General features: G+C 40.7%; 2 protein-coding genes and 1 non-coding gene across 3 annotated transcripts; 2 read left to right on the top strand and 1 right to left on the bottom strand.

Moving 5' to 3' along the window:
- Positions 1-14,906: 14,906 nt before the first annotated feature.
- On the bottom strand, positions 14,907-66,312 carry LOC132186439 (Sec23/Sec24 protein transport family protein). Its single transcript, XM_059600415.2, has 12 exons — positions 65,456-66,312; positions 65,193-65,366; positions 63,398-63,559; positions 54,596-54,738; positions 51,775-51,850; positions 51,519-51,694; positions 51,342-51,423; positions 37,699-37,776; positions 23,234-23,395; positions 22,854-23,117; positions 15,955-16,059; positions 14,907-15,355 (listed from the first exon to the last, which is right to left on the bottom strand). The coding sequence occupies exons 1-12, from the start codon at positions 66,182-66,184 to the stop codon at positions 15,215-15,217; spliced, it is 2,292 nt and encodes a 763-aa protein (XP_059456398.1). The 5' UTR covers positions 66,185-66,312; the 3' UTR covers positions 14,907-15,214.
- LOC148584944 (uncharacterized) lies at positions 30,177-31,376 on the top strand. The gene is made up of 2 exons (XM_088517906.1): positions 30,177-31,054; positions 31,339-31,376. The coding sequence occupies exons 1-2, from the start codon at positions 30,283-30,285 to the stop codon at positions 31,374-31,376; spliced, it is 810 nt and encodes a 269-aa protein (XP_088374032.1). The 5' UTR covers positions 30,177-30,282.
- Positions 64,514-64,616, top strand: LOC132188899 (small nucleolar RNA snoR99). The gene has a single exon (XR_009440959.1). It is a non-coding gene; the product is annotated as a small nucleolar RNA snoR99 (small nucleolar RNA).
- Positions 66,313-69,313: the final 3,001 nt, after the last annotated feature.

Raw genomic sequence — 69,313 nt, 5'->3', positions numbered from 1 at the left:
TACATAGTGCAGTAACTGTGCTGCTCTCTAGATGTGTGATCGATTGCACTGTGAGGTGCGCTCGATCATACTGGTGCGCTCGATCGCCATGGTTGGGCGATCGATCGCACCTCCAGAGGTAGAACAGTCACTACAAGAAACAAAGAAAATAACTAAATTAAAATAACACAACTAAAGGAAAATAATTCTAAACAAAATTCGCCACAATCCCCGGCAACGACGCCAAAAACTTGTTGTTCACAATTACCTACATAAATTAATAGGAAAATAATTGAATGTTTTACCCGCAAGTGCATGAGGTCAACACAGTAGTATAGTGTGCAAATACCGGGTTCTTCCCACGAGGATTGCTGAATCTTGTCTAAAATCAATTCCCAAAGCAAAATAAAACAAGAGATTGGATTTAAGTTGATAATGATAAAAAGGTAGTGCTTTGATATCCATCACTAATTATATTTAGCTAATATATCAATATGCCAATGTTTTGATCATGCTATAAATATCTAATGTTTGTCAACCTAAGAGCATTGGTGTCTACTCCTTAAGTTATTGATTTCCCTAAGCAACGAATTAGGCATGGGCGTCTACTCTAATTGCTTTCTTTCTTAAAGGATTTAGCATGGGTGTCTACTAAGTTGTTCTTTAAGAAAGCATAAAACTGTGAAAATCGACAAACACATGAAGCCTAAGGCATGGGTGTCTACTCCCAGTTCCCCATGTTGATTAACCCAAGAACTCAGTGTGGATTTCTTTTGTTTCTTATGTTAAAACCAGGACTCGGTCATCCAAATTGATTTAACTAACTAGTCCATACCACATGCACACACATATGAGGAATTCATGAACTCAGAAATTAAACAATTTAGATATCACAACAACATCATCACAAGGGCGCCAATATTGAATATCAACTAAACATAACTAGGGCTTCAATCTAGCCCTACAATTAAATTAGTTACACATGAAGTTGATGTTAAAAATCTTCATAAAATAAAAGAAAAAAAAGGAAAAGAATAAACCTGAAAGTTGAACTTGAAGAGCTCCAATTCTTCTCCTTCCCAAGCCTCCTTATTCTTAAGGCTTAAGGATCTATTTATAGGCTTTAGAAGTCCTTGACAAACTAGTAAACCTAGGAATTTTCGTAGGGTTTTAAACCTATTACAATTGGGAGTTGGAAAACCCAAATATAGAAATACTAGCATTTTGGCCGCAGCTTTGATGTGTCTCCTACGCACAGGTGCGCTCGATCGCAACCGGTGTGCCCTCGATCGCAGGTCTGCGATCGATCCTCTGTGTGTGGCGTTCAATCGCAGATGGCCGCTTCATGCTTTGTCTTCTCTGGTACTGCGCGTGATCACAGGTTCCCTGCAATCGATCGCAGTGTCAGGGGCTCCAACTTTTCCCATTTTCTCTCTTTGTGCCCAAATCTTCCTATTTTACTTCATTTTCTTCCAAAATTTTACAAAAGTATGGAAAACATAAAAAGGAATTAAAATGGCCTAATTAACTAAAACCAAAGGATTAAAAAATGTAAGTTAAGGGATGAAAATATGAATATTTTAGCACTTAACAACAAGGATCACTTTAATAGGAAAAAATTACAAGAGAAGACATCAAGAACTGGCAACAACAAAACAAACAAAGAAAAACTGCAGCACACAAAACATGAGTTAGAACACAACATATTATAATAAGCAAGGAGAACTAGTGTTGCAACCCCATCCTATACTAGAAAGGACCCTAATTAGCTTCAAGTTTTTCCAACCTGGAGGTAATATCCTTCATAAGAGAAATGATTCAGTTAAGGGAATCATTGTGAGTTTCAATTTCAAAAACATTAGAACGCTTTCTAATTGGAGATTTCTGTGGAAGTTGAGTGCAGTAAGATTGAATATGACACTTTTTGCCACAAAAATGACAAGTGGGAATTTTCCTTTGAAAAGGAGTTCTCCTTACAGGAACATGAGAAATTTGTTCACTGGACCTTCCCATCCCTATAAAAGGAGGTTTAGCAGTCATTCTACCCTTACCCTTGTCATTTACATCAGACCTACTAGGTATGAAATGTGAAGCAGGGACAAAATTAATCAAATTTTTTGAAGCTACCACATTAGAAGTAGAGGCATTCTAATCATATCCAACTCCATGTTTGTCACCAAATGGCTTTTGCCTGCTCAGTATGGGATTCAACTTTGAAGAGGGGGATTCACTTTGAGATTCCTCTTTCTGGGCTTCTTCCGAACCTTTGAATCCATCTCTCTTGTTCATCGAAAGCTTATTTACATCTTGGAAACTTACATAAAATTTGTTAGTATCAAACAATTTGGTCATTAAATAATTATTTTCTACCTTCAGAGATTTTTCAGTCTTGTAGGCTGAGTCCAGTAGATTTTGAAGAGATCTATTTTCTTCTTCAGCTTCAGTTAGGTGCTTTAGGAGTTCTTTGTACTTTTTCCTCGTGTCTGTGCAATTCCTGACAAGAGAGTCATGAGACACAAAATGGCTACAGCTTTTGTTAAGTGCCAAATATTGCATACTTAGACCCCTTTATTTACATTAGTTAATCCTTTAGTTGTGTCATGATTTAATATTTTGTGTTAGTTTTGTATTTTTAATGTTTTGTAGGTCAATAAACAAAAACTACAGCTTTAAAGGGAAAAGTGAAAAGTTTGAAAGAAAGCAGACTTTGAGAAGACCTAGATGATGTGGTTAAGTCTAACCAAATCCAAAAAAAGGTTAAATTGGATTAAAGATCAGATTAGATTAAAGATTAGATTGGATAAAATTTCGGATTTGATTTAAATTCAGATTTTGCACACGTCTCAGTATTTCAATCATAACTTTCTGTTCAAATATCAGATTGAAGTTATTCAAATGGCATTGGAAAGCTAACTCAAAATACTAAAATTCGTTGTGAAATAGGATTTTCCCAATTTGGACAGTTACTATGCCAAAATCGCCCCGCAGTTAAAGGACACAAATCTGGACGAATCCTATTCGTATTTCAGACTTCTATTTTGACTGGGAGACAGACCTCCGAATTATCTAGGTTTAATAGGACTTCTAGGACTTTCCTAAGCCTATAAATAGACTTCTTTGCATTCAAAAAAATATAGATAATTCTAGAGAGCAAAATTCTACAGTTTTTCTCTTTTCAGTTTAGGTTTTCTTTAGATTTAGGTTTTATTTTTATGTAGAGCTAAATTCCCAACTAAGGTTGGAGATGAAGCCTCACCGATGAAGAACATCAATACTTTCATGTAAGTCCTTATTTATCTGATTTTAATGGGTTTAATATTTCAATTGTTTTACTTCTTTTTAATGTGTGGAGTGATTATTGGATATCATTTGCGATTCAAGGATACACTTGATGATTTAAGATAATTTCACATAATTGATTACTTGATTTTATTTGCCTAAATAATTGGATATCCCTTGTGATTTGTTCCACGGATGCATTTGGTGTTTCAATTAAGATTGGATATCTTTTGTGATTTACAGATACATCTGATGATTTAATTGATATCAGATTCTTTTTGTGATTTGTGCAATGAATAGATACATTGGATGGTTTTGATTAACTGTTGAAGCATAGTAAAACATATATAAGATTTTAATTGTGAGAACTTCAGATTAATATTGATAAACATGGAAGTATGTTGTTATAATTCGTTGAGTGTGAATTTCCAAACCTTAGTATTTTATCTCTTAGATTATTTTAATTAGTTTATGTTTGTCTTTTAATTTTTAAAACCAAAATCAAAACCCCTTTTGGAACTAGATTAGGATTTAATTAGTTTAGATATAAATTGCTCTTTCAAAAACACAATTCCCTGTGGGTTCGACCTCGCACTTGCAAAACATTATATTGCAAACGATTCGTGCACTTGCAAGTATATTAAAATTTGCACAACAGCTTTTCCCTGAACCTTCATTCGAACTCTCCACATAAGACTTGCCATCTAACTCAGCTAAAGCAGAATCACTAGAACGTTGAATAGTGGCCGGAAAAGCTATGCAGGCAACTTTCTTACTTTTTTGTCATTGGAGTCATTAGACGCTAATCCATCACTCAAGGATGCATTCATGGCATTTGCTCTAGCATTCTTCAAGTTCACACAGTCAGCCCTGATGTGATTGATGTGGTCTTTTGTATACCAAAATATATCAATAATAATAAACCACTCGCAATAATACAAATCTTTGTAGGATAAGGCTATGGAGAGGGTGTTGAACCTCAAGGACTGTAGGGGTGTTCTTATCAAGTTTATGAAGATTAAAAGTAGCTTAAGAAAAGATTTGTGATTTGTGTTTGTAACTAAAGTGCATGAAAATAAAAGAAAATTTAAATATAAGCGAGAGTGTAGGGTATTGACTTCACCTCTATCTGCACAACAATCATTAATCATATTTAATCACAGACATTCATTCTATGCATGTTATAAATAAACAAGAAAATACCTTATTAAATAATAAGTATAATCCATCTTCGGTTGGCACGGATCGTCCACCTAGCCACTAAGATGTGGTACGACCTGTCTTTCCTACGTATGGATTATCTAATTCTTTAATAGGATACATACAATCAAAAGAGTAAGTATCACCCATCTTTGGTAGGCACGGATTGTCCACCTAACCACTAAGATGTGGTACGACCTGGCTTCCCTAGGTATGGCCTATCTAACCCTTTTAATTATATGTCAGTTAAAACCGTTGTATAATCATCATCCCCATAATCACAAAAAATAACAATGATTTGAATTCAATAAAAGTAAAAGACTTTCTAAGACAAGATAAGGATTTCACAAATATTGATTTTAGAATTAAAGAACAATTGTATTTAAACATGAAGAACAATATTAAATTGTAGCAATACTCTAAATTATATAACCAGCATGCATAAACTAAAAATCTACAAATTAAGATACAATCAAACCATTGTGCTTGGATAGGGTTACATCAATACCCCACAAAGGGTTTTAGCCGCTCATAACCCTGCTAAGCTCCAATGATTATTTGCTAAATTTTTACTCTAGGTGGTAGTGGTGTGTTTCTACAATGTTTAAAGGCCTATTTATAGAGATTAGGAAAACCCTAAAAACCCTAGAAACCCTAAGAAAATCATAGGTTAGTCTCCCAGTCCAAGTGGGAGATTGAAAACCCAATCCAAGGTGGAAAATGATTGCTACTATGTGTTGTACGCCGGAGTGCGCTCGATCCCAAGGGATTGCGTTCGAGCACAAGTACGCTAGAGCTTAGGCCGTGATGCGCTCGAGCCTAGATGGGGGGGCCCTCAAGCGCAGGTGCGCTCGAGCCCTTGGCTGGTGTGCTTGATCCCAAATGTCCAGAATGCATTAAAATGGTCTTATAAAGCCCAATTTCCACTGAAACTCTTGCATCTATCACATAAAACATTGAAACACAAAAACAAAACAAAATCAAACAAATAACAATGCTAAGGAATTAAAATATGCAAGTTAAGGGGCTTGAATGTGCAACAATCAGCGCTTATCAGTGACCAAATCCTTGACACTCAAAACATTGAGGGAAGATAGCTTTCTTGTCACGGTAGGATATACTCCTTGTATCCTTTCGAGATTCTCCTTTTACAGGCCACTCTGTAAATTTTCTACCAGTCCATTTTGAATTCTTTAAATATTTCTGAAAGTCCCTAGTTAACATAACAATTGATTCAGAATCAGAGGACTCCTCTTCACTAGTTTCTTCACATAACACTTCTTTCTCCTTCTTAGTGGTTTTCAATGCTATGCTCTTTGCTTTGAGAGAGAATCTCCTGCTCTCATAAGTTATGAGAGATCCCACCAGTTCATCAACATCAAGCAGCTCTATATCCTTGCTTTCCTCAACAGCAATAATCTTGGGATCAAAACGAGGAGGGAGTGATCGAAGCATTTTTTCAACCACTCTTACTTCAGACACCTTTTCACCAAGCCCTCACATTGACTTCACAATCTCGCTCAATTTGGTGTAGAACTCACCAAAAGTTTCATCTTCCTTCATGTTCACAGTCTCAAAACGAGATGTCAACATTTGTAGTTTGGCCTTTCTCATGCCCTTTACGCCTTCATGGGTTTTCTCAAGAATATCTCGTGCTTCCTTTGAGGTCTCACAAAGAGTAATCCATCGAAACTCATCTGATGATACACAATTGAAGATGCAACTTAGCCCTTGGTTATTCCAGTGGCCATTCGTAGTATCTTCCTTGCTCCATTTGTCAAAATCACCATCAGGTTTTTCAAAACCCTTCTCAACAATAACCCATATGAGATCATTAAGCCCCTTTAAGTACGCTCTCATACAAACTTTCTAGTGGGCATAATCATTCCCTTTAAAAATGGGAGGAGCATTTGGAGATGAAGAGAAATGAGTATTTGGTTCCATATCTAAGAGATCAACAAACAATCTCATGACGTTAATCAAAATATGAGCGAACCCGCTCTAATACCAATTGAAAATTTATAAGGATCGTGTTCTACCTCTTACAACCAAAATATTTAACAATAACAACTAACCGATATGATCAAGCACAAAAGCATGCACTGCAGAACAATGAACAAACAAAACTACAACACAGATTTTGTTTACAAAGTGGAAAACCCTTGAGCACCTCAAGGTAAAAACCTCTCCGGGGCAGCCAAACCTAGGAAACCACTAAACGAAGATTCACAGTTACAGAATAGACAATACCCACACCCTTGAGTACCTCAAAACTTAGTAAGAACAACAAACCTCCCAGTTGGCCTCCATCGTGACCATTTTCAAGCAGCAACTTTCTTTACTGATCCTTCGGTAGACTTCTTCAACAAATGCCAACCAACGATTCGAGCTTTATCATCAAGAAAGCAAGGCAATACGCCAAAGGTTAAGATGCCAAACAAGAGAAAGGAGAGCTTCAAGCTATATCACGTCCCCTCTTGAAAATCAATACCACCAGGACCCAATGCTAGTGGAGAAAAAGATAGCCCACGAACCTACTGAGTACGATACCGACGATACTATGGACAAAAGGTAACATTCTACTCATTTTTTAAGTGTTGTTCTTTTGGTATTTTATCATGAAATTTTTATAAGGAGGAGAGAATGTAGTGACCCAAATAATTAACTAAGCTTAGGTAGCTTAGTTAGAGGGTTAAATTGGGTTTTGGGTCACTAGGTACAGTTGTAGTGGCATTTTAGGAATTTTAGACTTTCTGACCGGACATATGCATGGGGACCGCCATACGTACTCTGCAAATAGAACGCAGACATACACATGGGGACCACCATACATACTCTACAAATAGTATGAGGACGTACGCATGGGACCACCCAGATGTACGCTGACTTTTGGATAACCCTTAGTTAATGCCCAAACGTACGATGTAGCCTTTGATCTGCTCGGAAAATAGTACCATATGTATGCCCCTATAGTACCCTACATATGCTACTTTTCAGAATAGCCTGCAATGCTCTCAGCTTTTTCCCACCTATAAATTCCCTCTTTCCTCTCGCCCCTTATGCCCCATTTTCGCTCTCGTTCCCTTTGGAGACCCTGTGTGAGTGTTTTGTGGGTTTTGTGAGTTCTTGGAGGAGAAAAGGTGGTTTCTTGAAAGCCTTGCTTCTAGGAGGTAACATTATACGCTTAATTTTTCTCTATAGTCGTTATACTGCTTTTCTAGACTAGCTTAGTTGTTGGTTTGAGTTTCTAGCTAAGTTATGCCTTTAATCTTGATTTAAGTGGGGTTAGCGTTTCATCTTTGTTGAACGTGTTTTCTTGTGCATGGAGGCTTTATTTTGAGATAGGAAGTCTTAGAAATCCTTTTGGGTAGTTTTAGAACCCGTTTGGAAGGATAGGAGGACGTTTGGAACAAATGAGGTTCTACCTGAATCTTTTGGGTGGATGTACGGCCACAAGCCCGAAAGTACGGCCAGAGGCGTTCCAGTGAACTTCCTTTTGACCAGTCGTCCAATAGCCTTTATTTTCACGTTCTAGGTTCGTTTAGTTGGACTTAGGACTAATAGAAGGTTTTCCACAGATTTGGAGAACCCGGACCATTCGAAGGATTACTCGGAGAATCTATATGACCCAGGTGAGTTTTAACTCACATAATGCTCGCTATTTATTTTCCCACATTCCATGACTATTTTTGTTTACCAAAACATGCATATTTACAACTATCACGATATACACTTTGTTACACATGAACTCTAGCTCTTTGTGAAAATGTGCTACTTAACAAGATAATGACATTGAGACTTATAAAAGCATGCATGTAAACTACGAACAAGATTATTTGCATCGTATGACATGGTACACCAATATGTGCGGGACAACAGCCATGGGCTTACTATACATGTTATCTTTATGGTCAAATGTGTGTGTGATATATGGGACTTCGATCCAATGGTTGTTTTGTGACCGACACACCCTTAACAGGCGGTCACTACAAGACATGCATCATTAGTAGTGTGGGCCACCCAGGGTTGTACTCAGTCAGGCTGCTAGTGTTATGGACAGTAGCGTACAATGGTCGGGGCACTGGTATTGTATTACAGGTCCCTCGGGACAGTGCCAACCCTACTGAGAAGGGTTAATATCTCGGGTAGACCACACTGTTGAACTATCTCTATTACTCATGATTATAAGCATGTATATCTATATTGCATCCATGGATAACTATCATACCAAAAATGTTGCATCCTTTAGCAAATGGAGTTCATTACTAAAACGACATGGGTGTTATGTGCATTAACTCTCACTAAGTCCTTGGACTTGCCCCTTTTATTTTCTCCATCCATTATGTATAAATTGCATGGTTTAGATAGCATATAGGAGGATGCCTACACACCAAACTTAGGTGATTGCTCAGGATTTGATTAGAGTCATTTTTAAGGACATTGATCCGGTGTGGTTGAAGACTATGTGGGATGACAGAGGAACCACACTGGCCAATATGATTGAGATTCTTGTCTCCTTGGCATTACTTAAGATTAGGCGTTAATCTATTTTGTTGTTTTATTCCCAAACAATGATTATGGTATGTAACCCTTATCTGATGATGGTCTGTTGACCGATACATTTGGTGACTTTTTATATTATGAGGTATTATGACTACTCTGGTGTATGAATTTATGGTTGTTTTAGTTATAGCTTTCCTTTCCATAGAGTAACAAAGTCTTCTGCTGAATTCTCTCGTTTATGAGAGGTTAAGATCCCTGAGTCTTGCCCTGCGAGGGATAGGGTTGGGAGATTAACCATGGGGTCAATTACTAGTTAATTGATTTTCTATTAGGGTCATTACAATTACACCTAGTAAATCCCTCATAAATCAAATCATTATCATCATAAAACATTATGCCATGCACGCTCATGCCTCATCATATAGCCATTCTTCATCATTTCGTGCCATCTACTTCTACATTGGTACTATAATAGTTTCATTCTCCATCATTTCATTCATGTCATGTTCATGCTCATGCTTGTGATCATATCATCAAATCATAAAGCTCATGTACCAATCTCAAAGATATAAAACTCATAGAAATCAGTCATAAACTAAAATATTGCTAGGATCGTGTTCTACCTATAATCACCAAATAAACAAAAATATGAGACTAGGCCATACAACAAACATAAAGCATGCACAATGGAATTAAAGCATGAACACAAGCACAACACAAAGTTTGTTTACGAAGTGGAAAACCCTTTGAACACACCAAAGGTAAAATCCACTTCGGAGCAACCAAACCCGAGAAATCACTATATGAAGATTCAGAGTTATAGACTAGACGATACTCACAACCTTGACGACCTTTAAACTTAGTAAGAACAACAAGCTTCCTAGCTTGTCTCCATCCTGGCCATCTTCATAGAGTGTATCTCCTCAACCCTTCGGTAGACTTCCTCCTTCAAGTAACCAAACCCATAATCTTGTGTAGATGGACGAACAAGGCAACATGCCAAAATACAAACAACACTCACGAGTCACAGCGCTCGTAGAGAAAATATGGAGACTTCAGTGAACAGTGCACATAAAATATTTTCCAAAGTCCACAATGAAGAGTGACAAGAAAACCATTTATAGGAGAGACATTTCCTTCTTCATGTCCTAACGGGATAGCACACTCGTTATGACGGGACGACCAAATCCGTGGATCTGAGAAATCCACGTCCTAATGAGAAAGCAGTCTCGTTCTGATAGGAAGAACAATTGTCTCATCTTTCTCACATGTCCCTTCTTAACTCACCTTCTGACGAGAAAAAAAGTAGCTTCAACATTTGTCCCGTTACATGTCCCGTCCTCATGAGGTTCCTAACGAGAAAACAGGAGCTTCATCTTAGCTCCAGTTACATGTCCCGTCCTGACAAGGTTCCTAACGAGAAAACAGTAGCTTCAACTTTGCTCCTGCTACATGTCCCGTCCTGAGGCAACTCCTGACGAGAAAACAATAACTCCCCGTTACATGTCTCATTCTGACAAAACTCCTCACGGGAAAACAATAACTCCCTGTTACATGTCCCATTCGGACAGCACTTTTGACGGGAAAACAAAGAGCTTCTTCAAACAACCCCTGAAGACCTAAAAAGCTATTCCCTAAAGTTTTAAACAACTAAACAACAAGAAACAACATTGAATAAGGCCAAACTAAAACCTAACATAAACGCTCATCAAATTATCTCTTATAAAACATCATCAAATTATCAAAGTATCATAAATCAAGTTTTATATCAAGTAATGTTGGCTTGATGTTAAATAACTATATATTTCCTTAAATATATTTGAAAACATTAAAACACAGTATCTTTGCTCAGTAAGTAAAATTCTTACATTGATTCGCTTGATTAGACTTAGTCCATGACCCACTAGCAAGTATTTACATGGTAAATACATCATTAGACTCTATTCTAGGCTCAACAACTTAAGCTTTAGAAAGATACTTGAGCACTACAAGTATCCCCCTCCAAAGGTTAACCCTCAGCACTTTATCCCCCTCCAAAGGTTAACACTTAGCACTTTAGGGTTTCGTTTTGTCACAATTTTAGCTAATAACACTAACCCATAGAGAATCTCTAGTGTTAGACACTCCAAAATACCCAAATCAACACTTAGATAAAAACTTGGGTTTTCAGTCTTACCTTGATCTTCGGTGAAATTTGAAGTTTCAAGCCACGAAACTTCAACCTAATGTTCTAAGATGGCTTAGAAGTCTCCTAAACGCAAAAACCCCAAAGAATTTTGAAAGATTAAGCAAAACCACCAAAAATCTAACTCTAATTAAGAAAACTTAGGGTTCATGGATTTTCCTAAAATCAATCAGTGAAAACGTTGATCTAACCTCAAGAAACTCATTACCAGGGTCAGATTTGCCTTTGGAAACCTCAAATAATCACTACCTAAGGTTTGGGTACAAACCCTATAAGAGAGAAGAAAGAAAATCGGAAGAAGATTGGAGAAAAAGTGAGAAATGAGCTTTCTCACACATGCCAGGTTTTATTCCTGCGTCCGGACGAGATGACCTCAATTCGGACGGAAATAAGTGAATTCGTGTGCAACTCGTTCGGACAAGGTTGCAGACGAGGCATACTAAACAGTTTTCTGCAATGTCTTCTATTTGGCCATCGACCCACGTGTTTAACTTTTATACTTAAACTTGATTAACTTTTAATTAATTCTCTTGGGCCTTACAAAAACACTGAGAGGAAATATTTATTTTAACAAAAATCCTCTCAGGGTATAACTGCACCCGGGAAAGGTAAACGCGACACAATTATTTTGATTGTCGTTATGTCAACCACTTCCATTTTCTAACATCTAAGTTTTCTCTGGCAGGGATGATTTCGACCAGGGTGTGAGGATTAGGAGAGACTAAAGAGTGCCCAGGCAAGAGCGTGAAGACACAAAAGATGAATGTTACTCTCGAGGCCACTCAAGCTCGAACACACCAGCCTGTCGCCGCTCATCATATTGGTTTCTAAAGATGCTAAAATTGATGGCTTCTTCTCAAAATATGCTTCAAACTCGAGCACCCTTAGAAGGAATGAACATCCAACCGGAGTGCATTAGTTGAGTTTGGAGCCATGGCTTATCTATTATCGAGCTTGGTCTAGTGGCAGACGATAGACTCTCCCACCTGTGATAATAAATGAGGCCATGCACGAGCAACTTAAAAATACCTATAGCGAGCAACTTTTAGCCAACCTGAAGGAGCAGCGGAAGACAAGTCGTGTTTCTATTTCTTTCTTTCCAAGCTTTCAGACACTTTTACTACGTGGAATGGAATGCCTATTCCATTTAGAAAACAAATAGCTATTACGGGAATAGAAGAATGTGAAATAGCATAGTTATTCATATTCCTTAGTTTGGTGACACATGCTTTAACTACAATTGAACCAAAATTACTAAAATACACAATTATTCTTGTATTTGTGAAATCTCATTTCACTTTAACCAAAATGCCCTGACCAGGGACTAGTAATAATTATTCTTTTAAATCTATCTCAATTGAAATTTTCTTCTAGCCGTCTCTTTTCTCTCTAGTCGCCAGAGAGAAAAGCAAAACCCTTCAGCCACATAGGGGAGGAGGGTTGGCCGTTTTGGCCGCCGCCCTCCTCCCCTCGTCCTCCTCGCCCCAGTGCTAGTTATTTACCTGATGCCCTAGCCCCGGTGCCTCCTCTTTTCCCTTTCCTTGCCGCTCCTTTCCCTTCTGTTTTTCTCCGTTTTTGCCCCTTCCCAGCCGATTTTCTTCCTCCCGCCTTCATTTTCTGCAGCGGGCTCCTTGGCCGTGTTTTGGCTCTTTGTGGGTTCGGATTTTGTTTGTGGTCGCCGCCAACCTGTGTCGCCGCTTCTCTGTCCGCTATTAGGGTTTTCTTTCATGCGTCCCCACCGTGTTGAGCTCCCACGCCCCTTACGCTGTGGTTTTCGGCCTACACAGGTCCAGCTCCCTTCCGGCTACCGTCTTCCCACTTTGTGCTCATTTTGCTTGTTTTTTCCCTGTTTTGGTGGTTCTTTGTTGTTTTTTCCTTTATTTCTTGTTTGTGGTTGTTTTCAGGTCCTGCTTCGCCAGTCTTCTCTGCGCCTGTTCGCCGCCCACCGTCCACTGTTGGGCCTTTTGACGAGTCCCCGCCGCGATGAGCTTCCAACGCCCCTTCGGTTTTCGATTCTCGGCATGTGCGTGATCGGAGTGTGATGTTTATTTTCTTGTTTTATTTCCCTGTTATGTTGCTTCTTTAAGATGTATTTGTGTTTTAGCGTGTATTTTTCCCTGTATTGTTTAATTTCCCTGTATTCGGATTGTAATAAGGCTCTTTCCTCTCTCACTCGATCTATGTTGCCTTCGGGTTAATTAGTTTTGGTCCAAACCTTTGGGTTGTGGATGTGATCATTATCCTAGCCTTCGGGGTCGAGGAGGAAGAGTTTCGGCATGAGTCTTTCCGCTTTTAGGGTCGAGGAATAATTGTTATCCATGCATTTGGTTAAGTTTGTCTGTTACAGATCTAGTATTAAATCTGATTTTAGTCATGGGTTAGCGGATTGGTCTCAAATCTTGTATTAAACCTAGTAATCTTGTAGCTTTATGCTATGGTTGCTTCAGAGCTTTGTTCTATGATGTAAGAGCTTTATGGTCATGGTATTATTGAATGAAATGTTATGTTTTTCTCAAAAAAAATTGAAATTTTCTCATCCTTTAAAAAAAAAGGACTCAATGGTGTTCCCACATGTGATCACCCAATGCACAGAGAATTTTGACTGCAGTAAAGGTCTCACTCTTAAATATTTTAAAGTGATCATCTCCACTTTCCATCTAAGTTCACAATTCTCTCAAGATTTAGAGTTAATATCATAATAGGTATTTGAGTTACCTTTGAGAGTGTTATATAGGAATGAGAACTCCTATAGTACTTTTAGTGCATTGTATCTGCACTAACATATAAATTCGAAGTCATCACTTCACGTGATTAAAATAGATCATCATGATTAATGTGTTACAATCTTTGCATTTGAAATGCCCAATTCCATTATAGACTACGAACTTATCAAAGCAATCTCCATTGCCTTGGCTTGGGCAAGAAAATTCTTCTTCTTACATCCTCAAGACACAATTGATCTCAAGAATTATGACGCCTCTAGACCTTCTCACCAATTTCTAACAACAACTAAGAGAGTGTGGGCTTTTACTTGGCTTTTCAAAATTTTATACTTTTGTTCTCAAAAAGAATTTAGTTCTCAGAAAAATTCTAAAGAACTAATATGATGAGATTGATTGATTTAACAGCCTCAGGCTCTTCTCTATTTTTAGGCTTATATGCTAGGAGAGGTGGACGGCTAGGGTTGGAAAACCATAGTTGTTGGGGATTATGCCCTAAATCCAAGTAGATTTTATATCCATGTTTTGTCATTCAATGTTTGTTATGAATAAATTATGTTATTCACTAATTAAATTATTTGAGCTTATGGCATATAGCATCGTTATATGCTTATTATGGTTATATTTAGTATGCATGTAATAGGTCCTTAAATTACATTGAATACGTATTGTGGGCGTGAGTAACCAGGTTTTCACACAATCCTTCTAGTCTTGAACTTTGAGATAAGTTCGTAATCAGTAATGAAACTGGGCAGTCCATTTGTGAAAGACTGTTATGTATCGAACCTTAAGGATCTACCATGATCAAGTAAAGTTAGAGACTTCAGGTTAATGTGTAGGCTTCGGTAGAATTCCATTTGTCATTGTGGGTTGCAATGAGAAAAAATATTGAACTTGCTGGCTTTAGACAGTTTCTTATCCAACTACTTTTTTGGGCCTTTAGAAAAACACGACTGTCATGGCAGCAGAAGAGACCTATAGAAAGAAGAAAAATGAAGACATTCGATGTGGTTGTCATGGAGAGGCAGTGTACATTGAATCATTTATTTTGAACCAGGGGATCAACCATGAGTAACGTCACATATTGTGTATTGAAATAAATCCAAGGAACAATTGGAGGTGAACCGCTCCTTATTTTCTTAATTACCTGGCAAGAGTTGAGAACTAATCCAAACACTACCCATGTGAGATCCGAAAGTTAATTCATTTGGTTTTAATATTATGAATCCCAAACTAACAAAAATTAGCATAAGTCATGCATTACTGTACAAGAAATCAGAGAAGGACAAAAAGAAAATTTGAAAAGAAAAAAAAGAAAAAAAAAAAAGGCAGAGAGCCCTATTATGATTCATTGAACTGCTAATCTTTGGAGATGATCCAAGAAGACCTCAAAGCCAACATCGTCGGTGAATATAACATCACCTCCCGAAAGAGCAGCATCAGAGTTATATGTGGATGAAGGATTCAATTTTGCTAAAAGGAAACGAGCCTGCAAAAACACCTTATGTACATTAGTGCCCACTAGCTTCTTGGACATGCAAAGAAATTATTTGAAAATAAAGAATCAACCCTCACAGGGAAGCATCAGGTACCAAACTAAAAGACTAGTAGTGCATCTAGTGAAATACAAACTTTATAGTAGCAGGCTATGACACATGAAGAAGATACCACCTTGTTTCTAGAAATATATAGGCTCATCAGTAGTTTCCCTCCATTTTCCACATTATGATCTTCACTTACCAAATTACTAGGGAAAAAAAAGAGCAAAAACAGGAACTCGCTACATTTTTTTTTTTTTTCTGAGCAATATAAAGGAAAGGGAGGGGGGGAAGGGACTCGTTACATCTTAAAGATGAATGAGTAGGTTCTTCCCTCAGGGCTAAGGTGCAATCCTGAATTTTGTACAACTTTTTATGAGGGTCAATCTAGCAAGGAAGAACATCTACAATGGGGAGGAAGGAAACATATATATATATATATATATATATATATATATATATATATATATAAACCTGACTTTTCCCAAGAATTACAGTTTGAATCGTAGTTTAAGACCTTCAAGCAATCAAGCAATGGATGAAGAGTAACCTGAGAGCCATGCTGATCACAAATGACTAGGCGAGGTGCTGGAAACCTTTCTTTCATTATGGCATGCGCCTCATCATGAGGAGTTCGCAGCAATTGGGCAAATGCCTGCAAGCACAGGGTTTTGAGTCTATGATTTTATCAAATTGCAAAATATCCAAAAAGATAAATGTGATCTGCGATGAGCAATAACTTCAATAAAACATAATTCGGAAACTTGATGTAGAATGTCATAATAGGGATCTCATCAACATTTGACTGGGATGATAGCTATATTTCGTGACAATAATGTGGGTAAAGCCAACTCAAACTATAATTATCATTCACCATAAAGATCAACTTACGTAAGGGTGTTCATGCTGCTGACAAAATCAACCTCGGTCAATTTTCGACAATCGAACAACATGGATGGTTTCTGTTTTAGTGAAACTAATGTCATTGGCTTCGCCCTCAGTTTTAGAAGCTACTTTCCAACAATTACCGAGCCAACCAATGACCATTTAAATATATTTATATTTAATTTTACATAATTAGAGAAGAATGACCATGATCCCCAATTCCTTCCATTTTCTTAAGTCCTTGGTCCCTCTAAGTAGCAACATACACTATTTTCTCAATTGTGCTGTGAACCAGATTATTTATGGAACAAGATTTTTTAATTTCTTCAATACTTTTCGTGGAGGTTTGGAATGAAGAGGACTCTTAAGGCATTCAGACTATAGCCAACCTATGGAGCTGAAACTACTGGAGGGGTGATCTTAAGGTCACCTTATACGTCAACAACCCATTACATGAAAGAAATTTTAGCTTCAACAGAAAAGCAATCCTGAAGCTGAAAGCGAGAATGAATGATTGGAAATAGATCGATAATGGCCAGGTTGAAGGTTGAGTTTTGCAGGAGAGCAACAACTTGTTGACTTGCATTGCACAGACAGCAATGGGTTCAAGCAACTTGATAATGCAACATCATTTGACACAGATCAATGGACAATTTCCCAAAACAAACATCCTCAGTTTGAAAGCCACTACCACATGCATGTGGATAAGTACCTTACAAACAAGGCACAATTTCCAGTCATTTTTTATTCTCATTTTTTTTTTTTTTTTTTTCAGGACCTAGTGCAATGACCCAAGGAAAGCACTAGCGACATCTACGCTATTACTTCAAAATCACTTATAAAGCCCGATCTCACCTAGTAAGGAACTTAGCACTTATGAGAAACTTTATAATCTACCCATTCTATTTGAGCCATTTATCTTCGTGATGTGGAACTAGGGTTTACACCTAGTCACGGTGGGATGATTGGCAGTGGTAGCTTGAGGGATTGTTTGTACTACATGGTTTCTCAGCAGAAGACACAAGGTTGTCTCACACAAGCTTATTACTCTAGGAGCAAATCACTCTGCAACAAGAATTTGGCTTCAATGTCAGTGATTTGGGCACCCTTCTTTTGTGTTATTGCAATGCATGTTTCCTTCCCTTCTGCATAATAACGTTTCTCAGTTTCAGTATGAAACTTGTGAACTTGTTAAACACCAGCGTGCTTCTTGTTCTTCTAGCATCAATAAAAGTGTTCAGCCCTTTGTTCTTTTTCATACTAATGTTTGGGGACTTTCACGGGCGGTTTCTGTATCTAGTTATCGGAGGTTCATTTCTTTTGTTGATGATTTTTCTTAGTCCACCTAGGTATATTTGCTAAGAAATAAAAGTGATGTATTCTCTGCATTCCAGATGTTTCACAAATGATTAAACCCAGTTTAATACCTCTCTAAAAATTATTCGTTCTGACAATGGGGGTGAGTATATATTTGGTGATCTCGGTATGTATTTTGGTGAACATGGCATTACCCATTAAACCACTTTGAGTCGATACTTCTCAGCAGAACGAAGTTGTTGGGTGGAAAAATCAACATGATCTAGAATAAATGTTATTATCCCCCATCCATGAAAGATTTTGTCTCGATGGATGTTACCATTTTTTAAGTGCAACCATATTTCTCATCCATTCAAACTTTTCTCCAAGGGGAGAGTCCGGGTGAAGAGAAGTTTTCTGAATAGTCCTTTACCTGTCCCTACTCTTGTGTTGGAGTAGGATATACAGTAGCTGCTTACTAATGAGTCTTCCACTGATCCTACTAATGAGTCATATGAGCCACCTATAAAGTTGAGAATTTGCTTCAGATGCTAGAAAAGTAAGACCATTCCTAATGCTACTTGCCAAACATCTGACACTTGGGTAATACCACTTCTATCCCTGATTTAAACTCTTCAATACCTGTTGTAGGTGATATGAATCTTTCAGTTGCACAACGCAAAGGAATTAGGACTTGTACTCAGCCATCCTATAAATATCTTTGACCATCATATCGTTTGTGTCCAAAATTGTCGTCTATGTCTATTCCTAAAACTCTACAAGAGAAATTAGTGATTCAAAGTGAAGGGAGAATTGCCTAATGGGAAGAAGGCGGTTAGATGCAAGTGGGTGTTAACTGTCAAGTATAAGGCCAATGGTTTTGTTCAACAATACAAGGCTAAACTGGTTGCAAAACGTTTAACACAGACTATGAAATTGACTACGAGGAAACATTTGCTCCGGTAGTAAAGATGAACTCAATTCGAGTTCCACTTTTAGTGACAGCTAATTTGGATTTGCATTTACAAAAAATTTGATATGAAAAATGCGTTCCTTCATGGAGATCTCTAGAAAGAAGTATATTTGGAAGTTCCTCCTGGACTTGAACATTCATCTTCTATTGGTAAAACATACAAACTAAAGAAGACTTTGTATGGTCTAAGACAATATCTGAGAGCACGGTTTGAGTGTTTTACGCAAGCTATGTAGAGACTTGATTACAAAGTCAAGCTAATCAAACACTCTTTATCAAACATTCCTCTCGAGGAAAGGTAATGGCTCTGTTTGTGTATGTAGATGATATTTTAGTGACAAGAAATGATGATGATGAGAAACAGAACTTAAAAGATTCTCTTGCCAATGAATTTGAAATAAAAGACCAAGGCAATTTGAAGATTTTTGGGCATTGAGGTAGCGAGGTCAAAACATGGTATATTTGTAACAGCCCCGGCCGTGAAGGCTAGGTTTGTTAACCACTTGAACCTTGTTAGTTTGTATGAAAGAAAGAATAGAAGAAGGAATAGGGGAGGCTATCAGTATTCTCTTATAGCCCCTCTCCTCTCAAACGACATATATATATTGCAACTTAGAATACAAAGACCAAAATACCCATATAACATATTAACCCTAATACACTTTCCTAACACTCCCCCTCAAGCTGGAGCATATATATCATATAAGTCCAACTTGGAACAAATAAATTCTAACTTCTTCCGACACAAGGGTTTTGTAAACATATCAGCTAGCTGATCTCCAAACTTCACGAATGGTGTAAATATATCTCTGTTGAGTATCTTATCTCGAACAAAATGACAATCGATCTCAATATGCTTGGTTCTTTCTAAAAAATAGAGTTAGACGCAATATGTATAACAGCTTGATTATCACAAAATAACGGGATAGGAGTACGAGTGGTGAATCCGATCTCCTGGAGGAAATGTTGTAACCACGTCAATTCACTAGTAATATTAGACATTGCCCTATATTCTGCCTCGGCACTATACCGTGCCTCCACCATCTGTTTCTTGCTTTTCCAAGTCACCAAATTACCACCCAAAAATCTACAATATCCTGTAGTGGATCATCTATCTGAGAGAAAACCTGCCCAATCTCCATCAGTAAACCCTTCTACCCAGAGGTGTCCATTTGGTCTAGACAAGATCCCAAGGCCAGGAGCTCTTTTCTAATATTGAATAATATGAGTAACAGCTTCCCAATGTGAAACCCTAGGAGCCTCCAAGAATTGACTAACAACACTCACTGCATATGAGATGTCTGGTCTAGTAATAGTAAGTCAACTTTCCAATTAAACGACGATACCTACTAGTATCTTCAAATAATTCCCCTTCATCTTTTACTAATTTCTGATTAGGACCTATTGGAATGTCAACAGGACGAGTACCCAGAAGACCTGTCTCTTCTAACAAATCAAGTACATATTTTCTTTGGGATAAATTGATACCTATTCGAGATCTAGCAACTTCAATCCCCAAAAAATATCTTTAATTTTCCCAAATCTTTTGTGTGAAACTTCTGTTGTAAAAACAGTTTCAATCGAGCAATGCCTCTTGAATCATTACCTGTAATCACGATGTCATCCACATATACAACAAGAAGAATGTAGCCTGCACTTGTATGCAAGTGAAATACTGAATGATCTGTCTGACATTGCTGAAGACCAAACTCCATAACTGCCGCTGAGAATTTCCCAAACCATGCCCGTGGAGATTGCTAGAGACCATACAAAGCCTTTTTTAACTTACATACACAACCCTAATACTCCCCCTGAGCAACAAACCCAGGTGGTTGCTCTATATAAACTTCCTCATGTAAATCCCCATGTAAAAAGGCATTTTTGACATCTAATTGAAATAAAGGCCAATCAAGATTAGTAGCCAAAGAAATAAGAATACGGACGAAAGAGATTTTGGCAACTGGAGAAAACGTCTCATCATAATCAATACCATATGTCTAAGTATAACCCTTAGCAACCAAACGAGCTTTCAACCGTTCAACTTAACGATCAGGATTAAACTTAACCGTGTATACCCATTTGCAACCAACAATCTTCTTAGTAGGCGGTAATGGAAAAAGTTCCCACGTACCATTTTGATGCAGGGCCTTCATTTCCAATTCTATAGCTTGCCTCCAACTAGAGTCAGAGAAGGCATCCTACACTGTCTTTGGGTGGAAACAGTAGAAAGATGGGAAATATAGCAAGAATGAGAAGGAGATAAAGAACTAGTGGATACAAACTGACTAATAGGATGTTTAGTAGTGCAAGAACATGTACCTTTCGGTAGGGCAATGGGCAAGGAATCCACATTGATTTGTATGCTCAAAACTCATGATTTAAAGACCTTAGGACTGATTATAGGTCTTTGGAGTTTTTGTCCAGAACCTAAAATTCGTTTTTGAAAAATATTTTTGAAGAACTGTGTAGTTGGTGATTTGAAAACATGAAATATAATCAAACAAAATCATGTATATAGGGTGGCCGATCCTATGTGGGGTTTCAAAAATTCTTTTCATGCATCAAAAACAACAATTCTGTAAAATCTCACGCTTATTTCATGATTAGAAATTAAGAAGTTGCAATTTTTACAAAACCATCTCAAATAAGCATGCTTTTCAAGTAATCTACCATGAAATTGGCTTTGATGTTTGAAATAATATTTAAGCCAGTAGCTAAAACATAATTCTATGATGCTATCATGCAAAAGTATGATGTAAAATCAAGAGTTCATGAAGCACACATAATGCAATTCAAACTTTTAGAATTCATGCATAGTTTCTACAAATCTGAAATTTTTAACAAACTTTTGCATGAAACCTATGAAAAGAAGAGAAAACTTGCAGTTAGAAGTTGAAGTAGGAAAACTTGTCCCTTTGGTGTTTCCTTGGCTGAAAAGGGTGAGAGAGTAGGAGAGAATAGTATTTTCTTCAACTCTAGGGGTGACCAATTTTGGCTTAGGGAGGTAGGGACTTTTTGTTCTCGTGTTTTCTGAAAACATTTGAGAGAATGAGAGGCTATAGGGAGTGCAGAACTTAAGAGGGTATTTATAGTCTAGGGTTGTGTCCAATGGTCACAAGGATTAGGGTTTTAAGAGTCCAAAATAAGTTAGGATTGTAGTTAATGAAAATTTGACCATATTGGACAAAAATGCCCTCACAGTTGCTGCCATAGGGAAAATAAGATCCAAGTCTTCTCAACTTCAATTTTAAATCAAAACCATGCAAAAATGTTGTCAAAACATAAGAAAAATACTTCTAAAGAAAATTTCATGAAAAGTACGCAATTTTATCCAAAATCATGCACTGCATGTCACGTGGCAAAAAATTTTGTTCACAAAATCATGCTAAAGATTTTATCACTCATGCTGACTTCTATTGATCAATATGATTTGGTTAGACTAGTCTAAGGTTTACTTATCAAAAAAAAAAAAAAGAGGTTGAAATATCACAATATTTATCTCCCAATGGAGATATATTCTTGACCTTCTCAAGGAAACAGAAATGCGCAAATGTAAAGCCATTGATAATCCAGTGGAGGAGAATGTTAAATTAGTTGAAAGTAGTGAGAGCCTTCTGGTGGATAAAGGTAGATATCAAACATTGCAAATGTTTTTTGCTTCAGTTTGAGAGTGAGTGTGGTGCGTTCATTTTATGTTATTTCATTATTATAATATTGGGGGCAGTTATGTACTTTTACAATGTGTGACAACTATAAATATAATATGAGCATGATTCATGAGGAGAACCTTCTCCTCTCTTTTCTCACTTCTTTTTTTTCTCTTTTCTCCGTATCTTGTTTCAACTAGAAGTTCATAAACTAGTGATACTGCTACATGTCTCCCCCAAAATGGAATATGACATTGAAATAAAATCTAAGCTTCAACATATTATCAGAATTACCCTAAAACAATCAGAAATAGAAAAGAAACATAAATTCTACACAGACGTTGAGTATCTACACATCAATCAAAATATTTAGCACATTAACTTTCTAGAGGGATGAAGTTGCCATATTAGGTCAGCCCAGTAAATTAAATTTCCTGAAGCTTCCACTTGACTTCAATGGTTCAACGTTAATCAATTTCTAAGCAAGTTATGATCTTCACTATTGAACTTACCAAAAATATACTGATCCTCCCTATAGGTCAAGACCTGTCTTTCCCCAATTTACCAGACAACATCAGCCTTAGAGCAATGGTGTATATACTGTTTACATCAGTTTAACCTTTATAATTCACATTCACAAAAAATTACCTGATGTTCAGGTTGATTGTGGTATCCCGCTTTTCGCCACTGAGCTATTGTCACACCATGAAAAATAACAATAGTGAAATATGAGTCCAAAAGCAGGATCTTGTCAGCTGCAATGGAGGCCACATCAAGAAGGGCAGGTTCTGGGCCTGAATGAAATGAGTAAGAAATCAATGAAGGCTGAATCATCACAACTGAATTGGCAACATTTTCTCGGTTCAGTATCATTCTGAAGTATGCAGTCTCGTCAGGGCTGTTGTTAAAAACCTGCAACAAACAGAATTTAGTTTAAGAGTTATATGACAAGATCTAAAAGATAAATGTCAGAACTACAACTTAAGGATGCCACAAAAAAAAATATTGACAAACAGACTACCATATACCTGAACAAACTGAGAACGTCGCAAATGAAACATAAACTGGGGGAATATTGAAAGTCGTGGAGACAAGCTGAAAGAAGATGGACTGTCCTTTTGGTAATCTCCAAGCCGAGAACATAGATTTATCAATGCTTTATCCAACCATCTTATAGGATCAAACTCAGCCTGAATACCGATGCCATCATGTCACAAAATGGGTGACAGCAATCGCGACCATTCAAGTCACGAGTCATCAGAAAGAAATAAAATGTGCTGAACAAACTAATTAAATGAAATACAAGTTTACATCTAAAACACCAACAAAATAATTAAATGAAATACAAGTTTACATCTAAAACACTAACTCATGTATAATTTTATCTTTCCAATGAACTGTGCAAAGTTACATCAGAACTTGAGTATGATTTATAAAGTGTTTCTACATGTCCAGCAAACTGACATTGACAGTTTGTGTCATTGTATCAGGCAGCAATAACAGTGCGGTTGATTTTTCTTTTCAGTTTCCCTGATATCTACTATTCTTGTCTTGACAGTTAGTACTGCTTCAATTAAGAAACCAAGAAATCCCATCCCTGGCTCAAATCTAACTTCAAATCGAGGAGTTCTCATGATATTTAGAAATAGAGATAGATTTAGGCAACACAACTTCCTACACTCCCTCTTCCTTCAGGAGAGTATATTTAGTAAAAGACAGGATTCTTTTTTTTTTTTTTTTTTTTTAATCTCTCGGTTAAACAGTAACAGTTGAAATGGAGGTTTCTTCAACTAGCTCCGTTAACTATAATGACTTGTATAACCAACAAAGTAAACAGTAACAATTGAAATGGAGGTTTCTTCAACTAGCTCCGTAAAGTATAACTCGTATAACCAACAAAGTAAAATAAGCGAAAAATATTTAGAATAAGCAGATCCAATAAAAGTGAAGAATGGTTTCCAACTTCCATGCTAGGATGGATGGTTAGAGAAAATCTAACACCTACTCCAACCTACATAGAAAATGTGGAAACTACCAGATTATATACACTTGTTTAACATAAGTCGAGTCAATTACATACCGCAATAAAAAAAGAAAATGGGATTCATATTTACCAAATGCCAAACATGCTTTGGCTTGTGATTTAGTGGGTCATTAAATTCTAAATGATAATTCACAAGAGCCTGGTCCACTTCCCCTTTTAACTTCTCTAGCTGACTTCTACATTTTTGAAGGTTCCCACCGAAATCCACCACGCCATCACCTCGTACAATCTGTCTCCTTCTGCAGCATAAAAGCTGGGAGTGAACATGCCAGCAATCCTACCTAGAGCAACCTCCTTTTGAGCTTGAGGTACAAAGGCAACAGTCTAAGTGTGGCCCAATGTACTAGGAGCTCGATTTTACTCGAATCCTGGACCTAAACTTGCAAAATGGACTGTGATGGGGTGGATCATGGGCCGTTTGCTGTGTATTTGAAGGAAAAGGGCATAGTTCCTCAATACACCACTTCTGGGACTCCTGAGCAGAACAGTCTTTCTGAAAGGAGAAATTGGACATATCAGGAGGCTGTTCGCAGCATGTTGAGCCCCTCCTCACTGCCTGAAGAATTCTAGGGAGAAGCCTTGAAAACTGCAGATTATTTTCAGAACCGAGTTCCTTGCAAAGCTGCACCCGAAACTCCTTATAAGTGATGGACAGGAAAGATGCCGAGCCTTCATCATCTACATGTTTGGGGATGTCCTGCAAAGGCAAGACTATATAATCCCGAGTTGAAGAAGCTCGACTATCAGATGGTGAGATGCTATTTCATCGGTTATTCAGAGAGGTCTAAGGGCTTTTACATTCTAATGACAGAGAGATATCAGGACAGGAACCAGTATCAAATAAGCAAAAGAAGGGAAACAGTAAACAAGCAAGACAGCTAAGCAGAAATCGAGATTGATCAGAAGCAAGCAACTGATTGATTGCGCATTAGAGACCGAGGTAGTCTTCCTCAAAAGAAGGAAAAGGAAAGCAAACGAGGGATGCCATTAAGCAAGAGGAAGCATGCCTGAGCTAACACAAGGCAAGAGCAAATGAAGTTGATGTCTAAAAGGCAAATTTAAAGCATTTTCAGACAGGCAACTAGTTACAAAGACCCAGAGGACCAAGGAAAGTTTAGTTTATCACTAATAATAAACATGGCTTCTTTTGCGAGGATGCTGTTAAGCAACCAAAAGAGGCCTTCAACTAGCAAGAAAGCTACCCGCCCAGATTTCTGCTTAGACTGTGTTATGACTATGCTATTAGTAGCTCCCGGTCTGACTGAGTCTGTCGCTCTTGGCAAAAAGAAGGGGGAAGGTTGCCACATTTTCAGGTGGCACAGAAGGGAAAGTTGGCCAGGTTTGTTGCAAAATCTCACCTTTTGGAAGGGAATCGACTAAAGTTTGGGAGGATGCTTGGATCCCAAATATTCCAGAATATAGACCTATTCCAAACACGTATTTCAATCCAAAATTTTTATTTTTTAAATAGAATCATTTCATTTGAAAATGGGTATATCTATAGCACCACCATTGCACCAAGCACTGAAGGGCATCCTTGCAACTGCCATGCCCCACCTACCACCTCCGCGAAAGTCCTTCGGCCACCACCTTTCATCGTCTCCTTACCCGTTGAAACCATGGAAGAACCACCGACAGAGGTTGACTGCAAACCACCCATGGATTAGCATGAGGCAAAATTCTGCTTCATTTGTGACGTAGTAGAAGAAGGTAACTAATCAAAGAAAAAGGTCTTTGATTCTGCAAGGAGAAGCGTCTTCGTTTTTTACCCCAAAAGATAAAACAAGCCCGCAGGCTCAAAGAAAGATAAAGCTCCGCAGAGTACTTGAGAGAAAATTCTTTGATTTGATAATAATTCAATTCATTGAGTTTTACATAATAAGCTAGCTTATTTATAGAAGACAAATACTTGTAGAGAAAGTAAACATAATCCTAGTAGTAATAGTGAACCTAATCCTGATAGCAATAGTAAACCTAATCCTGATAAGGAAAGAAAAGTAATTAAAGCAAATCTAACCCTATTAAGGAAAGGAAATAAAGTACTAATAAAATAAAATCCTAATATAAAATTGACAATCAGCGAAAATCGTGACAATCTTTCTTTTTGTACTTCCATTGTTTGAGAATAGGTAAAGTTCTGATTAAGCGGCGCTACTCCAATATTATTTTTGATATTTTCCTTATTTTTGTTTTTACCGAAAATATAGGTAAATATCATCCTACATCACTTTGCCAATAGGGAGACTGAAGAAAGTCAACACCTTTCTCATCTCAGCTGCAAAGCTACTCCGTCCTCTCTCTTCTTGCCACTCCGGGATCACAATAAGGCCTCTCCAACCACCATTCCCAAATTATGCCACCTCCAAAGACCGCCTGGACCTTTAGAGCATCTCCAAGAAACGAAAGCCTTGTTTCCATCCCTTGACAATTTGAAAAATTCAGTCACCTCTGTCCTTCAAACCAACTCCGACACCGAGTTCGACAGCCAAACAACACCCAACTTACCCAACAATATTGTTCTTTATTGGCACTGAAAAATTTTTACACTAGATAGAAACTGATTACAAAAGGCTGGTAATCTGTTACTTATGTCAGTCAGATACGGTCTATATATATCATTATATATTTAGCCATAATTAGTCTTTCTAGTTATGGCATGTTCTTGTATTATAGCTATAGTATATTGTAATTAATACGTAGATTTTAGTTACCTTATTTGTTTCCCTAGATTGCTGTAATCGCTGAGATACAGCCTGTAATTACCTAGACAATTTCTATATAATACGAGGAACCCTCACATTGAGAGGTATTTCAATACAATTGACATGGTATCAGAGCCATCATCTAAATTAGGGTTGTTCTAGGTTTTCAGTTACCTGTTGTTTTTTTTGTGGCGGTCGATAACTTCGATCATTCTGGTGGGTTCTAAACTGCTATTTGGCAGTTTTTTGTTGAGGGTCGAGGCAGTCTACATTGATTAGTGGCTGTCGGGAGAGCCTTTGGAGGTTGTGGAGAATCCTTGGTGGCTGTCGGCGATCTGGGTTGTCGGAGATTTGGTGCTGTCGGCAGGTTCAGGTGTGGCGGATTCTATTTTGGTGTGGTGTGGAGCGTTTCCGGCGATTTGTGGTGGTTGTCGGCAGACTTGGGCTTTCGGCGATTTCCTTGGTGGCTGTCGGCGATCTGGGCTGTCGATCGTTTTTGGGCTGTCGGCGATTCTAGTGTATTTGGGGCTGACGGCGGCGTGGTCGGTTTTGGGCTGTCGGCGATTCTGGGGTATTTGGGGCTGACGGCGGCGTGGTCGTGAAGGATTTGGGGTTGTCTGCGATTCTGGAGGAGTAGGGGCTGACGGCGGCGTGGTCGTTTTGGGCTGTCGGCGATTCTGGTGTATTAGGGGCTAACGGCAGCGTGGTCGTTTTGGGCTGTCGGCGATTCTGGAGGATTTGGGCTGACGGCAGCATGGTTGCATGATCGTTTTGGTTGCTGTTTCTGTTTGGTGAAGACGTGAGGTGCAATTTGGGTGCTGTTTGGTTGCTGTTTGGTGGGCTTGGGCTTGACTGGTAGCTGTGGGCTCATATTTTTAGTTGCTGGTAACTTTGGGCTTGCTGGGCTTGGGCTTAGTTGCTGTTTGGGGTTGCTGATTGGTGTTTGACTTGTGTGGCCTTGGGCTTGCTGTCCAACAGATCTGGTGGGCCTATTACTCCTTTATCAGGTGTTTTAATTTCTAATTTTCTTTTTTTTGATAAGTAAATTGTATATATCAAAAAAAGCGCAAAGCGCCTCTAAGTACACAAAAGAAGTATACATAGGTAGCCCAAAAAACCCCAAAAAACAGACCCCAAAGAAACCCATCCCAACTATAACCACCACCAAGCGAAAAAAAACCAAAGCAAGAACCCAAAGAACCCAAACACTGTAGCCCACAGAACCCACCACCAGCCCTAAAAAAATCAGAACCCTAATGCACCTCTGGAGGAAAGGAGAATGCATTTTTGGTTCCAACACAACCCCGACGACGATAGTACCGCTTCGGAGAAAGTCTCTCTCTAACCTCATAGTTGATGGAGCATTCTAAATTCTTGATTTCTCGCTTCCCTTTTGCCTTAGAGGTAAAGGGCTCCTGCTCCCCTTCAATATTCGAGAAGAGATTCAGAAGACTCTTCTCATCACCTCCTTCACCATTAGACAAACCCACACTGGGGGCGAAATTCGCCGCATCTATAACCACCTCCGAATAGTTCCCTGCCCCCTTCTCGGAGGGTTCCGCTACAACGTCGGCAAACAGCTCCTTGTTCTTCTGCAACTGCTTGGCAAGCTTCTCCTTCACCCTCCGGGCATACCCTATTTGAGATTTGGAAACAGAGGAATAAATCGGAGCACCGCTCTCCGACATTCGAGGAAAAGATTCGCTTAATCTCAAACCCAGCTCAGCCGCATGCTTTCCCGAGATAGAACAGGTCAGTGAATCTTCGACTACAACCTTAGAGCCCTTTACCGACGATGAAGCCTTCTTCATCCCAGGCAGAGAGGAAGAGGAGACATTTCTAGACCCTAAAAACCCCCGACGTAGCAACCCTTTCGCCGGAGCAGTCTTAATGGGTATTCTCCGGCAACAGAGCAGCCTTCGTCGGAAAAACAGGGGCCATCGCCGGTCCAAGAGAAACAGACCCTGCCGCACAAACCAGTTGATTTGACTCCGGATGCACCTCCGCCAACGACAGCCCCACCAACGCAAGCTCGGAATCATCACTAGAAACCCCGGCGACCGGCACAAAAACCTCAGATTCGCACGCTTCCCTGCGATCGGCCGGAACATCAGTCTCTCCCGGCGAGGCAGAACCACATAGTTGCGATTTAGGCAAAAACTTACCACGACGCTTCAATCCCCTGCGCCAAGCTGACTTAAAATACCCAGCATGTTTGGGCTTAAGGATAGACCCAAACTCGCGAACACCCAGCCCACCTAATAAATCTTTAACTAACCCAGCTAGGACCCGGCCCAAAACAGAACGCAAAAAACCTATCAACGTCTTATTCTTCTGTTTCTTCTTCTTCGTAAGATCCGCCGTCGTGCTGAAACATGTAGCCAGATTAGCAGAATCCGGCGACTCCAACTCCACCCAGTCCACTATCACCCGCGACTCATACTCACCGTACCCGGTCTCGAAAGAGTCCTTCACCGGGAAGAGATCTATGTGTTGCGAAGATCTAACCCTCCTCCCCACGAAAGGCTCCTCAGAACCAGCCGCCAGTCAAAGAGCCTCCGCAAAGGAGCGCCCAGGGTGACATCCAGAGAAGGATTCTCCCAAACCAAGCTTGAGCTGCGTCCCCGGAACATGATGCGTAGAGGCTGTTGGACCCAACAACCACCGCAATTCATTTGCAAACCGACGCCATCCCCTCCCTCCACGGCCCGCAGGTAGCCAAATGATTCCTTTACGACCTCCCTCAGCAAAGACGGCCACCTCCAGGAAACTACCTGCCTTATTAACACCCCCATGCACCATCAAAGCCTTGTCGCCCTCACGGTATGACTTGGCGATATCAACCTTCAACAGAGATTGACTCGCCTCCTCGACCATATCCACCAACCATGAAGCACAAGGTTGGCTCACAAAAATTACCCCTACGAACCCTTTTCTCTTTTCCTCCAACCGAAGATCAGGACACCCTTCCTTCGCTGACAGGCAAAAGGATTTCGCTTCTATGGAGAAGCGCCGTTCCATAGCGGCTGACCAGAGCCTAGCGCACAGCGCCTAAACAGCGCCGCCGCTAGGGCAGAAAACTACCTTGCTAACCTTTGATGGATTCGGGATTCCACGAGAGAGCGAGAGTGTCCACAGATCCTAGAAAATGCATGTTTCTCTTTTTTTTATTTCATCATGTCTTCTAGCGAGGCTTTTGGGGTTCGTTTTACTGGAAAAAATTATTCTGCTTAGGAATTTCAGTTTCAATTATTTGTTACGGGAAAAGAGTGATCCAGCACCTACGGAAACTAAGGAGTTGGCTAAGTGGAAGGTCAAGGATGCACGTGTGATGTCTTGCATCTTAGGGTCTGTTGATCCTCTTACTGTGCTCAATCTGAGGCCCTATAAGATTGCGAAGACTATGTGGGAGTATTTGTTGAAAGTTTATCATCAGGACAATACCGCACGCCGTTTTCAGCTGGAATATGAGATTGCTAGTTACACTCAAGGCAATCTCTCCATTCCGGAGTATTTTTCTGGTTTTCAAAATTTGTGGGGAGAATTTTCTGATATGGTTTATGCGAAGGTACCTGCTGCATCTCTCTCTGCTGTTCAGGCAGTTCATGAGCAAAGCAAGAGAGATCAATTCCTGATGAAATTGCGCCCTGAATTTGAGGTTATTCGCTCAAATTTAATGAATCGGGATCCTTCTCCATCTTTGGATGTTTGTTTTGGAGAGTTACTTCGCGAAGAGCAGCGCCTTCTCACACAGGCTACGTTCCAGCAAGATTCCAACCCGAATCCAGTAGCCTATGCAGCCCATGGGAAAAGGAAGGGTAAGGATATGCGCAAGGTCCAATGTTTCAGCTGCAAGGAGTATGGTCATATTGCTGCCAACTGTGCAAAGAAATCTTGCAACTATTGTAAGAAACAGGGCCACTTTATCAAAGAATGTCCCATTCGACCTCAGAATCGTCAAGCTACTGCCTATCAGGCTGCAGTGAACACCTCTTCTACTCCAGTGATGTCCTCAGCTTCTTCTGCGGCCGGATCAGCTATTCTTACTCCTGAAATGGTCCAACAGATGATTATGTCAGCCTTTTCAGCCTTAGGGCTCCAAGGTAACGGTACTATTTCCTCTGAGTCTTGGCTTATTGATTCTGCTGCATCCAATCATATGACCAGATCGTCCGATACTCTTTGCAATGTTCGTCCATGTCGTGGTTCATCCCATATTCAAGTAGCTAATGGGAGTCATTTAGCTATTACTGAAGTAGGAAATATCAATCCTTCATTCAGAGATATTTATGCATCTCCTGGACTTTCTAGTAGTCTTATTTCAGTTGGCCAGTTAGTTGAAAAAAACTGTGATGTCCATTTCTTTCGTGATGGTTGTCTTGTGCAGGATCAGGTGTCGGGGAAGATACTCGCAAAGGAGCCTAAAGTTGGCAGACTATTTCCACTGCACTTTTCAATTCCTAGTTGTTTATCTTTGGCTTGTATGACAGTTAACACTCCGAACGAAGTATGGCACAAACGTTTGGGTCATCCAAACTCTGTTATTCTGTCTCATATGTTAAATTCTGGTTTGTTAAGCAATAAAGAACGTGTTTCTAAAAATTTGTCATTTGACTGTTCTGTATGCAAGCTTGGTAAGAGTAAAACTCTTTCGTTTTCTTCTCATGGTAGTCGTGCTGCAAAATGCTTTGATATTGTGCATAGTGATGTATGGGGCATTTCTCCTATAATTTCTTATGCTCGATATAAATATTTTGTGAAATTCATAAATGATTTCAGTCGGTATACTTGGGTCTATTTTCTTCGAGCCAAATCTGAGGTCCTGTCTGTTTTTCAGACCTTTGTAGTGTATATTGAGAACCAATTTTCTACAGGTATTAAGGTTTTGAGGTCTGATTCTAGTGGAGAATACATGTCTCGCGAGTTTCATGATTTCTTACACCACAAAGGAATTGTCTCTCAACACTCTTGTCCTTATACTCCGCAACAAAATGGGGTGGCGGAACGAAAGAACAAACATCTCTTGGACGTTGTTCGCACCTTATTGCTTGAGTCATCTGTTCCTTCTAAATTCTGGGTTGAGGCATTATCTACCGCAGTTTACTTAATTAATAGACTGCCCTCTCAGGTCTTGAATTTTGATTCTCCTTATTATCGATTGCATCATCAGCATCCTAGCTATCTTGATTTGCATACTTTTGGATGTGTTTGCTTTGTTCATTTACCTCCTCATGAACGTCACAAACTTTCTACTCAGTCTGTTAAATGTGCCTTTATGGGTTATAGTATTTCTCACAAAGGTTATGTTTGCTATGATCCTTGTTCTAACAAAATTCGTATATCTCGTAACGTTGTTTTCTTTGAGAATCAATGTTTCTTTTCTACACATGTTGAATCATTGCCTGAGATTAGTATTCTACCTTGTTTTGATGACTTGCCTCTGTTGCCTGAGCGGTTCAAACCTGGAATTGTGTATACTCGACGTCTACCAACTTTGCCCCTTCCCGAGACTGACCCTTCATCTGAAACTGTTCCGACAACTCCTCCGATTGACCCGTCATCTGAGACAGTTCATGAGTTTGGTCCTCGACGCTCTACTAGGGTATCACGTCCTCCTGATAGGTATGGTTTTTCCCACACTTCTTTTAATGCTACTTTATCTTCTATTTCCATCCCTACATGTTTTTCCGAGGCTGTAAAATATGAATGTTGGCGGAAAGCGATGGATGAGGAACTTCGGGCTCTCCAGGACAATCATACATGGGACGTGGTTCCTTGCCCCTCTCATGTTAAAGCCATTGGTTGTAAATGGGTTTACTCGATTAAGCTTCGCTCTGACGGGACTCTGGATCGATATAAGGCCCGATTAGTTGCTCTTGGGAACAGGCAAGAATATGGGGTGGACTACGAGGAGACATTTGCTCCGGTCGCGAAGATGACCACAGTGCGTACAATTATTTCTATTGCCGTCTCCCAAGGCTGGCCACTTCACCAGATGGATGTCAAAAATAATTTTCTTCATGGTGATCTCAAAGAGGATATTTACATGACTCCTCCTCCGGGTTTGTTTTCTTCTCCATATGCCGCTGTGTGTAAGTTAAAGCGGTCTCTCTATGGCTTAAAACAGGCTCCCCGGGCATGGTTTGAAAAATTCAGGTCTACTCTGCTTCGCTTGTCCTTTGTCCAAAGCCAATATGATTCTTCTTTGTTCCTTTGCAAGACTCCGACTGGTCTCGTTCTTTTACTTGTGTATGTGGATGATATTGTCATTACGGGCACCGACTCCAGCTTGATTGCACATCTCAAGCGGAATCTTCAAGACTCTTTTCATATGAAAGACCTTGGTCCTCTTACGTATTTTCTGGGGTTGGAGGTGCACACTGATTCTTCCGGTATATTCTTGAATCAACACAAATATACCTAGGACTTGATTAGCCTGGCTGGTCTTAAGGATTCTTCTTCGGTGGATACTCCTTTGGAGGTTAATGTGAAATATCGACGTGAGGAGGGTGATCTTCTCTCTGATCCTACCGTGTTCCGACAGTTGGTAGGCAGCTTGAACTATTTGACTATTACTCAGCCCGATATTTCCTTCGCTGTCCAGCAGGTTAGCTAGTTTATGCAAACTCCACGCCATCTTCATTTAGCTGCTGTTCGACGTATCATTCGATATCTTCGGGGGTCCCCTGGCCGTGGGTTGTTCTTTCCAACCGGCTCTCCTCTTCGCCTTGTTGCTTATAGTGATGCGGATTGGGCAGGATGTCCTGACACTCGGCGGTCTGTCACGGGTTGGTGCATGTTTCTTGGTGATTCTTTGATTTCTTGGAAGAGTAAGAAGCAAGCTTGCGTTTCTAAATCATCTACTGAATCCGAATACCGGGCAATGTCTGCTGCTTGTTCTGAGATTGTCTGGCTTCGTGGGCTTCTGGCTAAACTTGGTTTTTCTCAAACTGATTCTACTCCTCTTCATGCTGATAATACTAGTGCCATTCAAATAGCTGCTAATCATGTTTACCATGAACGTACGAAGCATATTGAGGTAGACAGTCATTCTATTCGGGAAGCCTTGGACACTCGTGTTATCTCTCTTCCTCATGTTTCCACTGATCTCCAGATAGCTGATGTCTTCACGAAGGCTATGACACGACAGCGTCATCAGTTCCTTGTGGGCAAATTGATGCTTCTTGATCGACCAGCATCAATTTGAGGGGGGATGTCAGTCAGATACGGTCTATATATATCATTATATATTTAGCCATAATTAGTCTTTCTAGTTATGGCATGTTCTTGTATTATAGCTATAGTATATTGTAATTAATAGGTAGATTTTAGTTACCTTATTTGTTTCCCTAGATTGCTGTAATCGCTGAGATACAGCCTGTAATTATCTAGACAATTTCTATATAATACGAGGAACCCTCACATTGAGAGGCATTTCAATACAATTGACAACTTATAGTGTGTTGCAGCTAATACTGGGGCTACACAATCATTACATTGCGGTTACTTAAGAAAAATCAGAGTCACAACATACCATTACAGCAAATTGCAGAAATTGCTCTGCATCAGACTTTCCCTCTAAAAAAAAACTTGCTCAAGTAGAACAGTTAGATGAAAGATAGATGGGAATAATTCTTATTATTTCTCAATGATTCAATAATACATCTTGTTTATATAGAGAAGCTATACATTCTAATATGAAACATGTATGGACAGGAAATCATATCTAGAAATAAAATCAAATCATATTTGCTGCTTATCTTCAACACTCCCCCTCAAACTAAGGTAAAGATATCTCACATGCCCAGCTTGCACAAGGCTGAATGAAGAACAGTACTATATTACTATACAAATCAATCATGCCTGCAATTTTTCCTTGACAAAATGTCTATCAATTTCAAAGTGTTTACTTCGATCATGCCGAACTGGATTATGAGAAATATTAATTGCGGCCTTATTGTTGCAATATAGACTCATACACTCCTTGCAATCATATCCAAGTTCTTTTAGTAGAATCTTCAACCATAATAACTCACATATCCCATGGCCATGGCTCAGAATTCAGCTTCTGCACTAGATCTAGCAACCACTAACTGGTTCATACTACACCATGTAACTTTCCTCCCACAAGAGTGCAATATCTCGAGGTAGATCTTCAATATGTGACTAACCCAACCCCATTTGCATTTGTATAACCTTCTACTTTTAGATGATCATGTCAAGCAAGCAATAACCCTTTCTCTAGTGGAGACTTCAAATATCGAAGTATTCTGTAAACTGCTTCCATATGAGACTCCCAGGGTAAATACATAAATTGGTTCGCTACACTTACTGCGTAGGCAATGTCTGGACGAGTGTGTGACAAATATATTAATCTACCAACCATCTGTTGGTACTTGCCTTTATCCACCAAAGAACTCTCATCACGTTCTTCCAACTTTTATTCTGCTCTACTGGATTATCAACAGTCTTACAACTTGTTAAAGTATTGATTAAGTGATTAAATTTACCTCTTCTTATAAGCTTAAACTTTGGGATAACTGGTGATTTAACATGGTATTAGAGGCAAAGATCTAGAGATCGAACCTTGACTAAATCAATTTACCCTCATTTAAATTAAATATTCCTCGTGTTAGGCCTCACCTATTAAAATGGAGTTTGAGCTCACACGTGAAAGAAAGTGTTAAAGTATTGATGAAGTGATTAAATTTACATCTTCCTATAAACTTAAGCTTTTGAAATAACTGGTGATTTGACACAACTGATCATCCATGTTCCTTGAATACATCAAGAACAAATTTCCATTCAGAGAGGAAGATACCATGTTTTGATCTTGCAACTTCAATACCCAGAAAGTATTTCAAATTGCCAAAGTCTTTTATCTCAAACTTACTGGCCATACCTCTATATTGCCTCATTATCATTACCAGTCAACACGATATCATCTACATAAACAATCAAGGCCTAGTATAGAATGTTTGATGAATAATGTATGATTGCCATGACTTTGGTTATAGCCAAATCTTTGCATAGCTCAAGAATCTCTCACACCAAGCCCATATAGGGCCTTCTTCAATTTATACCCTTTACCTTCGGCCAACAAGAATTGGGGACCAATAGAAAGTTTCATGTAAACCTCTTCCTCTAAATCTCCATGAAGAAATACATTTTTCACATCAAGCAGCTGAAGTGGCCAGTCTAAATTCACTGCCAAATAAAGAATGACTCGAATAGAATTCATCTTTGCTACAAGGGAAAATGTCTCCTTGTAGTCTATCCCATATGTCTACGTAAAGCCTTTAGCAGCCAATCTGGCTTTATATCTTTCTACTGACCCATCAGCTTTATACTTCACTACAACCACCCATTTACATCCAAGCACCTTTTTTCCAATATGCAACTCGACTAGCTCACATGTGCTATTTTTGAGTAGAGCTCTCATCTCTTCGTGCATCACTTGCCTCCACTTTGGATCACTAAGTACCTCTTGTAAATTTTGAATAATAGACACATAAGACAATTTGAAAACAAAAGAACAATACGAGGGTGAAAGATGCTAATAGGATACAAAGTTAATGTTGAGTACAAGATCTGACCCCTTTACATTGAGCACTAGGCATATTCATATCATCAACAACAGGTATTGAATTTAAATCAAAGGTAGGGATAATGTTACCTAAGTCTACATCTGATTTTCAGCAAGTAGTGTCAAAAACAGCCTTATTCTGGCGTAAGGAGTAAACTCTCAGCTTTCTCACTGGTGGTGGCTCACACGACTCATCAGTAGGAGACTAATTAGTTGAATGTTGTTTATCATGCTCTGGCATAGGAGCAGGGAATCATTTTTTTTAATAGGTAATCAAAGAAGTTTTATAAAAAGCGTAGGCGCCCCCAAGCATATAGGAAGTATTCAAAAAGGACACAAAAAGCAGGAAAAAAAAAACCCTGTGAAAACCCAACAACACCATAAACACAGGAACTACCAAACCAGCCCTTAGAGAAGCTCGACAAACCCACAAGGTACTAATATTCGCGGCAGCTGTGTATCCTATTTGGAGAGAAAGAAACACTAAATGCTACCACCAACAGTGCCGACATGTTTGTGATCTAATTCAAGATATTATTTTTTGGGTTTGGGACTTAATACTCTCCACAGCTTTAAGCCATCTCAGAATATTAGGCGACTCCATAGGTTATAGGAAATCTCAGAGCATATTTTCAGTAGTAAGCTAGCAAGTCATGTTGTGTTATTGTCGTGAGTAGGGGTTAATCTTTGCATAAGTTTCCCCTCAACCTAGTTTCTTTTTGCCTTTCTTCTCGACAGTTCTTTTCCTTTTGGACATAATACTTACCATTATCCAAAAAGACAAAACTGTTTATTCATCATCATTCAGGGTGCTAATGCAGCTGACGATGAAAATAACTATATTGTGGTTGATGAACTAGCAAATCAATAAATCTAAGTAAACAAATTGGCAATATAGAGATCTGGCGACAAAGTAGTGTGGATTGCTGATAATTTATGGGAACGGAGCATGACCTTACAAGTAATAATCAGTGCCCCAATCACAGAGAGATCTCATTGTTGATCCAAAATCAAGACATTATTAGATGTTTCAAATAAGAAATTCACATATTATATGTTACTGTTAAAATATAGACCAAATAAGAACCGTGTACTCAACATAGTACATTAATCATATGAAGAATACAAAGTACAAAAAGCCATGTAAAATATAATCATTACCTCAGTTTCCATTTTGAAAGAGACCTGTCTTGCCATGACTACAACAGCTGCTTCTTGGTCAAATCCAGCAATCAAGTCCTACAGCATATACAGTAGAATTATATGCTTTATCCCCAAAAGAACAAGTAAATATGTCCGTGGAGAGTGAGTCAAGGGCTAAGATCAAGTTGAAAAGCATGTATATATGTAAATTTAAAAAAATAGACAAATAAAAGAGAGGAAATTTATGGAAAAAAAGTTTAAGGCCCAAATTTGATGGAATCTAGTAAGAATAACGACAAACATCTAAATTTATAGAAAAATTTAATATTTTCATTCACAGCTATCAATAGTCTGAGGCAAGTGAATCAAAGGCTCAAATCATTCACAACAATCAATTCTAACATAATTATCTTTAAAAAAGAATCCTTGGCCATTTTTAATCAGGCACAATTGAAAAGAAAAAATCGTCACTTCAGTAAACATAAAACAATTACAAATTGGTGCATAAAACTAAAGAATATAATATATCTAAATTATGAGCCTTCTTTTTAGAAAATATCCCTAACATGTGTTTTTTTTTTTTTTTTTTTTTTTTGATAAGTAATGTAGTATATATCAAAAAAGCGCAAAGCGCCTCTAAGTACACAATAAAGTATACAAAGGAACCCAACCAAACACCCTAACAAACCAAAAACCCAGAAAAACCTCTAAGTACACAAGAAGGTATACAAGGAACCCAACCAAACACCAAAGAAAAACCCTAGTGCACCTCAGGGGGAAACCTAGTGCACCTCAAGGGGAAAGGAAAATGCATTTTTCGACCCCAAATACCCCTGCCGATGCTGGCCCTTAACCGGAGAGATGGAGCAATCCAGATTTTTGAGCTCCCTCATCCCCTTAACCTTAGGAGCAGAAGCTTCAACCACGGGCTCCCTCTTTTCAATGATGGAAAAAAAGTCCCAAAGTTTTTTGTCTTCACCTCCCCAAGACAACCCCACAACGGGAGCGAGGTTCATCGCATCAAGCACCCTATCGGAATAGCCCTCCTTCCCTTCCACCGAAGTATCAACCACAGCCTCGGCAAGCAGGTCCTTATTCTTATGCAGCTGCTTTGCGACTTTTTCCTTCACCCTCCGGGTATACCACAGTTGAGATGTGGATATAGAGGAATAAATGGGAGTACCACTCTCTGTCATGCGAGGAAAAGGACGGCTAAGACTCCTACCCATCTCATCCGCCCCATCAGAAAGGGAAGTAGTCGAGAGAGAAGTGCAGACCTAAGACGAGAGCAAGGAGGTAGCAGCAGGGGAATGAAGACCCAGCTCAGCCACCCCAAAGGTAGGCGAGACAGTAGAGCCTACATGAACCTCCACGGGCAAAGTGGGAGAGACTTCCGGAATAGGGTCCTTTCCCTTAGAAGACAAGGAAGATTCCTTCAACACCACCGGAGAGGGAGAGACAGCTCTCGGACCAAAAAACCCACGACAAATCAAACCTGTCGCAGGAGAAGAAGGATGAACAACCTGAGTTTCCTCCCCCCCAGAAAAAGGAACCTCCCTATCCTTGCAAAGAGGGCTAGCCGGAAAGTCCACCTCCCAAGGAACAAAGAAGGCCTCTTTGAGAACAGAAAGACGCACCGAATCAGAAAGCTCCAAAGACACAAGCGCACCTAGGCGGGCTTCAAGCATCGAAGAAAAAGAATCCTCCCAGTCCCAGCACAAAGGGCTCGCCGGTAAATCCTCCGCAGAAGGGACAGAAACAGCCCCCTGAGAAGACCCATCATTAGCAGACCCGACATTCTCGCCCAGAACTCGCACCGGAGAGAGAGAGAACTCCGCCGGGGAAGACCCATCGCCGGAATCCCTAACATGTGTTTATAAGAACAATTATATAGAGTTTTTCAAAAAGAAGTGTTTTTCATAGATAGATAAGCACCATAGTTTTTTAACAATATAATAAAAATCCATTATCTTTTCCTTGGCATTTTCTTCACTACAATAACATCACACATATATATCTTAAGCAAGAAAGTAATTCATAAGGCAATAAAACATATAAATCTCTTCATATAGTTACTCATGCAATGGTCTTTTATTCTTTTCTTTGCTCTGCTCTTTCTCATTTCTTAAGGGACTTACTCCCAAAAAGAAGCGTTTTCCATAAAATCATAGCTGATAAGATAAGCATTGTAGAGTTTTTTAATAATATAACAAAAATCTATTAAATAACATACTTTTTGAAAGTTCTTTGCTGAGGTTTAGGGTTTAGTAAGTCTCCAGAAACATACCCATCTTGTGGCAGGCAGTAGTATTCCGATAAGAAGAATGGGGTATCTGGGGTTTTTTTATGTAGAAAAAAGTCTTTTGAATTCAGGTCAGAAGTGAGAGGGGGTGTGCGCTTGGCGAAAAAACGTAAGGGTGTTTCTCGGTCAGTGATCATGGCATGGCCGACAGTGTTCTGGTTCTTAATGTCAAAGTTCCATTGCGAGTCAGCTTCTTTGTGTGGAAGGCAACTCTAGGAAAGATTCTGACTTTGGACAACTTGCGTAAAAGAGGTATCATTGTGGTGGGATGGTGTTGCATGTGTAAGCAAAGTGGTGAGTCTATCAACCATCTTTTCCTTCATTGTGAAGTGGCACGAGCGTTATGGGGGTAGTACTCACTCTTTATGATGTCACATGGGTTATGTCTTGAGGGGTGGCAGATTTGTTAGTGTGTTGGCGTGGTCAACGTGGTAATATTTCAAATAAGGAGGTGTGGCGAATAGCACCATTGTGTCTTATGTGGACTATTTGGCAAGAACGGAATACACGATGTTTTAAAGGTCAATGAAAGAGCTCAAAAAGTTGTTTATTCAAACATTGTTCCATTGGACTGAAGCATGTAGTGTGCCTAAGATTTCCACCATAACTCAATTTTTATCTTTATGTTCCTCTCTTTGCCTTTAGTGGGGCTTTTCTTTGTATACTTCCTGTGTACTAGGGTTATGCCCATCTGCGCTTTTCAATGAATCACTTATTTATCAAAAAATAATAATAATAATTCATTATCTTTTCCTTAGCAATTTCTTTACTACAATAACCTCACACATATATAAATCTAAAGCAAGAAAGTAATTCATAATGCAACAAAGCATATAAATCTCTTCATATATATATTTTTTTTTGATAAGTAATAAAGCATTAAAGAGCGCAGAGGGACGCAACCCAAGTACACAGGAAGTATACAAGAGAGCGACTAAGTAGGGGAGAAAGAAGAAGAGAATATAAAGAGAAAATCAGGAAAATTGATCACTAAAGGAGCAAGTAAGCCTGTAGTTCATGTGAAAAGTGTGTACAAAAAGAAATGAACAAGGTCCTCAAGGTTCCTCGACAAATCCTCGAAGCATCTCGCATTCCTTTCCTTCCAAAGGCACCATAAAAGACAAAGGGGGGCCATCTTCCATACCACAGCACTACGGGTTCTTCCGCCCGACCACCAACTAGCAAACATCTCCTTGACGCTTCTAGGCATAACCCAACTCATGTTGAAATGAGAGAAGATAACATCCCACAACTTGCGTGCAACCCCACAATGAAGAAAGAGATGATCCACAGACTCCCCATCCGATTCACACATACAGCATCGATTAATCACAACAATACCTCTTCCGAACATTATCCAACGTGAGAGATTTCCCAAGGGCGGCCGACCACGCAAAAAACGCCACTCTCGAAGGAGCCTTGGTGCGCCAAATACTTTTCCAAGGGAAGTGGTTGGACTCTTTAAAGGCAAACATCCTATAGAAAGAGCGTACCTCAAACTTCCCTTTTCTTGAAGGGATCCACCACATCCGGTCCTCCCCTTCCCCACGAATCAATAATGAATACAAGAGCGAGAAGAAAGAGGCTAAGACCATCTCCTCCCAATCATGAATTCTATGAGTAAAGGTACCATTCCAGTGAACCATCCCATTTACACACTTACGGATATCCGCAATGGAAGCATCCTTATTGCTAGCAATATTAAAAAGGCCTGGAAAAGCATCCTTGAGTGACATCTCGCCACACCATAAATCCTCCCAAAATTTGACTTTCCCCCCCGAACCAGGATCCAATCTGAAATGGCACTAAAACGACCTCCAACCCCTACAAATGTGTTTCCATAACCCCACCCCTGCGTTCCACAAGGAACTTTAGAACGCCAACCACCCCAATACACCCCATACTTTGCCACCAAGATACTTTGCCACCAAGATACTTCTCCACCAAGCTTCTTCCTCATTTGCAAATCTCCATAGCCATTTCTCCAAGAGAGTTTGATTAAAAAGACGCAAGCTCTTAATCCCTAAACCACCCTTAGCAATCGGAGAACAAACCTCATGCCAACTGACCAAATGGAACTTAGGCTCGTCCTTGAACCCCCCCCCCCCCCCCCCCCCCACCATAAAAAATCTCGTTGAATCTTCTCAATGCGATTTGCCATGGAAACTGGGATGGGGAAAAGAGACAAAAAATAGGTGGGAAGATTAGATAAGGTGCTCTTGATGAGAGTGAGCCTCGCCCCCTTGGACAAATATGAGCACTTCCAAGGGGGCCAACCTTCTAGCAATTTTCTCTAACATGTCATCGCAAATAGCCAAAAGCTTGAACGAAGCCCCTAGCGGAAGACCCAGATACTTCACGGGGAAAGAACTAGTGCCACAACCCAAAATACCAGCCAACTCGCCCGTCTCAACCGAACCTCCGACTAGGACCAAAACAGATTTGGCCCAATTTACTTTTAAACCTGAGACCGCCTCGAAACCAATAATGAGGGCTTTAATAAATCTAAAATGTTCAAGAGCAGCCCCACAAGAAACCAGCGTATCATTAGCAAAAAGAAGGTGAGAAACAGTAACCCGCTCAGGCTCTCTGGCACCCACATAGAAGCCGGTGATGAAACCCCTACTAATAGAAACATTAATCATCCTGCTGAACGTCTCCATGACCATAATAAACAAAAAAGGCAAAAGGGGGTCACCTTGTCTAACCCCACGCGAACTCTCAAAGGAACCCGAAGGAGAGGCATTGATTAACACCGAGAACCGCACCGACGAAATACAATGTTCAATCCATGAGCACCATTTTAATAAGTAGAGTAAAAACTTCCAGTTCATATGATCATAAGCCTTCTCCATATCCAACTTACACAAGAGGCCGGGATCCCCATATCTGAGTCGGCTGTCCAGGCATTCATTGGCAATAAGCACCGAATCCAAAATATGTCTACCTTTGACGAAAGCGTTCTGCGGGTTGGAAATGACCTGATTCATGACTCCCTCATTCTATTGGCTAAAACCTTCGCAATAATCTTATAGATCCCCCCCACAAGGCTGATAGGGCGGAAATCCTTCAGATCAGATGCCCCATGCAACTTCGGAATAAGAGCAATAAACGCAGCATTGAGACTTTTTTCGAATTTACTTCAATCATAGCACTCCGCAAAAACAGCCATGATGTCCTTTTTGATCACCTCCCACCAATCTTGGGAGAAAGCCATAGAAAAACTATCCGGGCCTGGAGCCTTGTCCCTATCCATTTTTTTCACCACCTCCCACACCTCCCTTTCCTCAAAAGGAACTTCCAGACTAGAAGACTCATCCACCTCCAACATATCGAAATGAAGATTATCCAAATTCGGTCTCCAACTAAGAGTCTCTGTGAAGAGCGACTCATAAAAGCGAGTGATATGACTACTAATAGCCTCTTGATCAAAAGTAGTAGTGCCATGAATGTTCAGAAACTCAATATAATTCTGTCTTCGATTGGCATTAGCAATCCGATGGAAGAATTTTGTACACTTGTCACCCTCTTTCAACCAACGGATCCTAGATTTTTGCCTCCAACTGATTTCTTCTTGAAGTAGGGAGAATTCTAACTCACTTGCGTGCACCCTTTTCCTCTCAATCTCTTCCGTGGATAAACCTCTCTCTTCCTCCACCCTATCCAGAGCTTTAAGATCTTCCATACGAGCCTTAATACAAACCCCCACATTGCCAAAATCTTGAACATTCCATCTCCTAATATCCCAGTTTAGAGCTTACAGCTTTTTATAAAGAATGAAACTCGGAGTACCCTGAAAATGATACGAGTCCCACCAGCTGCGCACTTTATCCACAAAACACTCCACTTTGAGCCACATATTCTCAAATTTGAAAGGCCTTTTGCCTTCCAGATAAGAATTGTAGTCCAAAATAATAGGAGCATGATCGGAGCAAACCCGAAGCATCCTCTTTTGACGCAAGTCCAGGCGGCGGGCTTCCCAATTCGGGGAGACAAGAAAGCGGTCAAGCCTAGACCAAGAATTATTATTTGACCAAGTAGAAATCCCCCCCACTAAGGGAAGGTCCATGAGACCCTGCTACGAGATGAACTCACCAAAATCCCTCATTGCCGACCGTGAATGAGCTCCCCTCGACCTTTCACTAGGATAGAGAGTGACATTGAAGTCCCCACCGATACACCACGGCACGTCCCAGCAGCTCATGACCCTTGCCAGCTCCTCCCAAAGAAAACGCCTAGAATTTACTCTGTTAGGACCATACACCCCCGCAAATGCCCACGCAAAGCCATCCTCAACATTCTTGAAAGAACAAGCTGCTACATAACTTCCCAACACTACATCTACCTTCTCAACAGCCCTCTTGTCCCACATGAGCAAAATACCCCCCGAAGCCCTAATAGAAGGAACATAGCACCACTCCAGATACGGGAAACCCCATAAACTCCTCACTAAGTTATACGAAATAAAATCCATCTTCGTCTCTTGGAAACAAACAACATCTGCCCTCCAACTTCTAAGCAAATTCCTAACCCTCAACCTCTTATCCCTCTCATTCAATCCTCTCACATTCCATGAAAGAATCTTGAGCTTCATGATTTAACTCGACTGGCCCTCCCCTTGTTCCTGTCCCTTGACGAATACTCCAAAAAATTGACAGAAGACTGCAAATTATAAAGCTCCCTCTTACCATTTTTTAATTGCAGGAGTACACTCTTCCCTTTCCAATTCATTGCCTTTGTTGTCAGCCATAAGTAACCAAATGGTCTCCTCAAGCTTTCCTTCTTCTCCATCACAAGATAGGCCAACTTCCTTGCATGCCTTAATGATAAAGACCCTCTCTTGCTCCTCCAACGGCTCCTCATGTAGAGAGTCTGGGACAAACGACTCCTGGGAAATAGAACCCTCCACTACCATAGAAACTCCACCCAAATTATCAACCTGTGACGTGCATATCCCCGGCTCCTTACCCAGAATACCCAACACAGAAACACCCAGAGACTGTTCAACGGGGTTGCTCCCCAGAGAATCTTCCCTCCTGGACTCCTCACAATCACCGGCAGCAGACCTAGAGAAAACCGATGACACCCACTTACCAGGCTTCTCACCCAAAATCCCTGGAGCAGAGACGCTCGAGCCCCCCTTCGAAGAACGCTGGTTAGCAAGAAGCTCCTGCGCCCTAACCGGAGAACCCGATGCTTGATCGCTTAACTCCATCGTTGACGTAGCCTTGATCATGGAACCCACTGTCGAAACATCTCCCAAAGCACCATCCCTTGTCGAAATCTTCCTCGCCACCCCCTCACTAGACGAAACTTCCTTTGTCAGCTTCTCTGCCGGAGGCGTAGAGACGATCTGCAAAACAAGATCGACATGGGCCTTCCTGGCGCAGGACAACAACCTAGCATCGGGGCTTACAGAGTTACCGACGACGCCCACCGGAGTAGTTGGACCTCCCGCCGAACAGTCCGGCGCACCAACCGGCTTCGGTCCTGTGTCCGATACCTCCCCTTTCTCCACGGGCCGAGCAATCTTTCTCCTAAAATACATCTTGACCGGTTGAGTGCCCTTTCCATGCTTGGGCCGTCCCCTAATAACCTTCTTGGGCTGGGCCGCACCTTGCTTATGTTTGTCACCTCCTGCCAGCCCACAGGCTTGACAGTCGCAAGCCCCACCAAACCTAGGAGAAACACTCAGGCCCTCCACAAATCTGATAGCACAATCAAGTCTGTCAAGACCCATGTCCACCTCACCTCTCAATCTTCTCAACGACTCCTTTGCATTAATGAGATCAAATTTTACACGAAACCAGGACTGCACGTCGTGGCAACCTACCCCCTCCCATCCCTTCACGTGGTCAGCACCACATTCCGATGATGTCAGCCTCATCGTGGTGATCGACCTACTCGCCGGAGAAGGAAACTTGCTCGCCGGAACCCTGCTAAGAACACCCAGTGGCTCCCCTACCTTTGGGTTGCACATTCCCTCCCCACCAAAGGACTGGTTCTTCTTCGGGCCCTCCACACAACCACCACCCGACTTCACCGGAATTAAGGACTTGTGCGGACCCCCCTCCTGATCAGTAGAAAGCTGGACTTGCTTATCCTTCTCTGCAGAGGCCTCTTTCAGCCACCTTGGCACCCTGGCTATTGGCTCAGCATAAGCATTGAAACAGTCCTCTACCAGCTGCAGCGAACAACCCCAAAACTTCCGCGTAACTCCTCCTTCCCGTCCCTTCATAATTCTTATTAACTTCCCTGACCTCCCTAGACTCACACAAAGAAGTCTTAGCCAGACGCACCTCCGATATGAAATGTTTCCGTCCTTGACCATAACATCCTTCTGGTATAATAATCGAGCCACTCCTATGCCTACCATCATATTCTTCTACCGTCAGGAATTGCCCATGTCTGTTGGAGCATTTCTGAGCAATTATCCGTGGATACTTTGCTTTGGATTGGTCCCAAAAAACCTCAGAAGATTCCACTGCCACCAAGTCCTCTATAATGCGCGCCAACTACACCAACCCATCCTTCTGCAGAAAGATGGTTTTTTGTTTCCTATTACTTACTTTCAAAAATCCTCACCCCTGAAGCCCCACTCTTAATCAATAACTCAAAAGCTTTGGACTCCACAAACCACCTTCTCGAAGCAGCCATAACGCTAACCAAATAGCTAACAAGCTAGACACCCAAAAAGTAAACACGCGCCACCCACGAGCCTGTACTCAGGCGGAAGTGGATGAGAGAGAAGAGAGAAGCCTTAACAGCAAAAGCATTAGTGTTCGGGAAGGTTCTTCATATATTTACTCATGTAATGCAGTTTTTTATTCTTTTCTTTGCTCTGCTCTTTCTCATTTCTTATGGGACTTGCTCCCTTCGACATTCTATGGGCCTTACCCCCACGTTTACGTCTGATAGGGGCCTTACTCCCCACAGTTATGTCTGATCCTTACTCCCCATGCTAACATCTAATAGGGACCTTTTTTTTTTGATAAGTAATGTAGTATATATCAAAAAAAGCGCAAAGCGCCTCTAAGTACACAATAAAGTATACAAAGGAACCCAATCAAAACACCCAGAAAAACCCAGAAAAAACCCAAACAAACCAATCAAAAACCCAGAAAAACCCAATCAAACCAAACACCCATCCAAAGGGGAATACAAGAGACCCAACCAAACCCCAAGAAAAGCCCTAGTGCATCTCAGGTGGAACCCTAGTGCACCTCAGGGGGAAAAGAAAAAGCATTTTTCGATCCCAAAAAACCCCGCCGATGCCGGCCCTTCACCGGAGAGATGGAGCAATCCAGATTATTGTGCTCCCTCAACCCCTTAACCTTAGAAGCAGAAACTTCAACCTTAGGGGCAGAAACTTCAACCTCAGCAAGCAGATCCTTGTTCTTATGCAGCTGCTTTGCGACTTTTTCCTTCACCCTCCGGGTATAAAACAGTTGGGACGAGGATTTAGAGGAGTAAATGGGAGTACCATTCTCTGTCATGCGAGGAAAAGGACGGCTAAGACTCCTCCCCATCTCAGCCGCCCCATCGAGAAGGGAAGTAGTCGAGAGTGAAGTGCATCCCTGCGACGAGAACAATGAGGTAGTAGCAGGGGAAAGAAAACAGCCAGCTTGAACCTCCACCGGCGCAGAGGGAACCAGAACAGGGTCCTTTCCCTTAGAAGACAAAGAATCCTTCAACACCACCGGAGCGGGAGAGACAGCTCTCGGACTCAAGAACCCACGACGAAACAAACCTTTCTCCGGAGAAGAAGGACGAACAACCAGCTCCTCCTCCCCAGAAAAAGGAACCTCCCTATCCCTGCAAGAGCTCGCCGGAGAGTCCTCCTCCCAAGGAACAGCGAAGGCCTCCTTGAGAATAGAAAGACGAGCCGAATCAGAAATCTCCGAAGACACAGACGCACCCCGGCAGATTTCAGGCATCGAAGAAAGAGAGCCCTCCCAGTCCCTGCGCAACGTGCTCGCCAGTACAGCCTCCGCAGAAAGGGAAAAAGTAGCCCCCTGAGAGGACCCGTCACCGGCAGACCCAACAATCTCGCCCAAAACTCGCACCGGAGAGAGAGAGAACACTGCCGGGGAAGACCCATCGCCGGAATCCAAACCGGTAACCTGCAAACTCAAAGAAGACCTAGCGAACGGCTCCAAACACTCTTCAGAGGCTAGAGGAATCCCAGCCGATACAGACTCCAAAGGTAATGAGAAAGAGTTATGGACTGGATCTGAGAAATCCGGATCCAAGTGCTGAACCGGATCCAAATTTTGACCCAAACCCACTTCAGAGACCGACCCGGAATCACAACCCAAAGCAGAAGTTGATAGGCCCAAAAAACGAGCCCTTTTACTCCTGCGATTGGGCTTCGAGACAACCCCTGCACAGACCCAGTCCAACTTACGTTGGATTTGCCCTAGAAGCCTCATCAATCCACTAATACCGATCTTGCCCTTCTTCTTCTTCCTCAAACTCACTGAACCAGCCGCCTCCGCCAGAGGAGAAGACAAGCTCTCCAACGCAGAGCAATCCACGGCAGACCGCAACCCCAAACCGTCATACTCCGAATCCCACCAAGACGACCCCGGAAGCAAATCGAGAGACCTCGGATACTCAACTGCTCTCGCCTCAACGCCCGGAGAAGATCGAAGGACATCCACGAAAGACCTCCCGGAATCGACCCCCAAAGAAGGACCATCCATTAGAACCCCCGCCGAAGATGGAACCCCCGACTCCGCCGTACCATCCGACTTGATCTATGCCGCCATCAGTTGCCGAAGCTCTCCCGCGAAACGCCGCCAGCCCCTCCCAAAACGTCCCTCCGGAAGCCAAATGACTCCCTTACGACCACCCTCAGCCAACACCGATACCTCCAAGAACCTTCCGGCCTTATTACCTCCCCCGTGGACCATCGTGGCCTTATCACCCTCACGGTAAGATTTGGCAATTTCTTCCTTCACCTGAACCTGAATCGCCGCTTCCACCGTTTCCACCAACCACGACGAACACCGAATGCTCGCGTAAATATACCCCACGAAACCTTTTCTCCTCTCCTCCAGACGAAGGTTAGGACACCCAACCTTTGCCGAAAGGCAGAAGGTTTTGGCTTCAAAAGAGAATCTGCGTTCCATACGCCGAACCCTAACGCGCAGCATCAGCCGCGCCACCGATCGCAGAAAAAACTTTCAACCAACTTTCAACCAATCTTTATGGAAGACTATTTTCAACATTTTTGAGTTAGATTGGGTATGTCTAGACGAGTGGTAGATCTTTTTGCCCCACGTTTAACTTCCTCACTTACCATTCAACACTAGGGCCTTAAGTGGGTGTTACTTTTTTTTTTCCTTCCTTCTTACTTTTTCATCTCTAAATTTGATTTGTTATGGGTATTGTTTGAATGAAATTTGAGATATGGAATGAAGTTCTATTGCAGATACATAAAATTTCAAATGCATTTCGAGGAGATACAGAGAATAATTTGTACAAGGTGGTTCTAGATGATATTGACTTCTCGGAATTTGATTTGTTATGGGTGTTGTTTGAATGAAAAATGATATAGAAAGAACCAATTTGTTGAAGGTTTAGAGTACAACCTGAATGTTACCAGAATATGAATTATGCTCATCACATTTGGACCATGTTCTAAGATTACGAGATATATAATTCAGTTCTTTTCATCTATGAAAGTTGGAGGTTCTGCTACTTCGATAATTTCTCCTCCTGATTTTGTTCTACATCGCCTATAGAAATTGTTTGAAGCACGTGTTGGACCACCTGAATACCTGAACTCATTGTGCTTGGTCCTTTGAAATGGATTTCAGACACATGGTGAAATCCACTCCACAATGAAGCATGCTTGAATTTAATTGTGTTGGTTATTCTTGTGTGGCATGGATTGAAAATAAATAAATAAATAACAGTTAGAACTTCAAACATAACTGTTTATATTTTAAAGAAAAATAAATAGAAAAAAAGGTCCATAAAAATGTAAATTATAATTGTACTATAAGGGTCTTTTAGAAATATTGATTACAATATAATTCTATTCACCAACGTATTACACTGTACCAAACAATGGAATACATACTTTGGATTCCATTCTAGTATTACAATCAAACTAATGAATATGGATAATTATTTCATCCCTAGTAATAATGGCTATTCCATTTCCTAATGTAATAGTCATTCCAAGTTCCAAACGTGCCCTTTAGTATGATGCTTAGGAAAACTAGATGTGATTACTAGGTTTTCTTCTTTCTTTTCTTCTTTATATTTTCTTTTCAATTTCCAGCAATTGTATTTTGAATTCGAGCCAATATTAGAAGTGATTTTTCATACATTATTTCATTAGAGTTCAATTCCAAAGAATCTCAAATCACCCACCCATCAAATAGCTCATAAATGACCCCAAAATACCAAAAGAGCCTTCTCTGGTTACTGCACACAGCCTAGAAACCCTCATTCACTAATATTTCCAGCCATTTTCACTACAAAACCCTAATCAAACAACCTTACAATAGCCTACTTCCCTACCAAAATCTTATTCGTAGCTTTGCCTAAACCTTAAAACAAGTTGCTTCCCAGATTATCCTACACCCTAAAAAAAGTTGCTTACCAGATTTTTTTTTTTTTTTTTTTTTTTTTTTTGTCGGGGAACCTCTCCAAGGTAGGGCCCTTCGGACCCACCCCTGTAAAGTAAACTCCGGTCTCATGCACCGCACCCTCGGAAGTTTCCCTATACGGAACTGGTTAAATCACTAGCTTTTCACCAAGGAGTCTGGACCCAAGAGATTGTTTGCACCCATGAGGTGTTAAACCTTGGACCTTGAAGGGAGCAAACCTTAAGACCAAGGTTTCCACCACTTGGGCCAACCCCTTAGGGTTGTTGCTTCCCAGATTATCCTACATCAGATTTCGTATCACATCTTTTGTTCTACATCAATTTTGGTATCAAATCTTCTCTCCTACATCATAATGCTTTGGTCAAATACATTAGATTATCATTTAGTAGCAGCCTATCAATAACACCATTTTTTGCCACAGTTGCATTTACAGCTACATAGTATTGAATTTTAATATAACTCATGCCACATTGTTTCTAACATTTAAGGTCACAGCATGATATACGCCCTACAAATAGAACACTATGCCTCCACCTGTCCATTCCATGGATAGGAATCGCGTAAACAACATCAAGGAAAAAGATGCCTTGCATCATGTATCATTACTAGCTATTACTTTCTAGGTCCACATCACTACTATGTAAACACGGAACCAATGGGTTCTACTCGAGAACGGAAACCTACAAAACAAGATTACATAATGTATCATATACAAGCAAGACAACAAAGCTTGCCTGTATGCTTCCCGGTCCAGCAACCCATCTTCTTGAAAGGGTCGTAACACGAAGTCTCGTTTGACCACCGTTATGCTGATAACTGAAGCAAAATATCTGTAATGAGTAAAAACAAAACCCATCTATGCCAGGCACAACAAATAACTACTCAAAAAAGCATCAGCTTAGAGTTCATACTAAGTTAAAAATTGGAAGTAAAATTGATTGCTTGTGGATTGAATGGTAGCATCTGGGCTTTCCTTCTTTACAATTTCAAAAATAAGACACAGAGATGTGGCTTTGTCAAGGCCACACATCTTCCACGCAGTAGTACTCCCCTGGCCAACAACATTGTCAGAGCACAAAGGACCTTTCTGCACAAAGTGGCCAACAAATTAAAATCTAAATGCAATTGGCGGAAAGAGAAACCAGCGAATAACTCTTTAAATTATACCTTTTCAAGAGAAGCACAAGGACCAATAATGCCCTGAACTTTGATATCCTTTGAGCAGTTAATCTCAAATATACCACTGCATAGAATATAAAGAAACAAAATGAGCTAGAATGGTCCTCCAGACCAAATAATCATATTAAGGAAGACACAGAACATATGAACAGCTATATCAAGTAAACACAAATTAGTATGATAGCATGATAGCTATGCACATCCCGGTTCAAGCAATATGGGCTGGTAAGATTTAGCCAATCAAGGCCATTCTTTTCCCCTTTCATTTTCTTTTGGGGTTTGTAATAGAACAGGTCTAAGCCCTTTTTTCCACTGCATCGTATTGGAACTCCACAGCTTATTTGTAAACTATCTTGTTAAGTTTTAGGGATTATGGAGCATAACCTTTATCTTATCTCTCTTCTTTCTTTCACCCTCACCTCTCACTTTCCTAGCGGAGGCGCGTGAAGGCACATCCTGCTAGCTTTCTGCTCTGATTTGTCGCCTATCAGAACAACAGGATCTGGTGCTCCAGGTTGTAGGCTTCTCCTTCGTTTTGGAGTGGTTCTTTGCGGATCTCGGATCAGTCATGTAGCTGTTGGGGGTTTGCGGTGTCCTCTCTCGCCAAAGCATGAAGAAAGCTCGCATCCATTCTTTAGACGAGGATGTGAGTGGCATGTGGAGGCGCCAATTGGAGATGGAGTGGAGGTTCTTCGTGGAGGCTAAATCTTTTTTCTCGGTGGTGGAAGGTGATTCGGAGCTCTGGTTGGAGGAAAGTAGGAGGGGCTTTTCCGGTATAGTGTTTCTGGGCTCCCAGTGGATCGCATGACTGGTCTCAATGGTGGAAGAGTTATTGCAGAATCCTAATGTTAAGGACTTCGTTAAATCTTTCCGAGAGGATTCAAAGGTACTCATCGCCCGAAGCGGTGGTAAGAAGACCGCCCAGTACTTGGAGGTGGCAGTTTACGCAGTGGGTGGCCGAAGAGGGCATATTTTGCTTCCTGAGGGTTGCAAAAGGTGGGGAAGAAGCTGAGTTGCTGGAGAGTTGAACAAGGTGATGACTTTTAGTTTCTTCTCCGGTGGGGTAGAAGGTTGGGCCTGGTTGGGTTAGGGTTCAATTCATATAGCTGGGAAAAGGATTATCGGGGAAGATGGTGCAACATCGTATGCGGAGGCGTTGCAATCAGTGGCTAGCTCTTCAGCTACAATAATAGGTACCAACGATGCAGCTAGGGCACCCATTGGGTCAAGGCCGCCCTTTCATTGGTAATCTGCGCACAAGGGCCTATCTGACACCCAACAAAGGTCCACTGCGTGAGGTAACGTTGCTTGCCCTGATGGTGTTGCAAACATTGGGGTGTGTCTGCAGCAAGCTAAGGAGAAGTAGTTATCGCCCCTTGGGGAGAGGAAGGGCCAGCTCATGAGGCTGCAAGCCAAGATTGGCCGGGCCTTGGGGGATGTTATAGAAGATTTGAAGGGCTTTGGAAGCTTTGGGCTTTTTCAGAAACCAAAGCATGTTGGGCAACATAAGAGGGTGCGTTGGGCCCCCAAGCACAAGCCCAAGTTTAAACTCAACATCCAGTCCTCCAAGATTGGGGCCAAGAGTTTCTCAGTACTTGCCGATGCCAGTGGTTGTTCCCCCTCTAACTGTCTTAAAGGTAGGTGAAACATCGAAGGGGGGTGATCTAGATGAGGCTAATGTTGGAGAGAATGGAGATGTAGGGGATGTCGGCTACTCCAAGATTGTGTTAAGTGCGAAGGAGATCTCTCCCTTTCTGGGGATCTCCCGTGTGGGTAATGAGAAAAAGCTTCAAGATGTTTTGACAGTCCTTGAAGAGTGACAGCATCATGAGATTGTGGTTTCTGTTTCTAAACCAAAAGGGAGGAAGGAGCTTAAAAACTTAAGAGTGTTCTATTAACTTTGATGCTAGTGATGATTATTGTAGCTGTGATAAAGACAGAAGGGTCCTCTCAGTGTGATGATGAAGCCCAGGGCTCTTCTGCGGGTTGAGGGTTTCTTTGTGGGTGGTTTGTTGTAGTTTCGTTCCTTTGGGTTTCTAAGGGTGGCTTGTGCTTTCCCTTTTTTGTCTTTTTTCCTTCCTTTTTTTTTTTTTTTTTTTATGGTATGCTTTTTGTATACTTCATGTGTACTTAGGGGCGCCTTACACTTTTTAATGAGATTTGCTTGATTACCTATCAAAAATAAAAATAAAAACAATTATGATAGTTATGCACCATTCTTCCAATGAACATTGTATTATATCTTACGGAATCAACATCATATAGCATGAGGACTCAAGGCAATATACCAATTACCAATCAACCTATACACAATGGTAGCATGAAGGGATAATTCAAAACTACAGCCCACCACACATTTAACAGAAGACCAAAACTATTGTGTCTCATCAAAATCTAGCAAAAAATATTAGTCACATGTTGGCAATGCCAAAATAAATTGCAGATATCAGGCAATATATATACCTTGAACGGATGTATTCTCATAGAAAAGGAATGAATTCGACGTGCAAAATAATATAAGGCCATAGCACTTGCTGATATGAGAAACAAAGCAATCAAATACGGTCATCCTTCATTGCAATAAAATAAAAGAAATACAGAGTGACCAAAATATAATGTCCAACAATTGTCATCATATAATGATAAATAATTATGTTGACACTACTGAATTAATTTAAGATGAAAGATGGGCAAGCAACTAAAAAAGTATTTGACATCAAAGTTGACCCACTATGTAAATTTTATGACTCCAGAAAATAACTTGCAGTATGATGTCATTTGACCAAGCAATACTTAAATAAACCCTTACTTTGATGATAGATCAAGATCACAGTCGCCCGTCTGGAAAACACGTCTCAGTGATTCCTTGAACACTGAATGGCCAAAACTTTCTGCAAGCACTACAAGCCCTCCAGTTCTTTCAACTGCAATTTTAAGTTCAGCAACCCCCACCTGGAAGAAAGATTGTCACACGGAAAGAACACTAATATAATTGCAAAGCATAATAAGTATGCACAAAAGTTAAGACCCAGCGAAGGGGTTGCATATGGGCATTACACCACAATTGAAGGAAAGAGTTATATTGAAGCTAAGGGACCATTGAGATACCATACTTAATCCAAGATGGTAATTACTTGACCAAATCTCAACTCAGTGCAAGGCCACAAGCCCTACACCCACTTTAATGTGGGGTGGGCGGGGGGATGTTTAAGTAAGTCCCCAAGAAAAAGGTTTACAACGATCAATACAGGAATTGAGGTTCCTTAAGTCCTAATGTACCTCAAATCCTATTCCCCCACAGAGGGAGACCCTAGAACATTAATTTTATCCAAACCTCTCACAATCCAAGAGGGTAGACAAACAAAACAGGATTCCAACAAATGAAGCTTCAAACCTCATGTTGGGCCTATCTTATATGAACATGTGGTCAAATGGACCTATCAACATAGTTTCTCACAACTCAAGAGATTAGATAAGGCCTATCACATATTCTCCTAGCCATCTTCAATTGATGAAGCTTTGCATTCAGCTTTCTCTTGTTCCCCTTTCTCGCCAACTAAACTTTCCTAGAAGCATTAGAATTTGGGAAACAGATCTGGCTATTAACGACATACACAGATTAAAAAAAAAAAGAGTCTCCTCATCACTACACTTCAACTTTCTGACATGAATTCGGAACATCAAACGTCTTTATACTGCCACAGGGGATTATAGAACGATCTGACTTCAAACACCCCTCCCTTGAAAGGGATCCAACAAAGCTTGTCTTCACCACCCTGACTCATTCTGACGGAAGAAGTCTATCTACCAATCATAGGCTGCTCTAATAAAATTAACGTTTCACCGAAGGGAGTCATAAAAAAACTGTATATGATCTGCCATTGAAGCATCTTTAAAGTGAGCAAAACTGAATAACTCGGGAAAGCTACCTTTAACGTCTCATCTGCACACCAAATATCATGCCAAAATCCTAGCTTAGAGCCACACCCACCTCAAATCTAGTATATCAAGAAAATTTCTTCCAACACTTCCTAATATTTCAAAGACCAACCCCATACGGTCCTATTAACAACATTACAACACCACCCACCCCACGAAGTGCCAAATTTGACATCCACTACTGACGTAGGACAAGGAGCCCCCCTTGTGGGGCACAAACTAAAAACACATGGTGGTCCGTGTGTTGACCAATTGGAGCCTCTTAAAGAAGTCTTAGAGACCATTCCAAGAAGCCCTCTTGAGAAGCTATTTCGAGAGCTTCCGAGAGGCCATCCCAAGCTCTCGAGAGGCCATTCTGAGAAGCTCTCACAAGAAGCCATTCCAAGAGCTTCTAAGAGGCCATCCCAAGAGGCTGTACTGAGGGGCTCATATTTCCAAAGGTCTTATCTTCCCAAGAGGCCTTTCATCGAAGGACTCGATTTCTTGAAGGGATCATTTTCCCGAGCAACCTTTACCGAAGGACTCGGTTTATTGAAGGGCTCATCTTCCCGAGAGGCCTTTACCGAGGAGTTCGTTGTGCCAAGCGGAGTTGCTAACAAGCAAGATTATTCAAGATCAACATCACTGTTGGGCAATTGACTGTCTGGTTATTAACAAGTTGGGGTTAACACATAAGAGCTTTACCATCGGAACCAACCAATGGGTTCTTTCCAACAACAGACTTCAGGTCAAACATCCCTTACCGTTTGAGCAAGATGACAATTGATCTTCGACAATGAAATGACAGAAGGAAAAGACGGTGTGTATTACCGGTGGGGTATATGACAACAAAAGATTTACCGACGGGCTTTTTAGTACTGTTAAAGTAATGATTAAGTGATTAAATTTGCATCTTCCTATCAGCTTAAGCTTTTGGGATAACTGATAATTTAATATGGTATCAGAACCAAAGGTCCTGAGATCGAACCTTGACTTCGTCAATTCACCCCCTCCCCCCATTTAAATTAAATATTTCACGTGTCGAGCATCACCTATTAAAAGAGAGTTTGACCTCACACGTAAGAGGGAGTGTTAAAGTAATGATAAGTGATTAAATTTACCTCTTCCTATCAGCTTAAGCTTTTGGGATAACTGGTAATTTAACAAGTGCCGACGAGATTAGCTAATCTTCATGAAGAGTTGACCGATGGGAATGTTCAAGGATTTGACTGACAGGATTTTCAGTATTGACAAGATCTATTATTTTGGATCAATTCTAACTAGCACGTTATTAAATCAAATCAAGAAGATTCGCTCCATAAAAGGAATAGGTTAGCCACGAGATTGCAGCCGATTTCAACGGACTTCAAGGAAACATCATAGACTAGATTTTTAGCATTTGTAAATATATTCAAGTTTCTTCGTTTAAATTAATTAGTTCTATATTAGTTAAGTATTTGCTATTTCGTCCAACATTTTCTTCTTAAAAGGATTCATTGCCTTTTAATTTTAGTTTTCCAACTTTAGGCGATTTTCCCATAATTAGGTTTCTAGTATGCGCCATAACCACTTCCCTAAAAGAGCTCGGTTGAACAGTAGTAAATTTCGGACACCACACCCCCCTGGCCCCTTATTAAAGTGGAGTACAATCTTGGACCAACAAACTAGGTAAAATTTGAGCTCTTCGCTAATACTGCCCCATAAAAAGTCTCGTTGTAACTACTCTATGTGATTAGCAACTCTATGTGATTAGCAACACCTGGAGAGAATAAGAGACCCGCAATATTAACTACTCTCAATCAAGGTAATCCTACCCCCCTTTAGGCAAGTACGACCACTTCCAACCAATCATACAACACTCTATTTTCTTAACAACGCCATCCCAAATAGATTTGGCCTTACAAAAAGCTCCCAGTGAAAGGATTAGGTATTTCAATAGCAAAGAAGATACCATGCAACCAAGAATACAAGCCAGACCTTCTACATTGTCAACATTACCAACAGAAACCAACTATGGCTTTGCCAAATTAATCTTCAAACCGGAGATAACTTCAAAACACAAAAACAAACATCGCAAATATTGGAGGTGACTTGGATTTGCCCCACAAAAAATCAAAGTGTCATCCGCAAACAGAATAGAGATATTTAAGCACGTCATACTTCCGAACCCCACAGAAAAACCTGATAAAAAACCCCTTAACTGCAGTAGAGCGCATCTTAATTAAGGCCCCCAAAACAAGGCCCCCGCATCAAGCCACGAGCTATTAGAAAAAGACCAATGGGAATGTTGTTCATCAAAAAAGAAAAACACACCGAAAAAATACAATGAGATATCCAACCACACCATTTCTCCCCAAAATAGCACCTCCCCAACATATACAACAAAAAACCCATTTAACATGATCATAGGCCTTTTCTATATCCAATTTACAAAAGCATACCCAACTCCCCAAATCTAATTCTACTGTCAAAGCATTCATTAGCAATAATGAATGGAGTCTAGAATTTGTCTTCCCTAGACGATTACATTTTTGTGTTATGGAAATGATCTTCTCCAAGACCAATTTCAACCTATTAGCCAATAATTTGGCAACTATTTTGTAAATTCTACTCACAAGACTAATAGGTCGAAGATGATCATTGACATTTAAAGGAACAAGCTACAGTAAACTCCTACACACAATCTTCAATTTTTTCAGCCACCCTCTTATCCCACATAACCATAACCCTGCTGGAAGCCCCTCTAGAATCTAAACAACACTTATCCACATATTGACAACCCCACAAACTACACACAAGAATACAAAACAAATTCTCCAATTTAGTTTCCTGAAAACAAACATCTGCCTTCCACTCCCCAAGTAAATTGTAAACCATTGGGCATTTATCCCCCTCATTCAACCCTCTCACATTCCAAGATAACAATTTAGGCATCATAAAAAACCGAAAAACCCTTCGCATTAACTCTACCTCGGCTAGAACTTCCACTTTCGAAATCATAGTTAATAGAAGAAGCCCATGTCTTTATTTCACTTTAACCTCTATTGACTGGTTTGGAATTGGATGCCAACTCCTGATAGTGACTCGCTTAGATGGCTGTAAACAAGGCCATGAACTCCTCTTCAAACCCCTCACATGAAAGCCCTACGTGTTGACAAAAACCCATCAATCTCTATAAACCCAATATGGTGTCGCTGGTCCTGATCACAGAAAAAAAGACACACCAACCCCCCCCCCCCCCCCCCCAAAAAAAAAAAAAAAAAAAACTTCTTTACCACGAGAGTCCAATCAGAGATTTTAGAAATTCCCTCAACATCTAAGTGACCCAGAGTAGGTACAATACGCAGATCATGCACCGCACTCGCTCCAGAAGCCTTACCACCTTCCCCCTCCTCGGCTAGAACTTCCACTTTCGAAATCATAGTTAATAGAAGAAGCCCATGTTTTTATTTCACTTTAACCTCTATTGACTAGTTTGGAATTGGATGCCAACTCCTGATAGTTACTCGCTTAGATGGCTGTAAACAAGGCCATGAGCTCCTCTTCAAACCCCTCACATGAAAGCCCCACGTGTTGACAAAAACCCATCAATCTCTATAAACCCAATATGGTGTCACTAGTCCTGATCACAGAAAAAATGACCCCCCCCCCCCCCTCCCCAAAACTTCTTTGCCACGAGAGTCCAATCAGAGATTTTAGAAATTCCCTCAACATCTAAGTGACCCAAAGTAGGTACAATACGCAGATCATGCACCGCACTCGCTCCAGAAGCCTTACCACCTTCCCCCTGCCTTGGCTAGAACTTCCACTTTCAAAATCATAGTTAATGGAAGAAGCCCATGTTTTTATTTCACTTTAACCTCTATCAACTAGTTTGGAATTGGATGCCAACTCCTGATAGTTACTCGCTTAGATGGCTGTAAACAAGGCCGTGAGCTCCTCTTCAAGCCCCTCACATGAAAGCCCCACGTGTTGACAAAAACCCATCAATCTCTATAAACCCAATATGGTGTCGCTGGTCCTGATCACAGAAAAATGACACGCCCCCCCCCAAAAAAAAACTTCTTTACCACGAGAGTCCAATCAGAGGTTTTAGAAATTCCCTCAGCATCTAAGTGACCCAGAGGGAGATGAGCCTCTGGGGGGAGGGATGGGAGATGAGCCTAAGTTGCATCTTGTAAGTTGGAATCACGTCTGTCGTCCCCTGCACTCCAGTGGTCTTGGCATTCGAAAGATGCATCAGTTTAATCAAGTTCTCTTGGGGAAATGGCTTTGGAGATATGCGAATGAGAGTGAGGCTCTTTGGTACAAGATTATCAAAGCTAAGTATGAAGACCAGGATGGTGGATGGTGCACGAAGGAGGTTTCGGGCTCTCATGGTGTGGGCTTATGGAAGCATATTCGATAAGGTTGGAACTTCTTTGCCAAAGGTATTCGGTTTGAGGTGGGGGTGGGTTCGAAAGTTCGTTTCTGGCATGATATTTGGTGTGGGAAAAATTCTTTGAAGCATGCCTTCCGGTCCCTGTTCAGTATTGCTAGATACAAAGAAGCTTGGGTGAAAAATAACTTTACTTGGAAGAATGGGGTTGTCAAGTGGAATGTCATTTTTGTGCAGCCCGTCCAGGATTGGGAGATGAATATGGTTTCCTCTTTCTTTGTTCGGTTATACTCTTGCAAGATTTCCATAGGTACTGTGGATCGTATTTGCTGGTCCTCGTCTAAGAAGGGTAAGTTCGAGGTTAAGTCGCTCTTTAAGGCCTTGTCCAACTTTGATCATGAGGTGTTTCCTTGGAAGAGTATTTGGCGTACTAAAGTGCCTCTGCGAGTGGCTTTTTTCAAGTGGACCGCGGCCCTAGGCAAAATTTTGACTCACGATAATTTGTGGAAGAGGAACCTTGTGATAGTGGAGTAGTGTTGTATGTGCAAGAAGACCAGAGAGTTAGTCGATCATCTTCTTCTCCACTATGAGATCGCAAGTGCTCTTTAGCATAGTCTTTTTAGTCGGTTTGGGTTGCTTTGGGTCATGCCTTGCAAGGTAAGGGACTTGTTCGATTGCTGGTGGTCGGGAGGATGTTCTCCAAGCTCAGTAGTGTGGAAGATGATCCCTCTTTGTCTTATGTGGTGTATATGGAACGAAAGAAATGCTAGATGTTTTGAGAACTCCACTAGGACTGTAGAGGAACTTACTCATCCTTTCTTCTTTACTCTTTACTCTTGGACGGCCGCTTGGCTTGCTCCTTTAGTAATTAGTTTTTCTAATTTTCTTTTTCATTTCTCTCCATCTTAGGCGCTTTCTTTTTATACTTCCCTTGTATGTGGGTTGCGCCCCTCTACACTTTACTTTATATCATTATTACTTATCCAAAAAAAATCTAAGTGACCCAGAGTAGGTACAATGGTACAATACGCAGATCATGCACCGCACTCGCTCTAGAAGCCTTACCACCATTCCCCCCTAGCTCAACATCAACAACAATATCAATACTAAAACCTGCATGCCAGGCGAAGCTAAGCAGCCTCCAAAGACAAGAAACATCACCAATGGAATCAATATCCAAAAGCCCGGAGCGAGAAACAACCAGCGTTGCCCCATTGCCAGCGAACTCAAGCTTGGTTGTTGAAAGAGAGGTTGCGACGACTCAGCCTTGTCGATAGACGAGGTCACACACAAATATCACTTAGAAGCAGAGTAATTGGCATGAAGACTCACTAGAAAAGGGTAGGCAGCAGCAGCTGGGAATTATATGACAACGTTGACAAAGAAACTTCGAAGGGGTTGATCTGGATGGGGTTGGCGTTGGAGAGAATGGTGAGGTGGGGGTTGTTGGCTTCTCCAAGGTTGTGCATAGAGCAATGGAGAAAAGGAAGACATATCTTTTGATAGTCCTTCAAGAGGGACAGCGTCATGAGGTCGTGGGTTTCTGTTTCTAAATCAAAAGAGAGGAGGGAGCCTAAAATTTGGAGTGCTCTATTAAATTTGATGCTAGAGGTGATTGTTCCAGCCGAGGAAAAGGCAAGAGGGTTCTCTCAGTGTAATGTTGAAGCCCATGGCTCTTCTGTGGGTTTAGGGTTTCTTTTTTTTTTTTTTTTAATAAGTAAAAATGTATATATCAAGAAACCTGAAAGGGCGCAACACAATTACACAAGGGAAAAAGCGAGCGCCAAGAATCGCCCAAGAATAAACCCTAAGCTCACAAGGAGCCCCCACAAGAGACCCAAAAGACCCAAACAAAAACACCCTAAAGCCCGAAAAAAACTAGGACTAAGACCTACAGAAGCCCAATAATAGCCCTAAAAACCCAAAGCCCCTACTGCACCTCAGGGGGGGAAAGAAAAAACATTTTTAGACCCGAAAAACCACCGCGGACACTGGCACTTCGTCCAAGTTGCCTCCAAATTTAAGTAGCAATCCAAATTGTTGAGCTCCCTCAACCCCTTAACCTTAGGAGCAGAAACAGACTCCTTCTTCTCCTTATCAATGACAGAAAAAAGATCCAACAGACTTTGATCGTCACCTCCCCAGGACAACCCCACCTCAGACGCAAAGTTCATCGTGTCGATCACCTCCTTGGAATAGCCATCCACTCCCTCCATCAGAGTTTCAGCCACAACCTCGATAAGCAACTCCTTGTTTTTATGCAGCTGCTTAGCAACCTTTTCCTTAACCCTCCGAGAATAGCACAATTGAGACTTGGAAACAGGGGAATGCAAAGGAGGGCTATTACTGATACCTTCGCCCCAATGGTTTGAGAAGCAGACGAAGGCGCCTCTTCCACCGGCAGAGGAGGACAAACCACCCACTGGCTTAGGGCTTCTTTTGTGGGTGGTTCGTTGTATTTTCATTCCTTTGGGTTTCTGCAAGTGGCTTTATGGGTGGTTTTTTTTTTTTTTGTGTTCCTTTTGTATACTTCCTTTGTACTAAGGGTGCCTTACGCTTTTTAATGAGATTTGATTGATTACCTATCAAGAAAAAAAAAAATAGGAACAAAAGTTACAACCCAATCTAGAAGGGAACTTAAGGAGGATTTGAGTTGTAGAACATTAAGACTCCATACAAAAACACTTCGACAAGACTACTAACAAACTTGGCCTAAATTTTTCACATGGTCCATCTCATATAAAATCTCCTCGTTTCAACTTCTCTAGTCTATTTGGTAGATGTGGGGAAATAGTAAATAAGCAAAGGAATTAGTTGGTAAACTAGAAAATGAGTCCTAATACGAGCATAGTTTCTTCCACCCCACTAGACATTTTTCTATTCTTTCTATAGCTGAATTTCATACTGCAGAGGCCTCAAAAGAAGAACCCAAAGGTAAACCACGATAGTCCATAGCTAAAAAACCAACTTTACAACACAAGATGCATCAATTCCTCAACATCTTCCCCACCTGAAATCCAGATGGCATCCCACTCTCAACTAAACTCTCTCCCACATTCTACTGAACATCTCCATACAAAGGATGAACAACAAAGGTGAAAGAAGGCCCCTTCTTTCACCCATCTAGAACTATTGAAGAAACCAAATGGTTTGCAATTAATGAAAACATAAAATTTAACAGTAAAATGCAGGAAACAGTTTGACAATTTCAACTGTCTCCAAACCCAAATCTATGATCTAGTTAATCTATCAAAGAAACCACTTATATCGTACCATCTAGGCAAGCTATACTAAGGGAGATGGACATCAAATTACCTGGTCGAGTGCACAAGCAAAAAGATCTAGCACATGTCCTTGATGTACAAGCTGCTTTGAAAGTCCCTCGTAGAACTTCACAGCTTTGTGATAAAGTGGAGCAGCATCTTTGTCTAGGTCCTTGTGAGAACGAATTGGTTCAGACAAATTCTTCAATACAATCTGCAAAATGTTTGATAATGCAAAGCTCAGCAAAACTTCCATAATTCCTGGAAAATAGGTAACCAAAAAAGACCAGGAAAAAAAAAAGGGAAAAAAAAAGAGCAAAACAAAAACCAGAAGTACAGAGATCTAATCCAAGTATTTCATATGCATTCATGTTTAAAGGGCTAAAAGATAAAAGCAAGAAGAGATTCACAATCTTCTGAAAAGCAGCAAATAAAAAGAAATTCCCAGTCTAATTAAACTGAAAACAAAAATTAAGAACCTTATTCACCGCCCTTACTAAGGACTCGGGGAGCACTCAAAACATTTTTAGTAAACTAGAAATGTTAATTGAGATATGCAACAAAAGAAAGTTAAGTCGCTCTTTCTCTAAGAAGTACAATAAGTTCCACATATTCATAATTCTAGTGTCGTCAAAATCCAGGGATTGAATAAATCATTCTCAAAATTTCACTTTTTCCCGTGTATATGGGTTGCACCCCTCTGCGCTCTTGTTATATAATACTTTTACTCATCAAAAAAAAAATTTCACTTATTGAATATGGAAATAATGGTTAAACATAATATGTTCGCCAGTGGCATTATTAATATCCCAAAGCTCAAGTTAGTTACTTATAACACTTTGATGGTGCAAAGCTTGGGGTGAGCATTTGCCAATTTAATTAGCCACAAAGGCCAGGAGAACAGTAACTGGTTCAGCATGCTTTTTTCTTTTTTCCCAAACATCAAATAAACCTATTCCTCATGCTTCCACACCTTCTCCCAACCCCCATTAGATCTCTACAGCACTCAACTTCCAATGTCCTACAATTGAGAAAGCACAAGATACAGGAGATATTTGAGGCTTCGTCTTTTTCATTCAAATTAAATGGATAAGAAACACCATTTTTGTACTTGAAACCATTGTGTGGTACTGGGGACTTTACATCCGTTCCTTTAACTAAAATCTGAGTGATTTAGGGATGAACAGGTTGCTTATAATATTCATCCATCTGATTCACTTTGTCAGCTGCCTCATTTGTTTTCTTGCTGATTATTAGATGCTTTCATATTACATCTAACAAGTAACTTCCCAAGAAAAAATCAGACCTATGGTACCAAGAAACGAGTTCCAAGTTAAAATTATCATCTGAACTTCATTAACTTCACTAGAAAACCCCTTAAAAATCTATAATATTATAAGGGGGTGCAAATGAATTCTTGTTCAAATGGAACCTCCTCCCTTTGGAAGAACAAGGTGGAAAATGAGGCCATAGGTTCAAACTCCATCAAGTACATGTGTAAATCACCAAAAAAGAAAAGAAAGAAATAAATAGGAGCATGCCCCCCACCCCCCACTATTTGTTGCCTCTTATCAAATACTACTTATCAAAGTCACTACTACAAAACCATGGGACATCTCAAAGATGCATCACGTCCATGGGTGGTGGACATTATTGCAATGAATATTTGATTTTCCATCAGAGCAGTTAATAGAAAGGAACATTATTGCAATTAATTTTCTTTTTTTTTTTTTTTTTTTTTTTTTGGATGAGTTCACAGAACTAAGCATACACAAGCATAGAAAATGAATATGGAACTGTATTATCATTAACGAGTTCATAGAAAATGTAAAACCAGCAGTCCTTACAGCACCGGGGCCTTCGGTTGATGGCCCACCAATAAACGCCAAAATTCTAGCCCCAGAACCAGGAACACACGCTCCTAGCAAACTGGCCGCGATACTCAACGCCGTGCCGGTGCACCTAGTAGCCCGCAAGTGGGCAGGCAGCGCCCAAGGATCCTTCTGTAACTCCTCCAAAACCTTTTAAACAGAAAGAAATGAAATCTTTGTGTATACTGAAGTGATGAACAAAGAAGAAAAGAAGAAGAGATTGAAATTCTGGATGGTACCGAGTTAAGGGCGAACTCGCAGTGGGACTTGGGCAACAGAAAGCGCGAAATGCTCTCAGTAGAAAGCCCGTCCCTGGCACCAGCAATGACACCAGTGGCGGGCTTGGGCTTCTTGGCAAAAAAGTTCATTTGCTCAAGGAGCTGGTCCTTGGACACTTCCTTGGACCCCTTGAACACGTACGTCTTGGGGATTTGCCCGAACCCTAATTCGTGGACGTGCACGAAAGTCCCAAATGTGATCAGCCCCAGCAGGGAATTGTCGGGCAATAAATCAATGGCCTGGGACAGCGCGGACTTAAGGAAAAGCATCTCCTCCTCGATGACGCAGGTGTCGACGACAAACATGAAGACAGGCGGGGGAGGGGCTTGGGAGGATGAGGGAGTTTGGTCGTACTCGATGGTAGTGTATTGGGGGAAGAGCTCGGCGGGTAGATTGTCATCGGAGATGGAGGAGTAGGCGGGGGGGAAGTGGTTGCGCTGGAAGCAGAAGGGGCAGATCCAGATCTTAGCGGCGAAGTCGACGATGGAGAAGGGGTTTAGGACGGAGCGGCAGGTGCGGCAGCGGAGTGCGGAGTAGGGGAGGACGGGCATGTTTGGGAAGGGCTTGTTTGGGGTGTAGATGGCGGACACCGGTACCACGCAGTTGCTGGCCTCTTGCTTCGTGCCCGGGATCACGTTCCACGCCATTCGGACGCCGTCGAGCGATTCTAACTCTACGAACTCCGCCATTCTGATTCCTTGTATTCAATTCTGCAACATATTTCTCTTCTTCTTATTATTATCAACGCTCATCAAAAACTTTACTCTTCTTCATTTTATTACAGCTTTGCAATGCATGGTAATACGTTGATCCAACTATGGCGACGACGGCAGCTCCGATTAAAATCTAATAAACGCACCAAAAACTAAAGGCATTTTTCCATATTTTGCCACGTCATCCATCCAATGCACACGTTTTTTTTTTTTTTTTTTTTTTTAAACGAGTACAGTAAAAAAAATTAAAAATTAAAAAAATTAAAAAAAATTAAAAAAAAAAAAAAGGAGAAACTACTTTTTGCCCCAATGAACTACAACGCATTGGCACTTTCTCCTTGAACTGCCAACTGTACTACTTTGCTCCCATGAACTACCATTTTGTGCTAAAAACTCCATTTTGTCAGTCAAAGCCATTAACTCAGATAGCCAAAGTGACAATGCATTGTAATTCATGAGGGCAAAGTGACAGATTGACCGTCTGAGTTAACAGTTTTGACTGACGGAATGAGGTTTTGGGCAAAAAATAGTAGTTCATGGAGGCAAAGTAGTATAGTTGGCAGTTTATAAAGAGAAAGTGTCGAGGCATTATAGTTCATAGAGGCAAAAGGTAATTTTCACAATTAACAAAGTACAAAAAGATAAATTTACATTAATAAAAAATAAATAAAAAAAAAAAGACTTGCGGCTAAAAAGAGAAAAGACTTGCGGCTTGCCACTTGCCAACCTGCATTCAAACCTGCATTCAATAAAATATCATGGTTGGAAAGTAATCTCAGTACAGTTTATATCAAGAAACAATAATGAAACTGACAACATATTTATTTACATTGTTCAATGTAAAATCTCCACTGTAGTGTACAACAACATTGGAAACAATGATGATGATGACTCAGAAGAGTGCCCATACAAATATAAAGTGATGTTTGTGTACTTGAGTGCCATGACAATATAACTAATTTTAGTTCCAAAACTCATTTTGATCACAAAAATACCAAAACTTGAAATTCCCTGAGAAAACAAAACAAAACCAAGCATAGGAGGAGGCACAAAGGGATGATGGACTCAAGCCTAGAGTCAAAGTAGGGGATATACTCACCAAAAATGTTGCTTGTTTAAGCTCAGTTTAAGAAACTATATAATCAAACAGCAGTATGACATATCCAAAAATGAATTACATATAGATGGAGATTACATTATGTTAACATGTTTTTCCTTATTAACAATAAAAAGATGGTCTAGAAGTAGAATATACAAATATGCAAACATTTTTATCAATCATCAATGAGGTCTATTATGTGCATTTATTGAAAATCCCAAAAACAAAAATGTATTCCCCCATCTTTCATTCAAAACAGATTTGACATATAGGTCTCAGAATATGTTAAATGATTTTGATGTGGCAATACAGAAAAGTAAAGAGTTACCCAGCACTCACATTTGATTTTAGGAATGCAGATTGTTGGGTCATGGATCGGTTTCATAAGGCCCAACGGGCCCTGAACCCAGCATTCCGCGAGTCTGCAAACCTGATAAGGCCTCAGACTGCTTAGCCCGACTCAGGGGCCAAAATAGTCAATAGCCGAAAGGCAGGTCGGTCATTCTACCGTGAAGATATATTTATATTATATTAAATCAGATGATCTTATCCTACGTTTGATAAGATCATAGACTTGCTATCAATATATCAACTACCCCTATATAAATGGGATAGGCCATCATTCAAATTAGAAAATATCATTTATATTGATCAGGATGCATAATAGCTGTCAGCGCTTGAGCTGTGCACATGTGACCGAGGACTACTCGGACGTCCTGATGTCAAACGGAAGCTGTATCACTTATCCTGTTACTAAGATCATAGAGTGGCTAACGAACCCTATCTCTCTCAAATACCTGCACAACAGACATTAAGGGAGAGGGATCTGAGACATGCAGGAAATCAAACTCATTTCATGCCTATAAAATGCAAATCATCTCTTAGTGCTAAGGTAATCGCAACTCTGGCTATCCAGCTTTATTGTTGCTTACATCTTCTCTCTCACAAATCATTGACTTAGGCATCGGAGTATCCCCGCTGAAACACCACCAGGGACTCTAATCCTATTATTTGCTCTTGTGTGAAGGCCCGGCGCATCCTCGGACATCATGATACTACTCGGAGAGTGTGCCATGTTCCTCCTCGGAAAACTGTGCATCAACAATTTGGCGTCGTTTGTGGGAACGATTTTCATCAATTCCTGACATCAATCCAAAATGGTCACTACACGTGCAACACATCCTCCGTTGAAAGGCCGAGCCGAGCTGCCCGGCGCAGCTGCAACGCCTCTTGACCTCGCTGAGTTCATGAGGCAGATGACCGCCTCCATGGACGCATTGAAGAAGCAGAATGACGATCTTGCTATCAGGCTCACGGTTGCTGAAGGCCGCAATAGTCGAAGGGATCGTGAGCGAGAAGAAAGGCAGAGAAGGAGCATGAAGAAAGGCGTGAATGGGAGAGACAAGAACTCATTCGCCAAGGCAAGCAGGTCCAGGAAGGTAGTGCAAGTTTGGTTCATGGCAGTCGTCATACCACGATCCAGAACGAGGGTCATCACAAGAGATCCCGTGCCGAGGGGTGTCATCCCGAGAGACCTCACCGTGAGAGGTCTCATCATGAGAGACATCACGAAAGGTCTCATAGTGATCGATCTCATCGTGAGAGATCCCACATGCGCCATAACGAGACCGATGTAAGTTCTGAGCTGGGAGATTTGAAGAGGACGTATGCGGAGATGGCTGACAAGATGGCTAATGAGGAGAACGGGTTAATGGCGGAAAAGCACATGGAAAACACCAACCTACCCTTCACTGATAGAGTTATGAACTTCCCCTTGCCTGACAAGTTCAAAATGCCTCATATAGACAAATATGACTGCAATGGAGACCCTACAGAGCTTATGGAAAGTCTTCGAGCGCACTTCATCCTCCACGGTACCCCAGATGAGATCTCATGCTGGGCATTTCCATTAACTTTGGCATGAGTAACCAAAGAGTGGTTTGCAAGACTCTTCATCAGTTAGCAAAGAAATCTACATTGGTGACTCTTCATCAGTTTTTGAACAA

The sequence above is a fragment of the Corylus avellana genome, chromosome 6 (genome assembly GCF_965113065.1).
Source record: "Corylus avellana chromosome 6, dhCorAvel1.hap1.2, whole genome shotgun sequence".
Classification (NCBI taxonomy): domain Eukaryota; kingdom Viridiplantae; phylum Streptophyta; class Magnoliopsida; order Fagales; family Betulaceae; genus Corylus; species Corylus avellana.
The sequence above is the reverse complement of the archived record's forward strand: the minus strand, read 5'-3'. Positions and strand labels throughout refer to the sequence as shown.

Bases quoted from the DNA above. Each gene is read 5' to 3' on its own strand.
- LOC148584944 (XM_088517906.1), top strand. From the start codon at position 30,283: ATGTCTTGCATCTTAGGGTCTGTTGATCCTCTTACTGTGCTCAATCTG. The intron at 31,055-31,338 runs GTAACGGTACTA...TGTCTTGTGCAG, and splicing joins TTCAGCCTTAGGGCTCCAAG to GATCAGGTGTCGGGGAAGAT.
- LOC132186439 (XM_059600415.2), bottom strand. From the start codon at position 66,184: ATGGCGGAGTTCGTAGAGTTAGAATCGCTCGACGGCGTCCGAATGGCG. The intron at 54,739-63,397 runs GTAATTTGATGT...TCTTTCTTCCAG, and splicing joins TTGCTTGTGCACTCGACCAG to GTGGGGGTTGCTGAACTTAA. The intron at 51,424-51,518 runs GTATGAACTCTA...ATTTTGCTTCAG, and splicing joins TACTTCCAATTTTTAACTTA to TTATCAGCATAACGGTGGTC.